Below are 72089 nucleotides of genomic sequence, written 5' to 3' on the forward strand. Positions count from 1 at the left end.
AAAGGTCATTTGAAACATAACAACAACGAATGCAATAATTAAATAAATAAGAAAAAAAAAAGAAATGTTTTATTTAACGACGCACTCAACACGTTGTATTTACGGTTATATGGCGTCAGACATATGGTTAAGGACCACACAGATATTCATGGGCTACTCTTTTCGATTAGCAGCAAGGGATCTTTTATATGCACCATCCCACAGACAGGGTAGTACATACCACGGCCTTTGATAAACCAGTCGTGGTGCACTGGCTGTAAATAAATGAATGAGTGAATGAGTAAGTGACTAAGTAAGTGACCGAGTGAATGAGTGAGTGAGTGAATGGTTGAATGTGTGAGTGAATGAGTGAGTGAGTGAATGAATAAATAGGAGTGTCAAAAGGTTAATTCCAACACATAACAACAACAGAAGCAATAAATAAATAAATACACGAATTACTTATTTAATTAATGAGTGAGTGAGTTAGTGAACGAATGAATGAATGAATGAATGAACGAACGAACGAAAGAACGAACGAATAAATGAATAAAAATAATAATAAACAAATAATAATAATAAAGAAAGAGAAGGAAAAGGTAACTCCCAATTAATGTTGGTTTCGACCAGTACAGGAGCATACTACTTCAGCAATGCTTTGATTATACCGTTCTGAAATATGCACGACAGACATCCCAGATAGCCGAGATGTGTGTCCGGGACAGCGTACTTGAACCTTAATTGGATATAAGCACGAAAATAAGTTCCGATGAATTATCCACCAGTAGGCGTGTTGTTGCGCTTTGGTATGTCTGCTGGTTCCAATGTACCAAATCAATTCCTATTGTCGATAATGTTAACGTTTAGTAATGAAATGATAAAAGCAGTATATCACCACACCCAGGCAGTACACCTGTAGTGTGACACCTCAGATTTAAGAACGAAAATCGGGGTGGGCGTGTCTCATACCATTTAAGAGATATACATCACATGTAATTAATGTTTTTATTAGCAACCGTCATTTATGCTGAACATTGCAGTTCCATTTTTGGATATACCCTGCACTAGTTTCAACCTCTGGTGTTATATACTGCATAACGACTGTTCAACAAATAAAAGCGTATTTATTTATTTATTTATTTATTAACAAAGAATAAGTTTTTATACAAATAATCAGTATTACATATTACTACCAATCACAACCGCTATAACTCCGTAAATATTTGACGGTACATGTATATCTTTAATTATTATTATTATTATTATTTTATTTTTTATTTCAGCGGTCAGCGCTGTCAAAAGCGGAACGTTGTTGTAGACCACTTCCTGAATTCATAAGCACCAACGGACGGATTTTAAAGAGATTTGAAATCTTGCATTCTATAGTCCGTCTTATCCTCCCAACACGGCCTCGGTGGCGTCGTGGTTAGGCCATCGGTCAACAGGCTGGTAGATACTGGGTTCAGATCCCAGTCGAGGCATGTTTTTTTTTAATCCAGATACCGACTCCAAACCCTGAGTGAGTGCTCCGCAAGACTCAATGGGTAGGTGTAAACCACTTGCACCGACCAGTGATCCATAACTGGTTCAACAAAGGCCATGGTTTGTGCTATCCTGCCTGTGGGAAGCGCAAATAAAAGATCCCTTGCTGCTTATCGGAAAGAGTAGCCCATGTAGTGGCGACAGCGGGTTTCCTCTCAAAATCTGTGTGGTCCTTAACCATGTCTGACGTCATATAAATGTAAATAAAATGTGTTGAGTGTGTCGTTAAATAAAATATTTCTTTCTTTTTTTCCAACTTTTTTTTTTTTTTTAAATAAATAATTTTAGTTTGTTTTGACTTAAAACGAAAAGTAAAAGTGTTTTGGAAATAACAAAAATATACTATTTTTGTATGCAATGTAGAAACCAATCGGCTGAGAAATAAAAAAAACCCTTGTAGTAAATTCCATAGTATGAAAATTGCGTTGCCCGTGGGACGGACTATAGTTCAGTTGGTAGAGCGCTCGCAAGAGGTGCTGTGGTCGTAGGATCGAACTCCCTCAGTGGACCCACTGTCAGATTGGATTTTTCCCGTGCCAACCACGACACCACTAGAGCACATTGATTTATTAATCATGGACTATTGGATGTCAACATTTGGTAATTTTGACATATAGTTTTAAAGAGGAACCTCGCTGCATTTTGTTTATTAGTAGCAAGGGATATTTTATATGCACCACCCCATAGACAGAATAACACATACCACGGCCTATCATATATCAGTTGTGGTGCACTGGCTGTAACGAGAAATAGCCCAATGAGCCCACTGACGGGGATCGATCCCAGACTGACCGCGCATCAAGCGAGCGCTTTACCACTGGACTACGTCTCGTCCCTGTGTGTGGGGAAGTGTGTACAAAAGATTCCTTGCTGGTGATGGAAAAATGTAGCGGGTTTCCTGCATTATGTTAAAATTATCGTCTCGAATTGAACTGAGCCTGTTTTTGACTTACACGTTTAAAGCCGCACACCCTAGTTCCATCCAGCGAAAATAAATTATAATTTGGTTAATCTACAAACCTGTAACACACTTAGATCACGTTTTTATCAAATGGAGTGAAAAAGCAGGTTTTATATCGATAAATACCATGGGAATCCCCATGTCCCAATTGCTTGAAATAATTTTGAAAGTTAGTATTCTGATGTCACCGGTAGATGTCGCTCGAAGCAAAACAATGCCTACGTCACGACAAATTTCAGAGACTTGGGGTGCGTTCGTTTCACCTCTCCTGGACATGTTCCAACTGTTCTGTCCTGGTTGTATCCCCTCCCCAGATATCGTAAGACTTAGCAAAATTATTGGTTTTAAGGGTTTGTAACGTTTTGTATTGAGACACTTACTTGTCTGAACTTTATTGTTGCTGAAAATGTTCACGAACTGTGAAGAAAAATCTCACAAATGAACAACAACAAATCGGATGTTGATTGCGCGAACCGTGCACGAGAAAACAAACCGAACCAAAATGATAACGGTCACGTGATATACCAACGTCTGTGACATTGAAATGGAAATATCCCCTCTAAAAATAGATTGGACCTCGCTTGCTTAACGGTTTTTTCTCGACAGCACGTCTTACGAAAAAATGCAAAAAATGCATTTCGTGGTTTTACAAACATCAGGATTACCAAAAAGCACTTCAGGTGAATGGAAATGTGTATTCTAAATAATAAAATGTAAGTAAAGTGCAATTTTATTTGTGAAAAATGGGGTTTAATAGCGAAAAACAACGCCGTAATGGTTAACAAATAGCCGTAACTAGGGTGTGTCCCTTTAAGAAAAACAGGTCCTTCGTATTTGACATTGGATATAAATCAAACTACAAATCAATTAAAGGTAGGGTCAACTCAAACAAGAGCCTTATGTGTTGGAAAGATGCATACCCGGACCACCAACATATACTGACACTTTAACAAATGAAAAACGCGTAATTTTAGAGTTATTTAAAAAACAAAACATGATTATTCCTGTTAACTGGGGGCAACCATTTTATTTCGTTTTTGTGACATCCGGTGGTATAGCTTGGGGTGAAGTGACGTCAGCTCCGTCCATCTCCTCTATGCAGTGTAAACAAACGCTCTAATTTACGACAAGGCACTTCGCTTTCATCAACCAAACTTGTAAAACAACCTAAATGACTTGATAGTATAATAAACTATTTAAATATATTTCAATTTGCATCAATAGAACGAAATAGAGTTATAGTATTTTTTTTTTTTTTTAAATCCATATTATTAGGCCTATTGGTAGGGTACGTTCGAGCAAAAACAACCCATGAGATAATTTTCTTTTCTTTGGGACGACGTAATTGGTCAGTTTTGTGATTTTAGATGGGAAAGTCTACTTAAAGGTTTTACAGAATTAGTTACAGTAATAAAGCAAGACGGCTGATAATGTCCATTACGATTTGAGTGTCCGCACGGTTATCACAAAATACCCTGTGATGTTAATAAAAGAGGCACGTCTTTTTAGTGTGACTAGACAGTGTCTGGGGACCGTCTAAATATACACCTGCCAATTAGGAACCACAGATAGAGGCCACGGAAAGAAAAGACCAATTAACCAAGAAAACACTCTGATTATTATTTCAGTACGTGGGTTAATTTATGTACAAAATATAATACTTATTTCAACACTTTGATAATGGTGGTTTATTTTGTATTAAAAAATAATATATGCGTTTTGTTGGCTTACTGGGATGGATATTATTACAGAACATTGCGATGCATCCGCAAAAATCAGGCATGTTTTGTTTCTTCATTTTGAAGACTAATTCCTGACGTGACACGTTAGGTATTACGTAACCACCAGCTCGCCAGAGGGCGTATTCACTGGGATGGTACAAAATGACTGCACCCGTTATATATAATAGCCGTCACATTTAACTGTTTTATTAATTAACTATACGATTATACTTGTTGATATTGAGCAATAATGTCCATTATATATCGTTGACTATGCATACCAGGCCAAATGCCTTAATTGTCCCTTCCTTTAAAGTGATTAAGACAGTGTTATAGTAACATATTGCAAAGACATGGGTTGTGCATTAACAATGGTTTATGAAAGCAGTCAAGCTTGTATTGGTATAAAACCAGTCAGGATAGACACAATAAGTTGATTTTCTTGGAACTGGTCTCGATGGCGTCGTGGTTAAGCCATCGGACACAAGGCTGGTATCAGCTCCCAGTCAGAGCGAATTTTAACGACCCAATGAGTAGGTGTAAGACCAATACACCCTCTTCTCTCTCACTAACCACTAACAATTAACAACTAACCCACTGTCCTGGACAGACAGCTCAGAGAACCGAGGTGTGCGAGTCCAGGACAGCGTGCTTGAAACGTTATTGGATATAAGCATGAAAATAAGTTGAAATTGAAATCAAATGACTTTCTTGAACTTTAATTAATTCACTGCTGATCAGAAAGCAACCTGGGTCGCTTTCACATTATTAACAGCATATTAATACAAATACAAAGTTACCAGATCTTCACAAATTATCAGTGAACATCCAAATTTCCAAATCCTGAAAATGAAGTACTACTATTAAACCTTCAATTATGTTTATTCAAATTATTGTGGATTATGATCGATAATAAATGAATACAACCAAAATAAATGAAGTCTTAGTATTCCACCGTTCATACTGTTTATTCAACAAATCATCGAGTATTCTTTAATAAATATAAATACACACCAACAGAAATGAACAAGGTTCATTCAACACATCATGGATTGTGACTCATTCATAATTGAATACCACTAAAATAAATGAAATACAAGTATTCAATCTTTGATACGGTTCATTCAACAAATCATGGATTGTTCTTTAATAAATGAATACACACCAACAGAAATGAACAAGTTTCATTCAATACATAGATTGTGACTCATTCATAATCGAATACCACTAAAATAAATGAAATCCTAGCATTCCACCTTTCACACTGTTCATTCAACAAATCATGGATTGTTGTTTTTCAATAAATGAAACAAAGAAAGAAATGTGTTATTTAACGACGCACTCAACACATTTTTATTTACAGTTATATGGCGTCAGACATATGGTTAAGGACCACAGAGTTTGAGAGGAAACCCGCTGTCGCCACTACATGGGCAACTCTTTCCAATTAGCAGCAAAGGATCTTTTATTTGCGTTTCCCACAGGCAGGATAGCACAAACCATGGCCTTTGATGAACCAGTTATGGATCACTGGTCAGTGCAAGTGGTTTACACCTACCCATTGAGCCTTGTGGATCACTCACTCAGGGTTTGGAGTCGGTATCTGGATTAAAAATCCCATGCCTCGACTGGGATCCGAACCCAGTACTTACCAGCCTGTAGACCGATGGCCTAACCACGATGCCACTGAGGCCGGTTTCAATAAATGAATACCCACGAACAGAAATAAACAAGATTCATTCAACATATGATGGATGTGACTCATTAACAATTGAATACCACTTAAATAAATGAAGTACAAGTATCCCACTTTCCATACTGTTTATTCAATATATCGTGGACTAGTTCATTAAAAACTAATAACGAATCGCCATTTAAGGCGAGCTATCACTCTTGCTCCCATTTACTCTCCTGATGCTAGTTCAAGGAGAGTAATTTTCTGCTCACCTTATCACGTGAATCATCATTAAAAGGAGACATTAATCACTCTCCTCAATTTTGTTTTACATCTAGGTCTGCTGTTCATTCTGATTGAACATACTAAAAGATTAAACCAGTGGCAGATCCAGAAAATCCATTTAGGGGGGCCCCAATGACAGGAGACGGAATGCCAATGGATCTTTGGGGGAGGTCCGAGGGATCGTAAAAAAATAAAAATTAATATATAATAAAATTATAACTGTCACAAAATTTAGGAGGGGGGTGGGGTGGTGGGCACCTTACAGGCAGCACATAACACAGCGTTTGCTATACCAGTTGTGCACATACCACAACATTTGCTATACCAGTTGTGCACATACCACAGCATTTGCTATACCAGTTGTGCACATACCAGTGTTTGCTATACCAGTTGTACACATACCACAGCATTTGCTATACCAGTTGTGCACATACCACAGCATTTGCTATACCAGTTGTGCATATACCAGTGTTTGCTATACCAGTTGTGCACATACCACAGTGTTTGCTATACCAGTTGTGCACATACCACAGTGTTTGCTATACCAGTTGTGCACATACCACAGTGTTTGCTATACCAGTTGTAGATCACTGGTATGGAATGGACAGTAATCCAATGTTGAGTTTAAAGAGACTGTCATGACTTTAGTGCCATTGCAACATGTTTTTGACTATTAGATCTCTCTTGATGACAATTTTTTTTACACATCAGATATTTACAATATCTGTGTCTTTATCTTTTAACCATAGTAACAAGATATTTTGTCTTTATTGCCTTTCATTCTGTCAAAATAAATCATTAAAAATATACATTATCTGCATTTTCTTTACTCTTACTCATTTCAGTCAATCTGTTGAATAAAGGGGCTCATTTTCCAGGCAGTTTGTAAAATGCCTGAAAATTTCAGGCACTTTGTAAATTGACTGAGTGAATCAGGCAATTAATAAAATGCCTGAAATTTTCAGACATTTTACAAACTGCCTCATTCTAGACATTGACTGTAACATATACAAGATGTTTCTGATTGGCCTAATGTTTGTAGTAGCCAAAAATTGATGTTATCTCCAAAAAAATTGATATGGAAGAAGAAAAAAACATTTTAGGATTATTTTTTTTTACAAAATTAAGTTAGAGCTACTAAAAAGTTAGACACTTGATATTCTGAATAAGAAACTGTATCTAATATGTAATGTTTGTTATTAAAAAGGCTACGTTAGTCAGAAACATGTTAAGAATGTCAGTAAACTCAGGACAGCCTCTCTAACTACACAGTTGTAGCTAATCCGGGGTGAATCTCAGGTTCATGGGGGAGATTCTTCCCAGTGGTGTGTGTTCTGGTCCACGAAGTCTCTCCATCATTAGAGAGTCGTAACTATCGTCCAGTTTAGGTTCGTCCAGCTGGGACCGCAGGTTCTGAATCTGTTTGAGCAATGCTTTCGCCTCTTCCCTGGTCTGTAATAGAAGAAATTAAACTGTCAGGTGACAGGTTCTGAATCTGTTTGAGCAACAACTTCGCTTCTTCCCTGGTCTGAAATAGAAGAAATTAAACTATCAATCATAAGGTTCTGCATCTGTTTCAGCAATGCCGTTACCTTTTCCCTCGTCTGGAAGAAAATAAATTAAACTGTCAGGCCATTGGTTCTGAATCTGTTTGAGCAATGATTTTGACTCTTCCCTCTTCTGAAATAAAATAAGGCCGCAGATTCTGAAAGTGTTCTACCAATGACATCACCTCTTCCCTTGTCTGAAATAAAACAAATTAAACTATAAGGCTGCAGGTTCTAAATCTGGACTCATATTCACAAAAAGGTGTAAATTTACGTCTACAACTAGCACTTACGTCTGCCGTAGATTTACGTTTAAGTGCAAGAAGCACCTTATTCTCAAAGACGGTCGTAAATGTAAATGTAACTTAGTTGAACGTAAATCTAACACTCTCACCGGAGAAATTAAAAAAACCCCATTAGAAACGATGGCTACTAGGTAAATAACAAATGCGCAAAATACAATTTCATTTGTTGTCTGCTAACAATAACATCGCAAACGGTGAACCATGGCATTTTGGTATTGGTGAGGATCCACGTTTTGGTACGAACTTTAGGACATTCTTAAAAAGGAAAAGATAACTCAGGAGAAATTGGCCAAGTTGAAAACATCCTTTTGATCACCAACAAAAATATGTTCAATCCGTGGGTGTTCGCCATCGCAAACTGATTCAATTATTGGAAATGCTGCCAGTTTCTGTAAATAATAGTAAATAACGGTGATCGTGCTCGATTTATTATATGTAGGCTACACAACTTACGTGCAGCGTTAGTTGTAACCGGAGGCACAGTTATGTTTACGTCCAACTTTACACGTAACTTATGTTTACGTTGTTTCGTGAATAGCCCTTCAGTTGTACATTTACGTTTACGTGTAAAACTAGGCTTACGATGTTTTGTGAATATGGGTCCTGTTTTACAAAACAACCTCTTCCCATGTCAGAAGCAGTAGCTAGGCCAAGCATTCAATAAGTGTTTACAGCAAGGACAGACTCATAAGACAAATCACAACTTGAATTTGAGACGGTATAAATCGACAGAGTTTTAACAATGACCAACCTCTGTAAATTCGTAACACTTCTGAGCAGCTGTATACGCATCGTCAAGCATTCTTCTCTTGAGGTAGAAGTGAGCTAAATACTTGTACGCTCGACTCTGTTCCTTGACATTCTCACCCTGAAAAACAAGCCAAATGAATGTCACCCACCTCTGGAGATACGTTGATAAATAGGCATACATGTAAGTAAGCTGCACCAAAAACTAAAATTAAGGATATATTTTTTTAAATACTATTAACTTTTTTAAATCTTATTTTATCTATACAAATAAAAAAGGAAATAAAATGCACTTGTTAATTTTTAATTTTTTGCTGTACAGTTTAAAAAACCCCTAAATATACTGCTCTTAAAAAGGGAGACAACTCTAATAAAATATATTGGAATAAGGTATATGACCAATAAAATGAAACTGGAGCTTTTGGACTCTTTTCATGCTGGGAATTGACTGAACATCTTAAATTGATGTTGAATGCCTCTAACATTCCAGTAATTCTTGTCTACTATATAGAGGATACTCCTCTTGGGTCTTGTGATATCATAATTTATCAGCATGAGTTGATAAATTATGATATTACAAGACATGAGGGGGTATTCTTTTTATCATCCAATAGCATTCTTTTCATTTGCTACAATTGTAAACAATATCAGTATTGTGGGATGAATGTCACTATATTTGGCAGCGGTAGACTCGTTAACTAGCAGAACAACAGTGACGTGACATCACTAATGACAGGTTTAGCAATGAAACATACACAGTGACATAACAAAAGTGCATGCAATATCTCCTACAAAAGCCTTTAATGGATGATAAATTCACCTATTCAGCAAAATAATGACATTCACATGGTACAAATGACCATTCATCAAATTTGAAGGGAAATTTAATTTCGCCAAAATTTTCATTACATACCGGTATTCATTGAAGAGCGTATTTGACAATTATGATCCCTTATCTTGTTGGCAAGATATATTGTGTTGCCGTACAGAACAATGAACACTGTATTCATATTATAAGGAGTTGGTATGACAGTACGCAGAGTATAATGTGTAAACTTACTCCCTGTCGTTCCATCTCAGTTATATAATCTGTGTACGCAAAAGCTGCTTGCTCATCCTCTTGAAGCTTTTCATACAAGCTGAAAGGAAATGAATATTTAACAATAATTTAGCACATTTTAGATTTCAGAAAATTGCAAAAATTATACATTCATTTGTCCAAAGTTTAATCTTGCATAACCTATTTTTAATTTTCGCACATTAAATTTAGGACATCATGCAGATGGTTTAACAGGTTAAGCAAAAAGATAAAAGAGAGAGAGAGAGAGAGAGAGAGAGAGAGAGAGAGAGAGAGAGAGAGAGAGAGAGAGAGAGAGAGAGAGAGAGAGAGAGAGAGAGAGAGAGAGAGAGAGAGAGAGAGAGAGAGAGAGAGAGAAGAGAGACAGACATACAGAGAGAGAGAGACAGAGAGTGTGAGAGAGACAGAGAAAGATGGACAGAGAAAAGAGAGAGAGAGAGTAAGAGAGAAGAGAAAGAGAGAGAGAGAGAGAGAGAGAGAGAGAGAGAGAGAGAGAGAGAGAGAGAGGGGGGGGAAGGAGACAGAGTCGAAGAGGGAGGGAGAGAGAGAGAGAGAGAGAGAGAGAGAGAGAGAGAGAGAGAGAGAGAGAGAGAGAGAGGGAGAGAGAGAGAAGAAATAGAGAGAAAGAGGGAGGGAGGGATTATAGGAGGGAGGTTGATGAAGATCAGCTATACAATAGATTACATAACAACATTACATAAAATCTTCAAATGGGCCTCTCCATTTCTTCATTTGATGCCACTATGGGAAAAGAAGGAAACTTCAATCATATGACCGGAACAAGAAGCAGAGGACTCATTGTATGATTTTAAGCCATCCCATTGGCTGTTGGGATGTTCGGACCAGTCTACTAACATAGGGGAAATATGCCTTTGTATGAGGTCAGGCTAAGTAGAAAGGAAATAAAACATACAAGATTGGTTAAAACATTATCAACTCTTTCCAGTTACTAGACATGTTCTCAATAAACACAGTCCTACACTTACGTGGCTAGTTTTATTAAGGCCATCCCTTCCACATCACCAATGGAATGTGCCTTCCAGAAACATTTCTTTGCCTCTTGCAGTCTTTCGAGATTTGCATAGCAATCTCCAAGAGCCACAAGCATCCTGGAGTCATTTGGCCTGAAAATAAGAAAAATATACCCATTTAATTATTCTTTCAAACTGAGTTGGAAATTTGGTGAAAATCGCCATGAAATGCGTAGCAAAATTAAATTGAATATTAGTGAAACAAAAACAATAAAATTCTCAAGTGCAGTATCCCTTAAAATCTATTTGGCAGCATCAAGGATGGGACGTCTTGAATCATTGTACAATAATTAGATATAATTTTTAACAAGAAGTAATTACATTAACACAAGTGAGAGCCATAAAACTTATAAAACATTCACATCCATGAAAACTTGTATAAATATTAAAATGTTACTGAACTATGTTTCCATTGACATATCAGAGCCATAGCTAGGAGTTTTTGTTTGGGAGTGGGTGGGCAACTGACTAGTTAATAGTCTAAAACTCCTTAAACGGTTAAGAAGAGAAATTTCTTTAAGTTTCTATAATTTTTTCCGGGGAGGGGGGTGGGGCAGCTACTGCTCCCCCCCCCACCCCCCAGCTACAGCCCTGCACCATGAACAAAATCAAGGCGAGCTGAGGATCACTCTCCTGAAATGGTGCTAGGCGAGCAATCACAAGAAGCTTTAAATTAAATTTATTTTAACATTTATTGCAAGGTGATCAATTTGCCACTCTCCTAAAACTTCCAAGACAAGGACTGCATGTTTGAAATTATATTTAATCGGACAAGCTAAACAGAAACAGAAAGGAAGTTAGAATAATTAAGAACCATATATTACACACGTGACTTCAAGAATTAGCATATCATAATTTAAGCCTTTTAGTTTTAATAGTTTTTCTAGCTAAAACATGGCATTTGGCGACTAATTTTCCAACCAATTTGTCAAACTGCTATAAACAATGTAGTGTATTTTATTACATCTAGTCAGACAGCAGAATACCGAACAGGAACATACCTCAGCTGTTGCGCCTGTCTGAAGTAGTAGAGAGAGTAGGATGGCATTTTTAATATCTCGTACGTTTGTCCCAGTCCATACCACGCTCTATAATCACGTTTGTTCACCTCTGAAATAACAAGCATTCTGAAAGTACTGCTGAAAAAGCAATACATGTCGCCTACCAGGCCCAACACATTTTATTATCTCCTAAATTCAGGAGCCATAGTGAGCTCCGTGGTCTAGTGGATAAGCTGCTGGACAATCAAGCTGACGACAGTGGTTCAAATCCCGTCAAAGCTGGCTCACACATTCATTCATCTTTCTCATCTATTACCCTCTGCCTATCATTCTCATTATCTTAATATAAAAAACTTTCCAATTTCTCCCACGATTTCAATCTGTTTCGACCCTTTCTGTCAATTTCCTCCGACTCTGTCTTCTGAGCTGTCCACACCATCGCCTACCTGTCTCAACTTCCTCCACGGGTGCAGTCTCTGTGTATATCCCTGCACCCACCTGGCATCCTCATCCTCTGCCACTAATAAAGCTGGTCTGACCCACGGCACTAACTAACGACCGCCGGTAGTAGGGGTGCATAGTAGGTGGTTACAAGTGCCTCTTAACAATGCCAGAAGTAACTACTGAACACTCCCCGAAGTGGTCAGACTAAGCCCACAGCTAAAAGCTGATGGGGAACAGGTGTGTGGCACAGATAGCCACAAGAGACAAGCACCTGTTGCGGTTGGAGAGACAAGGACTGGGATGTGGAGGTGGACAGCGAAAGAAGTTGAAAGATAGGAGGAGTTGCCAGATCGGGAAGAAATGAGATGGAATTCAAAGGAGAGAAAGGAAAGAGGGCACTGGGGAAAAAAATCAAAAAAAAATCAGGAGCCATAACTCTGTAAAACAAAATGGGTAAATGGCCATGAAAAAAGTTTGTTTTGTTTAACAACACCACTAGAGCACATTGATTTATTAATTATTGGCTAATGGATGTCAAACATTTGGTGATTGTGACATATAGTCTTAGAGAGGAAACCTGCCTCATATTTCCATTAGTAGCAAGGGATATTTTATATGCACCATCTCACTGAGAGGGTAGCACATACCATGGCCTTTGATGTACCAGTCTTGGTGCACTGGCTGGAACGAGAAATAGACCAATGGGTCCACCGATAGGGATTGTTCTAGACCAACCGCGCATCAGGCAAGCGCTTTATCAATGGGCTAAATCCTGCCCCAAATGGCCATGAAGTCAACTTGAATTTACCTTTGGTGATTTCACAAACAAGGACTTTACAGCAAGTGTACAATATTAACCCACCAATAACTAGTCTGTAAGCCTGTATCGCACCTTAAACTATATGTCTAATATTAACCCACCAATATCCAGTCTGTAAGTCTGTATTGCAGCTTAAACCGTGTGTCTAATATTAACCCACCAATAGCCAGTCTGTAAGCCTGTATCGCGGCTTAAACCGTGTCTAATATTAACCCATCAATAGCCAGTCTGTAAGCCTGTATCGCGGCTTAAACTGTGTCTAATATTAACCCACCAATAGCCAGTCTGTAAGCCTGTATCGCGGCTTAAACCGTGTCTAATATTAACCCACCAATAGCCAGTCTGTAAGCCTGTATCGTGGCGTAAACCATATGTCTAATATTAACCCACCAATAATTAGTCTGTAAGCTTGTATCGCACCTTAAACTATATGTCTAATATTAACCCACCAATAGCCAGTCTGTAAGTCTGTATTGCAGCTTAAACCGTGTGTCTAATATTAACCCACCAATAGCCAGTCTGTAAGCCTGTATCGCGGCTTAAACCGTGTCTAATATTAACCCATCAATAGCCAGTCTGTAAGACTGTATCGCGGCTTAAACCGTGTGTCTAATATTAACCCACCAATAGCCAGTCTGTAAGCCTGTATCGCAGCTTAAACCATGTGTCTAATATTAATCCACCAATAGACAGTCTGTAAGCCTGTATCGTGGCTTAAACCGTGTCTAATATTAACTCACCAATAGCCAGTCTGTAAGCCTGTATCGCTGCAGATATGTTCTTCATCTCCATGAACTCGTGGCCAATCAGAGTCCGTGCCGACAGATAGTGTGGATTCAGCTTCAGGGCACGCTGGAAGTACAAAACTGCCTTCTCGTGTTGTGACCGCAATGAGTAGTAGTTACCTGCAATTGATAGTACATAAACACCAACTGATAGTTACTTATTTATTAGCAGGGTTTCTGCCAGAGGGTATGAAGGGTACAATTATGCAGGACTTCTAGATTATGGTAGCCCCACTCCCATGGCTAGTGATATTCAGTGTTGGGCTAGTAAATAATTACTATAACTAGTCTGACGGCTAGTGGAAAAAACCCATGTCAAATGCTGCATTATTTTGTAAATGTAAATATAAATATCCTGTCCCCTCTTCCCACTCCCTATCTAATGGGTTTTAAGCTCTATCTCCCTCTTTAGGAGACCTATCTGATTATTACTATTAGTAAAATTGTATTTATTTCAAGTAGGGCTAGTTAATTTTTAATCATGGCTAATAAATGTTTAACACCACTGATCCCATGACTAGTGAATTATGTATCCTAAAATCTAAGAATTTTTTTTTTGATAGATGATAATAAGAGAACTGCATTCAGAAGAGGGCCTCGTAAGTTGTCAAACTTGTGCCTAATTATTTTGTTCTTTGTACAATAAAATATGTTTTCAATCAATGAATCAACTGCTGTTTAAAATTTCTCAAAGCGCATGAAATGTAGTTACCCATTTTAAAACATTTTAAGCCCATAACCACCCAAGTATGCACACGTATGGTCTGTTTTGTTTTTATTATGTACCCTCAAGTTATTTTCATTATTGAATGCACACGGAGAAGGAATAACTCACCTATAACACAGCACGTCTCTACCCTGTACTTGTCTATATCACAACACTGGTGAGCCAACCGCGCAAGATCTGCTCGCATTTCCTGGCATAACAAATAAAAAGAACCCATGTAAACCTGTTAATTAAATATTGCATAATATTATATAAAACTGACATACCAGTGTTTTTGGAGCACACTAAAATCTTAACAAAGAAATATTTTATTTAATGACACACTTAAAACATTTTATTTACGGTTATATGGCGTCAGACATATGGTTAAGGACCATACAGATTTTGAGAGGAAACCCACTGTCGCCACTACATGGGGCTACTCTTTCCGATTAGCAGCAAGGGATCTTTTATTTGCGCTTCCCACAGGCAGGATAGCACAAACCATGGCCTTTGCTGAACCAGTTATGGATCACTGGTCGGTGCAAGTGGTTTACACCTACCCACTGAGCCTTGCGGAGCACTCACTCAGGGTTTGGAGTCGGTATCTGGATTAAAAATCCCATGCCTCGACTGGGATCCGAACCCAGTACCTACCAGCCTGTAGACTGATGGCCTAACCACGACGCCACTGAGACCGGTAAAAAAAATCTTAACAATTAATAAATATATATACTGATGGAAAGAAATAAAGGATCACACAGATAGCAACAAGAAATAATGACTGCATCAAAAATAATTTTGCTTCGAAAAGATTTCAATGGTGAAATTTTAAAAGTAAGTAAGTCTATCTAACGAGAAGTAGTGTATAGATACATAAATAGGCTCTTGGGAAATCCCCACAATTTCCAACATGTTAATACTGATTTTACTGTCGCAAATGGATTTGATTAGCCAATCAGATTTTGCATTATGGTACAGAATGAATCAGAATGTTATTTTTGTTTGTATCTTCTTTGCACATTGTAAATATTTTCATACGTAATACATAGAATAAAGAATGAAGAATAAATGTGTGCATATGTATGAGAAAAAAATAAAACATCCAAATAATAATAACAATAAACAAAAACATGCCAGTACCCTATATGATATCACAGAATGCTTCTGCAAACATCATTGTGATTTAAAAATATAATGCCGATCTCGCCCTGTTATTTTAAATGGAAAAGAATTACCAATCAATTTTCAGTTTCTATAACTTTCCATGACCCAACTCACAATTTCAGGCCTAGAAAAAAAACCCAAAAACCCCACACTACAAATTCCACAACTTTTTATACTTTTCACGACCCATTCGAACTTTGAATAACCTAGTTTCTCCATCTCAGGTTATTAACCAAATTTACCTTAACATACAGGAGATTGGAAAATATGTCCATGTTTTCCACCCGGTAAGGATCCATCTTCTGTAGTTCAGAGAAAGCTGTAACTGCCTGGTCCATTTCTGAAATCACACAACCATATCACAAATTTAGAGGATATTAAAATTTCAAGATACCTCACTGGCTACTCAACAACAGTAATGACCAACATGTATACTCCAAAGCCACATCGTCCTAGAAAATGGACACTGTATCAGGCCCAGCTCTGTCACTTGTCATATTAAAAGGGACAGACCCTAGTTTCAATTGTGAAAATTAACACCAAGTTTAGTTAATCTACAAACCTGGGCCCCGTTCCACGAAGTGATCTTAGCCCTAAGATCAAGTTAAGTGCATAGGGTAGCTATGCGTTTACGGTAATCTTAGCCTTAAGTTAGGGCTAAGATCGCTTCGAGGAACATGAGTCTGTGACTTTGAAATGGTGAAATATCCTCTAAAAATAGACTAAAACTAGACTCCATAGCTGTTACTTCTCTGATGCACGTGCGTTTTTAAAATATGAGAAATGAATTTTGTGATATTAAAAACACCATGTTGACCAAACACTCTTCGAATGTACGGAAGTAAAGTAAAGTATGATTTCAATAATAATTTTCAATAATAAAAAAATATGCCTTAGTGATTGTAAATTTTAAAAATAAGAGGCAAATTTTATTTTAATTTGAAAAAGTAAAGATTGATGTACTATTTGAAAATAACCGTGGATTCTGTATCAGCGTGTTTCTTTCTCGACTGGTACCATAATTGCAGACAACTGATGGTCGTACACCCGCTCGCCTGAAGTGTTTGTCATATGGTTCAATTACCCCAGTATACCCATTTTCTAATTAGTTTTTTCCCCGCCCAACCAGTGTACCACAAGGCTGTGATATGTGCTTTCCTGCCCTTCAGGAAGTGCACATAAAAGATCCCTTGCTACTAATGGAAAAAATGTAGAAGGTCTACAATATGCAGGGCTTCTAGATTATGGTAGCCCCACTGCTATGGCTAGTGATATTCACTGCTGGGCTAGTAAATAACTACTATCGCCATGCCCGATGGCTAGTGTAAAAAACTGCCATGTCTGATGGCTAGTGAAAAAAATAAACTTGTCAAATGCTGTATTTAAGTCTATTTTGTAAATATGAATATCCTGCCCACCCACCTAAATCTCCTTCTCTAGGTGACGTATCTGATTACTCCTATTAGTAAATATGAATATCCTGCCCACCCACCTAAATCTCCTTCTCTAGGTGACGTATCTGATTACTCCTATTAGTAAATATGAATATCCTGCCCACCCACCTAAATCTCCTTCTCTAGGTGACGTATCTGATTACTCCTATTAGTAAATATGAATATCCTGCCCACCCACCTAAATCTCCTTCTCTAGGTGACGTATCTGATTACTCCTATTAGTAAAATTGTATTTACTTCAAGTAGGGCTAGTGAATTTTTAATGATGGCTAGTATATTTGTTTAAATCACTGATCCCATGGCTAGTGGATTTTTATAACAATTCTAGTGGCCCTGCAATATGTCAGAATCAGCAAATGTTTGACATCCAATAGTGGATGATTAATAAACCAATGTGCTCCACTTGTACTGTTAACCAAAACACAAACTTTAACATAAACTTTCCGTTACCTTTCTTGTTGTGGTAGCACACTGCGATCTGGGACACGATGTAGTTGCACTTGGCGAAGCCGTTCTCCAGGAACTGCTGGTAAATCTTGAGGGCCTCCTCGTTAAGCTGGAGCTCCAGGTAGACGTACGCCAGGAACAGCTGTTTCGACCAGTGGTCGGGGAGCTGCAGTGACTGCAACTGGAAAATATAAACCATTATCAAAAACATGTAAAAAAAAAAAAAAAAAAAAAAAAAAAAAGGTTTTTAAGTTCATTACTGAGCTACAATTGACATATTTCTCTTTTTACCTTTATCTGTGATAAATCAGTGAAAAATAAGCTATTCCACACATAATCTTTGACTAATTTATTTGAGAATATTTAATAGCCCAGTGGTTAGGAAGCTGCAATGACTGTAGCTGAAAACTAAACCATAATGAAGAAGTTCAATTTCTTTTTATTAAAGGTTAATTTCCTGAGCTACAATTGACAAATGTTTCTCTCTTTACCTCTATGGTTAATAAGTGCAAATAAGCTGCATGTATTCCACACTTAATCTTTGACTAATTAACTTCAGAATGTTAAATAGCCCAATGGTTAGGAAGCTTCAATGATTGCAGCTGGAAAATAAACCATTATCAAGAACTTGTAAAAATAAAAAAATAAAAAATTAAAGTTCATTTTCTGTGATAAATGAAGTGCAAAATAAGCTATTCCACACATAATCTTTGCCTCATTAATGTCAGAATGCTGAATAGCCCAGTGGTTAGTCAGCTGCAATGACTGCAGCTGGAAAATAAACCATCACAAAGAAGTTGATTAAAAAAAAAAATAAGGTTCATTTTCTGAGCTACAACTGACATTTTTCTCTTTCTACCTTTATACTATAGCTGAAATATAAAACATTATCAATAACTTTAATGTTAAAGGCTCATTTTCTGAGCTGCGATTGACATATTTGTTTCTTTTTTACCTTCATCTGTGATAAATGAGTGAAGAGTAAGCTGTTCCACACATAATATTTGCCTATTTAATGTCATGATGTTGAAAAGCCCAGTGGTTAGGAAAATGCAATGACTAGCTGCAAAAATTAATCAAATTGTGAAGAATGTGGGAAAAACTAAATTTAATGACAACTTATTCGGCATTGTCTTCATCCATTCATGGCACTCTGTATAATTATTACCACTAAAAAGAGAACTATATGTGGGACAGTTTGTTTGTTTTGTTTAACGACACAACTAGAGAACATTGATTAGTAAGTTTTGGCTATTGGTAATCAAACATATGGTAATTGTGACATATAGTCTTAGAGAGAAAACCCGCTATATTTGTTCCATTAGTAGCAAGGGATCCTTGATATGCACTATCCCACAGACAGAATATCACATACCATAGCCTTTGATATATCAGTTGTGGTGCACTGGCTGGAATGAGAAATATGTGGGACAGACAGACGGAGATAAAACCCATAGTCCCTTCCGGTCAGACAGCAGAGGATTGAATAGCACTGTAATTGTTTTGAGCATCAAAGCACAAAAATGTAACAGTCAATGACTGTTCAATCCATCTTGGACTAGCCCTACAACTCCACAAATGTCTGTTTTATTTTAATTTGGCAAAATAATTTCATATCATGATTGATATTTTGCTGGAAAATAATGTTTTTGCAATTATTTAATGACTGATACACCATATTTTTCTCCCTGGGTAAATTAAACCCCTCGAGTTTTTTCCCTGGCAGTTGCCACACCCCTCGGTAAGAGGTGACTGACCATAACCATGCCATTAAGATTCGAAAAAGTAACCAGCAGCGCCAGCTCCTGCCACACCCCTCGGTTTTTGAACTTACATTTTGTCGTTCCTGTTGGTGCATTGAACTTACCATTTGTCGGTAAAACTCCTGCAACATTTGGTGCAGTTCCCCATCTCCCGAGTTAGCAGCCCAGCTTCTGCCAAAAGGTTCAACTGACCATCTCCTGGTCAGTAACCAGCAGTGCCAGCTCCTGCCACACCCCTCGGTGCAGAGGTTCGAACTTACCATCTCCCTGTCGGTAACCAGCTCCTGCCACACCCCTCGGTGCAGAGGTTCGAACTTACCATCTCCCTGTCAGTAACCAGCTCCTGCCACACCCCTCGGTGCAGAGGTTCGAACTTACCATCTCCCTGTCGGTAACCAGCTCCTGCCACACTTACCATCTCCCTGTCAGTAACCAGCTCCTGCCACACCCCTTGGTGCAGAGGTTCGAACTTACTGTCTCCAGGTCAGTAACCAGTAGAGCCAGCTCCTGCCATGCCCCTCGGTGAAGAGGTTTCAACTTACCGTCTCCCTGTCAGTAATCAGTAGAGCCAGCTCCTGCCATGCCCCTCGGTGAAGAGGTTCCTTGTTCACTGCCTCCACAAACACACCCATGGCGTCCTTGACCAAGTCCAGTTTTCTGAGAATCACTCCGTATCTGCAATAACCACAGGCAAAAACTCTTTATTGAGTCAACTTTTCTGTGAATAAACACAAAATACACATGTAGGTGTCCATGTCTGTGAATAACATCACAATATAACAGACAAAACTCTACTGAGTCTACTTTTCTGTCAATATACACAAAATTTAACAGACAGAACACTTTATTACACATGCAGGTGTCCATGTCTGTGAATAACATCACAAAATAAGAGACAAAACTCTTTATTGAGTCTACTTTTCTGTCAATAACCATTGACAATTTCAGGTGTTTTTTTTAAAACAACATTTAGTTCCTGGTTTAAAAATTGCTGTAGGCAGGCTCAAAACTGCCATAGGTGAGCATTTTGCCAATGGCAAAAACCTGACAAAATTTCCATTATAAGTAACAAGTTCTTAAGTTCGAGTCCTGGTATTATGTCTACTTTTCTGTGAATAACCCTAAAATGATGAAATCAGTGTATGAATCAATAAAAAAGAAAGGAATAACGTTAACACTACGGCTATTTGGTCGAGAGAGACTATGTTTACTGAAAAATCAACAAGAGATCTGTTATACGCATTTTCCCATGACAGAACAATGTACATGTATACCACAACCTCTGATGTACGAGTGTGGTCAATACTGCAAGACAACCCACGTTAGCTGAGCACTATACCCCCAAGCTAGATGCTACTCACTTGAAGGAATGAGTGTTTAATGACACTGCAGCATACACAAATATAACCACATATTGGGTGATAAACAAAGGTAGGTATATGAATAACTTTCCCTTGTTTGAATTATAGGAATAGTCGAACAGTTTGTTTTGTTTAAAGACACCACTGGAGCATTCATTAATTAATCATCGGCTATTGGATGTCAAACATTTGGTAATTATGACACGTAGTCATCAGAGGAAACCCGCTACATTTGTCCTAATGCAGCAAGGGATCTTTTATACGCACTTTCCCACAGACTGAAAAGCATATAGCACGGCCTTTGTCCAGTTGTGGTGCACTGGTTGGAACGAGAAAAAACCCAGTTAGTTGAATGGATCCACTAAAGTGGTTCAATCTTGCGACGCAAGCACTTCAGGTGAGCACTCAACCGAATGAGCTAAATCCCACCCTGTATTGAAAAGAGACTAAAATCATGCTTTAAGATGTTCAGTCAGCTGTTTTTCACTAAACATTTGCAGATGAACTATTATGACTGGTTCCCTAAATGGTCATTCAGTTTAATGTGTAGTAATACTAGTATATAAAAGCTAGTCTAGCAAGCATTAACAAGAAATGGCTGGTTGAACGTACCCCAGGTCTTGCTATAAGCAAGAACCTTACTCACAAATAAAGACCAAATCCATCAAGTTCTTTGTTGGCTTTCTTTTTGCTGAGTTCGTTTCGCAATATCTTCAAGGTTTCATTATCTAAAAGATCAGTAGACCCTAGATAAAAATAAAAGGTAAAATCAGAGCAAATCTGTCATGCAAACATGAACACTAATTTAATTAATAATGATATACATACCTGTATTATCTTAATTACGGCAAAATGAATTAATACTGCGACATGTTTTCTTCTTCCAAATACATGTACACACTTTAAAGTATATTTGTAATATGCAAATTTTGCAAAGCAACTACTAGTATCGACAATGCACATCTCTAATGAAAATAATATGTGCACATACATTTTATGAAAGATTAAAAAAAAAACTAAGCAGTACTGTTAAAGCAATACATGTCCCCTGCCTGGCCCAAACGGGTAAACCACCAAGAAAGTTAAACTTGGTCTGTAACAGTAAATGATAAAGCTATACACAAAATTTCATCTCAATATCTTCAGGCATTGCGAGAAAACAAAGTCAGAAAAACTAATTTTGGTATCTCCCAAGTTCAAGGGCCATAACTCTGTGAAAAATGGGTAAATCACATGGAAGTCAAACATGATCTATAACAGTACACGATAAAGCTATACACAAAAGTTCCGCTCAATATCTCAAGGCATTGTGAAAAACACATCTGGAAAACTACATGTGCAGGGCTTCTGGACTATGGTAGTCTCCCCCCCCCCCCCCCCCCCCCCCCCCCCCACTCCCATGACTAGTGGTATTCAATGTTGGGCTAGTAAATAACTACTATTGCCAATGCCCGACAGCTAGTGAAATATTCTTGGTCAAATGTTGCAGTTAAGTTTATAAATATGAATATCCTGCCGCCACCCAACCCTCTTTATGTGACATCAGATTGTTACTATTATTTAGTAAAATTGTATTAACTTAAAGTAAAGTAGGGCCATTGAATTTTTGATCGTGGCTAGTAAAAAAAATTAATCACATGGCTAGTGGATTTCATAAAAAAAAATTGTCCAAATTAAACGAAAATGCCTGAATCTGGATATTTAAACACTTATTGATATTAGTATTACTGCCATTTGACAGCTATATACAATATACATGTAGGGTTGTAAACAATTCATTACACATTTTTACATGGATTACAACTGATATTGTAGGTAGAATGATGGAAATACATGGTGAAAAGGTTTCAGGCCAGCTAATTTTGTCAAATATCTGTCTTTTTTGCACAAATTTGAGGATTTGCTCCGGCACGGGGAGGGGGAGTTGGCACCCCTGCCTCGTATGTTTATCATATGGTCACATTTTCAAGCAAAATTATCCAAACTGTAAATACATGTATGTCTAACTAGTATAGCTTGAAGACAGGCCACGTTTTAAGATAATAACAGTTATATGCTTAAAATTCTATAAAGTTTAAATTTATTTAAGACGTGCTCAAATTACCAAGTGAATCAGAAGCATTGTCAAGCTTGCACTTTTCATCTGCGAGGTATCTTGCATAGACATGAATGAAATAAGCTTTCCGGCTGGAACAGCTCTCCACCACGTTGGCAGCCCGGCTGTACTCTTTCAGGTCAAAGTAGGATGTGGCAAGACAGTATTTATCAAACTCACACCAAAAATCCTGAAAATAGAAAGCTACATAATATGACTAAATCGTGCATTAATGTTTAGTTTGGCATCAAGGTAAATCAATGGGCTGACAAGGTGTCGAGTTATCTACATGTATGATAGTATGACACTAAAAAAAGTTGATGTCTTGATGATGTTGAGTATGACACTAAAACAAGTTGATGTCTTGATGTATGACACTAAAAAAAGTTGATGTCTTGATGCATGTTGAGTTTGACACTAAAAAAAGTTGATGTCTTGATGATGTTGAGTATGACACTAAAACAAGTTGATGTCTTGATGCATGTTGAGTTTGACATTAAAAAAAGTTGATGTCTTGATGATGTTGAGTATGACACTAAAACAAGTTGATGTCTTGATGCATGTTGAGTATGACACTAAAACAAGTTGATGTCTTGATGATGTTGAGTATGACACTAAAACAAGTTGATGTCTTGATGTATGTTGAGTATGACACTAACAAAAGTTGATGTCTTGATGCATGTTGAGTTTGACACTAAAAAAAGTTGATGTCTTGATGATGTTGAGTATGACACTAAAACAAGTTGATGTCTTGATGTATGTTGAGTATGACACTAACAAAAGTTGATGTCTTGATGCATGTTGAGTTTGACACTAAAAAAAGTTGATGTCTTGATGATGTTGAGTATGACACTAAAACAAGTTGATGTCTTGATGTATGTTGAGTATGACACTAAAAAAAGTGATTGTCTTGATGTATATGCATGTTGTGTAATTTTGTTTTTAAAATCAGATTAGTTCCAAAATATTATGGTGACTTCAAAATATCACTACTGCTAATAATTTGGTGACTTGAACAGACTTTAGGTGAAACAAAAGCTCCATTATGCCACCTAGATTTGGGACGGACAGTATTTTCTGCGACAAATTAAATGTATATATATGTAATAAATAATGTATTCATGTATTTTCAGACATTTGGTTTGGTTATTTGCATGAAGTCTATAGTCCTTCTGGTTCCCAGCCTTTATGAACATTGTTTTTTAAAAGTAATTTCAGTTTCATTTGACAGAAAAAGAAAACTAGAAGTGTTTTAGAAATAACAAAAAAGCACTATAATTTTTGTGTGCAATTTAAAAAGTAACTGGTTCAGAAATTAATAGATTGTCAGGGGTGCAGGAATGGAAAATATTAATCTAGCCCACTGGACCAGAACCAACTAAAATTTACAAGCCTGCCAGAATTTCTACTAGCTAGTCCGCCAGTCTATAGAAGTATACACTATTATTATATTAACAATATTATAATATACAGTGTCTGCACTTCAAACGGAATATATAGATCTATTTGCCTTAAATCGTCCATAAGAATGTTTACTCGCATTTGGCGAGCGGGCGAGTACTTTCTTTAGCCCTGATTGTAGGGCATACTATAGTAATGTGCATTGCTGGGAAGGATTCGGGGCTAGCTCTGGGTCAGCAGAAAATTTCGCCAAATTATCTGTTAAAACTGCAAAAACTGGAAAACCCCAGTTATTTTGTATCAAAATATCAATTATTACATAAAATTATTTCGCCAAATCATTTTAAAGCTGCAAAAATTGGAAAACCCCAGTTATTTTGTATCAAAATATCAATTATTACATAAAATTATTTCGCCAAATTAAAATAAAATTAGCAAATTGCGAATTTAAAAAACAATGGAGTATAGGTCAGGCAGTAATCTTGCTGGCAGAATGAGCATTTTCTTCATTACTTTGGACCTAATTTGATTTCAAAAACGAAATCACACAGCAAATGACAAAACTCTGACCTAATTTGATTTCAAAAACGAAATCACACAGCAAATGACAAAACTCGGACCTAATTTGATTTCAAAAACGAAATCACACAGCAAATGACAAAACTCGGACCTAATTTGATTTCAAAAACAAAATCACACAGCAAATGACAAAACTCGGACTTGTTTAATGCCACAGCTAACTTGGCACCATGTCATTGTATGTTAGACCATGTTTTTACTTTGGCGCCAGACTGCACATCAACATTTGTCATGCCGCCTGCTATGATCAGTCAAGCGTTGTTAATCCGCGGGCCACATTCATTTCAATAATGCCAGAAAATACTAATTAACACTTCCATTTTAACAATGTTACATAACGGCACATTATTAACCACTTAATAATATCACATTTTTAATGAAACATACAAGTGGTTTGTTTAAATTTTATTACCGGAAGTGGTATTTTTTATTGAAACATTACAATTAGAACAGTGTGTATAATTCAGAATTTTTCCCGACTGAAAGCCGAACACAGCGAAATGTTAACATTGTTATGAAATGTACCAATAAATGTTCAGTCTGCCTATTTTTATCAAACGTATACCTTTATTACTCTGGGAAGGGAGAATTCTAGATTAATTAGGGCCTGATAGGTTAACTGTCACATGGCTCTGCCTTTAATCAGAATATAACCCAGAAAACTGAACATATACAATGTATAGTGATATACACATGTATGTATTATATATGTACCTGACTTTCTGATACCTGCAGCAGTGCTGGAACATCAATTTCAACATCAAGGCACGAAAACATCTCACTTGCCCTAAAAGTAAAAATACATTAACACTAATACAAACACTTGAAGCCGTACTGCTAATAATACATACACGACTACACGTGTGTGTGTGTATACGTATGTATGTATGTATGTATGTATGTATGTATGTAGGTCTACAGGGCTTCTAGATTATGGTAGCCCCACTCCCATGGCTATGAATATACATGTATCCTGCCCCCCCCCCCCCCCCCCCCCCCACACACACACATTAGTGTTTTAAGTTCTTTAGGTAACATATTGGATTATTACTATTATTTAGTAAAATTATATTAACTTAAAGTAAAGTAGTGCTAGTGAATACTTAATAGTGGCTAGTAAAGTTTTAAAATCACTAATCCCATGGCTAGTGGATTTTATACAAATTCTAGAAGCCCTGATCTATGTATCTACAATCTGTCCATGCAGCATCCACCAACATACTATATTAAGTACATGGCTTAAAACTCATTTGGATACAGAAAATACTTGAGATACTAATTATGAAATATGAACTAGATACATTCTTGAATAAAACCTAATCCTAAACCAGAAGACCCTGTCTGTGGAAGTTAGATGAAATTAATTAGCAGGGCTCGACCTTAGTGGTAACCCAGGATATTTTGGTTACCGATTTCTCACTTGGCCTACCAGATGTCTAAACATGGTAGTCTGCCAGGTACTAGATTTTTTGGGCACATCCAGTTACTACACAATCAACAAGATGCTTGAACACATGTTTAAAAAAAATAAAAATGGTTAGGGCTTTTTCTCGCGTTTTAAATTTTTAAAATTAAAATTATGGGGATACTAATTTTTACCGAGGGATACCAGATTTTGTAACCTGGTAGCCCGGTGGGCTAACACTGAAAAAGGTTAAAGTACGTAATCTGACAAACAGGGTGCAAAGCAGGACTTTATATTTACTTGAACAGTTGACTAATAAATGACAAAAAATCACGAGCCATCTTGAGATTGTTACATTGTACCTGCCAGGCAACAAGTATTACGGTAATATGAATGTAATTATACATATATATATATGTATTGTAAAATACATCTAAACTGAGCACTACATTTTTCCATTCTGTATCTTATAGAATAATAATAGAACACTTTGTTTGAAAGGAAAGCACTAATTTTGCAGGACAAAACATTAATTAAAATATCATATGATCATGTGATAATTTACAGAGAACAGCTGGTGTAGAGTTAAGTTTAGCCACCAGTTTGTTGCTAACCTCTTGCTAGACTGTTTTTTACGCTGTGTCACATTAAACAACAACATCATTACAGGAACCAGTGAAAATAGTTTGTAAACATTTAGTGAAAAACAGCATTAAAAAAAAATATAGATTGGTTTAAAGTGTGTTCAGAGTTCAGGCCTTACAAAAAAAGAGAAGAAAAAAAGAGTGTTTTCTGTTTCATGACCTACCCTAATTTTATGAAGTGACATTGAAATTTAATTGAAAAAAAAAAAAAAAAAAAAAAATTAAAATCACTGAATTGACAAAAAATTACAAATTTAATATCCCATTTGGAATTTAACTTGGACAACTTTGGTTATCTGACATTGTGAGTGATTTCCAAACACAATCCAAAATGCAAAAGTTTATGCTTAAGTTTTGAACATCAGTACATGTCATCTGATTGATATTGTAGTATAAATTAATGTTATATAAATTATGACAGCCAAGTTTGACAAAATAATCTACTTACCAATAGACAATTAAATTAAGTTTTTGTTTAACAACACAACTAGAGCACAGTGATTTATTAATCATTAGCTATTGGATGTCAAACATTTGGTAATTTTGACATATTACAGTCTGAACTGACGTAGAAAGAAAGTGTAGTTATTTCTGCGTCTGAAAATTGTTACATTACTCTATAAAAGCTGGTATTTAAAACTTGTGGCACCATGTTTCAACCATTTCTCAACTGAAATAGTGTAACAAATGGACACACTAACCAAAAATGTATAACCTATTGTACTCACTAAACCCCAGTTGAAATACTTGGGTCATTAACAAAATAAATCTTCAATGACAACCTTCAAAACTTTCCCTGTCATTTTAAATTTACTAATAGAAGAAAACAACTCGCCCTGTACATTAAGAAAAGTATTGACTTAATATGCGCCAATAGACAAGTGTTTTATAAATTTTAATCGCCATAGTGAAATTTCACTCACATCTATAATCCATCCCACGGGAAATGCCTTTTTTGATGCTATGGAATTTGCGGAAAGAGATCGACCCGTACCCCTCTATATCAAAGGCTCTAAAGACTAACACTAACCCTGTACCTAAAAGTAAACCTATCCTAACCATTGAAAGGGGGGTACAGGTAGGCCTCATGCCATGTTCTTTATGCATGACAGTGCCAAAGGAAAGTCCTACATTGCGCCCTGATATGGATACGTTTCGACCAAAACCACAGTATGTTGTAAAGCTTATGGTCCAAAACGGAAACAAGGCATGTACGGAGATACCACAACAATGAATAATTATCGTGGATTTTTGCATGATAACATCAAACCATTCGTTCCATATTTTAGCACACACTGAGTATAAATGTTACCATTTTGCTCCTTGCAATAATCTGCGCTGTGTACATTCTCTGTAGATACGAATCAGATCTGTTTTCATTCTAGCTAGGTCAAACATTTTGAAGTCCGCCATTTTCGATAAACTACTTTCCTCCTTCAGACTATAAAGCACTATCTGTTTTTGTCGGTATGATCGCGAGCGAGTTGACTCCATATCGTATTTAGTTGTTTTTTTGGCGGGGGAGGGGGGGGGGGATCACCTACCCCCTCCCCACCTATTGCGCAAAAAGTCACCTCTTCTTAAAAACATTGGTATGGTCCTAAAATATGGTAACATTTTACAGGTACGAGGTATCGGGGGGGGGGGGGGGGGATTGTGGGGCATTAGCCACCCAACCCCCAGTAATTCTGAATCAAAATCGCATTTGTCATGATGAATTTTACTTCTACATGTAGAATGCAGGAAATGGCATTTTATTAATATAATTTTCAAAAGTTTGCATGGAAGCATGTCCCGGAAACCCTAAACCTTTCCCCAGCACATGGGAGGGGAGGAGAGGGGGCCAGGATTTAGCTCAGTCGTTTGAGCGCTCGCCTGAGGTGCTTGCGTCACAGGATCGAACCACCTCAGTGAATCCGTTCAACTGATTGTTTTTTCTCGTTCCAACCAGTGCACCACAACTGGACAAAGGAAGTGGTATGCGCTTTACTGTCTGTGGGGAAATGCATATAAAAGATCCGTTAAATTTCTGCATTAGAAAAATGTAGCGGGCTTCCTCTGTTGACTACGAGTCAGAATGACCAAATGTTTAACATCCAATAGCCGATGATTAATTAATTAATGTGCTCTAGTGGTGTCGTTAAACAAAACAAACGTCTTCTTCTTCAATTTACACCGGAGCTAGAAACGCCGATCGCGAATAATTCCAGAAACTCGTTAATCATAGGCGACGCAGGCGAGTTTTCAGTAATTTATGCAGTTGTGGTGTGTGTGTGTGTGTGTGTGTGTGTGTGTGTGTGTGTGTGTGTGTGTGGTGGTAGTGGTGGGGGGGGGGGTCTAGACTGTGGCAAGAAACAAATCTGGGGTTTTGGGGAAAGAAGAAAATTTGCTAGAACGGGGGCGAACGCATTTTGGATTTTAAACATGTTGCTTATTCCATTACAGTCCAACGCCAATACTCTAATCACTATGCACATCATAACAACCTTAGACTGATAAAATATAGTTATATGTTTGATGCCATATCTCTGCAATGGTGTCCCAAAGCTATAGGGAATGAATCCCCTAAAACACAACGTGGACATGACGAAAACTGTTGTCCTTAAAACACCAGTGAACGCATTGGGGGAAAAAAAAAACAACACAAAATGGCGACATTCTTAAGTCGTGGACCACATGTCTATGCCAAGACCTTGAAAGTCCATACAACCAGAGTGAAAACATTCTTGACAGTTACGTTAGTTTTGTGCCTGAAGGGAAATTCCACCACCAGAAGCCTCTCCACTGATACTAATATCAGACTATCAACTATCACGACAAAGTTGGTTAACTCGCCGATTTCACGCCTTCTCAGACGTCCCAGTTGCTAGTCTGAGCACTATTACAACTCGATTATCGTAGTATACAACTCCTACGACCGATTAGTTGTCAGTTGGCGAAATTACAAGGCAACCGTCGAGTTGCGCAACTCCGTCGTGACAGCAAATTATTGTTGGTAGTCTTAGCATAAGCGTACCAGACGGAGCAGGAGCAGAGGGATATTGCTCCATATTGCTGAAGCAAATTGTTAAATTTGGGCAAAAACAATAGAGATATAAGGGGAAAATATTCAAACCTAAGACCTTTTTATTATGTATTTTCATCATTTTACCCGCAAAATTAGTTGTAATCTATGTAAAAATGCTTAATCATTCGTTTGCAACCCTATATAGCTGTTTGGCAGTAATGCTAATATGAATACATGTTGTTATCCATCAATCTGATTAAAATTAGCTCTACTGGTCTACCAGGGCTCGTGCTTATAAAACTTAAAGTCTAGACTTTAATAAAGTCCAGACTTTAACGTAATGCTATTTGAATGGCGTTGCCATGACGTTAAAATCTGGACTTGATTAAAGTCCAAACTTTAAGGTTTATAAACACGAGGCCAGTTGTTTTCATTGGATGCTATGACATTGGCGACCTGATCATCACCTAGGAGCAGCCAATCGTATGTCTTAAAATTGTTATCACACGTATATATGTTATAAAAAAATAACGAATGATGTTCTTACCAACGCAATCTGATTAAAATTAGCTCTACTGGGTCTAGCCAGTAGATCTAACAGCATTGCATGGACTGCCATGTCCAGGTGACATTTCATCTATAAATAACAATTTAAATATCGACCAATTACACTTCGCCTTTTATAGCGTTATTCGGGAGCATACAAATTCTAAAAATATCGGGCGAGACTATTTATGCAATAGGCGAACTTGTTGGTCTATTTCAACATTGAAAAAACGGGGAAAGTGCAGTAATAAACTTTGGATTGTATACTAGTATAAACAGATTTTATGGCTATACCATCACGGTTGTGTTTTTTTAGTCTTGAAACGAATGTTATATAAAATTTTATATTGCAATTAGTTTCCGGCATACTCAGTAATTCACCCGAATTATTTCGTATACCCTCGACATAATCGCGAATGTTTTCAAATTCTTTTCAAATCACTAGCATGATTTTGCAAGTAAGGTTTTGATTGGTCAAATGAAAGGTCAACTGGACATGAGCTCCAACGGGCTGCTGTTAGATCCACATGTAATAGTGGAGCTAATTTTAATTAGATTGTTACCAAAATTGGTTAGTTCGACACTTTGTCCAGAAGAGGAGAGAAAGAAAATCCTATTCTGCCAAACGTGCTACTCTTACCGATAACGCCGCAAGGGATCTGATATATATTCTTTCCCATATGCAGGGCAGTACATACCACGACCTTTAATGCACAGGTCTTAGAGATGAGAACAATACCAGAGTTCATGAAGGGCGATCGATCTTGCAACCTATCGCACCTCGGACGAGCGCTCTAATACTGAGCTACAGAAAAATGCCTTAAAATGTTCTAATAAGTAGCACTAAACCAATTAATTTTCGGCTGGGTCAAAGTACGAGGTGCACGGAACTTTTGATTGGTGATTGGTTATAAATGTGTGTTGGTTGTAAAAAAAATAGTTTCATCTGGGCTAAAAATGTATGCAATTTTATTTGATCCAGTACCACTGTGTCAAGTAGCCTTGTGCTTGGAACATGTATGGGGTACCTGTAAAAAAAAAGTACTCAAATTTTGTGCGAAACTAGGGGTGTTGTAGAAACATCTGGTTATACCGAAAACGAGCCATGAAAGTTACCATTTTCTGCAGTTAATACTTTGAGGTAGGGGTTGTAGTACTAATATTTATAGGTCATAGTTTGGTTGATATATTGCATATAGTGTTTTTAAGCACAAACGTTAACATAGTCGCCTATGGGATTTTATTTGGTATAGTCCAACCAATACCACTTTCCGTTCTGCCAACAGGTTTCTGATAAACTGTCCAGCATATAGCAAGCACAATATTTCCTGGATCCACCCCTGTGTGTGTATATATATACCAGACGCGGTTTCGGGCGAGGCTCCAAAAGGCACTCCCCTCTAGTTTTTGTCTAACAATATACTAGTATATAATATTGCTGAATACAAATTACCTCGTCCACCTGTCAATGAGCATTAAATTCTATTTTTGAAAACATCAACGGGGTTTGGGCCCACTCTATTAAAAAACATCCTGGATCCGCGCCTGTATACAGGTATCTATACTTTTTCTAAACAACCTCACTGTATGGAGCAGTGTATGTCAAATACTTTTTGTTAGTCGGTTTCGTAGCTTGTAATTCGGTGTTTCATGAACTGGAATCCTTTGTGTTGTGTGCTGTTATTCTCTAAGGCATAGGCTAGTGCTGAGACCTATACTTTTGAATATCATCATTGTTATAAATAAACCGCCACACGAATGGTGACACACGAATACCCCAGCACCTTTGTGCGACCTTCACAATGCTGACCATCAATAAATCTTTACACTAGGACGTCTATTACTCTACTACTTCTATGAGATATGGTGTTATTAAATACTTTATATATCTATAGCAAGCTGTCGTTCAAAACGAAAACAGAATAATAGAACCATTTTAAAGGACTGTGTATCTATAATATAATACTATTAATACGCAAGGCCGTTTTGACAGTTTCCCATTGTTCTGACCTGTTCTCCTCTTTTGATTTGTACTGCCGAACGTGTTCTTTGTACTTGCCTGATATCGCATTTCGTAAGGATGTTTTTGTGCTCAGGTTCAGTCGACTACTATACACGCCTCGTTCTAGATATTGCGGCGTTCTAGATATTGCGTCGTTCTAGATATTGCGTACAAAGATGAATTTCATCAATTCAACGATAATGGAAGTCGCCATATTTATTACTTAAACAGAAGTGGCTATATACGACAGCAGTGTATAGCCGTGGCTAATGAGGGCCCACTATCTAGACGGCGGTCTTCTTTTTTACGGGGGGTGGGGTCGGGTGGGGGTGGGGTAGTGTACGGCCAACATACCACATCTAAACTTATATCAAGTATAATATATGTTCCGAAGATATGCGCCCATACAGAACAGCATGCCTCATAATCGTTGGAAACGCTAGGACTGTATCCTTAAATCTGAAACTTATGTAATTCCCCAACCCCACAGATGAAAGCGAATTAATATATAATAACTGGCCCCTTCAGTTGCTGGCTTCTTCAAGTAACAATATTTAAAAAATATATATATATATATTTAAAAAATAAATAATAAAGTAAAAAATAAGTTTAATTTAAATTATAAAAAAAAAACCCAGTAAAGTAAAAAAAAACCCAAAAACCATAATAAAAAAATAAATAAAACCACCACCCCAAACAAACCCCCCCCCCCCCCCCCGATTAGTTCATGAATACCTTTTCAATAACACCTCAGGTACTTTAGATTTTACAGCTCACCTGTTAAACATACCGTTTTAAAAAGTGCACACCTTGAGAAAGGTGTAAACACTGGCTTAAAGTTACTTCACAGAACAATGTACAGGGTTTTTATTTCAGTACTTATCAATGTCGTGTTTGCTGCTATGTCGAGTCCTTCTTTCAAAGTAAGATCTAATATTTCACTAAGTGGCTTGTTTCATAAAAATAGGATAACATAAGTACTTTCCCAGTGTTCAAATTATCAACCTAGACACTAAGAATATGGACATATCACTGGACATATTTAATCTGTACGTGACATACATGAAGGCCCTTACGTGTTGAATCTTATCTGATTATATAAACCGACAGTTGGATAAAACTGCATGCTGTCCTGTTCGTTTTATTGAGGATTACATTCATTTTCTAACTGAATTTTAGATAATATTAGCGTGTGCATTTTATACAAGATCTAATAAGTACTCTGAAAGTAAACAGGGACTGGATATACTGTACGTTTCAAACAGGGCCCGAGGATTTTACTTCCGTTCTGGACGTAAACTGAAATTGGATATCTCGTACGTTTTATATTCGACATTATTTACATTTTGAAAGTAAACTGGAACCGGTTATTCTGTACATTTTATATAGGAACGTATTTTTATTCTGAAGGTGAAACTGAAAGTGAATATCTCATACGTTTTATACAGGAACTTGTTTATATTCCTTGGGTGAACTGAAAGTGAATATCTCATACGTTTTATACAGGAACTTGTTTATATTCCTTGGGTGAACTGAAAGTGAATATCTCATACGTTTTATACAGGAACTTGTTTATATTCCTTGGGTGAACTGAAAGTGAATATCTCATACGTTTTATACAGGAACTTGTTTATATTCCTTGGGTGAACTGAAAATAGGTATCTTATACGTTTTATACAAGAACGTATTTATATTCCGAAAGTGAACTGAACATGGATATCTCATACGTTTTATACAGGGACGTATTTATATTCCGAAGGTGAACTGAAAATGGGTATCTCATACGTTTTATACAGGAACGTATTTATATTCCGAAGGTGAACTGAAAATGGGTATCTCATACGTTTTATACAGGAACGTATTTATATTCCGAAAGTGAACTGTTACTAAATAGTGTACGTTTACAAAGGATTCTGTGTACAACTTATCAAGATGAATTGACACGGGGTACTTTTTACGTTTTCATTAAGTTTCCTTTAGGGTGCTATCTAACTTATTAATCTAGAGTAGACACTGGAATATATCGTGATCAAGTATATTATATAGAATAAAGTTTACATTATAACCGGGAACAAAAATCTACTGTATATATATACCTGTTCATATATAATTATATTCATATTCTAGAAGTCCGTCGACGGCTGGATATATATTATATGTATTAAAATACGTATTCTTTAAGCTTTTAAGGTGTAAGATCGCTATAGTTTACTTGACACAGTTGCTATAACAACTCAGAGTAATATGTACTGCTGTTGCACTGAAAATATTTCTTCGGTAATTATTGACATAATATAACTATATACAATGTGTATGTAGTATTTACAAAGTACACACATGTACTGCACGAAATCCTTTCACAATTATTGGCTTCCATTTTCCGCGGTATATATGTTTACTAACGTGACTAAGTGAGTATGAACGGAGTGTACTTTCAACACGGTGTTTACCGATAACCTGGTTACCCCAAGGCAGAAGAAACCCAAAATAATCCTTGTGCAAATGGATATTAATTCTTGGATCGACTCGCCAAAAGTACCGCGTGTTGGATATGTGCGGTCTGGTGAAATTAATTACTGCCTCAAGATTCCCTCAATATTAGCACACTATCTGAGCTATTCACGCGTGTGTAATGGTTTTATATACTTTATGTACTTTCTCGTCTGCTCAGACTGTCAGCTGTCGTCTATCTGTTTTTGGTAATATTTAGTGTCATACATGCGCCATCTTTGTGTGGAAGTAAGTGGGCGATTTCGAGAAATGAAGTAAAAAATTAAAGTTACTTTTACCAGAAAGTGTTTATAATTCAGGTGTTACATTTTGTGACAGCTCTGAAGAGGATACATGTTCCGACAAGTATCAATACACTGATACAAATTTCAAAAAATTAAAAAATAATAATTAAAAAAAGAAAAATTCCACCGAGAAACAACAGGAAAATGATGTAGTTGGTGACTAATTATTTTCGTAACTCAGGATTAAATCATTAAATGATTTACGTTGTACACCAGTTGGTTTAACAGTGTATAGAATACCGTACCATTATCAGTAATGCCGACCCTATTGTGAACATGGATTAAAGGCATCGGCTATTCAATGGGATGCTCTTTCCAGTTCGAATTATGAATCTCATCCCATGCCAATAATAATGCTGTGTTTCGTCTGCATGTGATGAACTACAAACATCTAGATGCACAATTGAAATACTTTAAATCTGCAGAGTTGTCCTAGTTTATTTCTTGTTACATACCAATAAAAATGTCGCTTGTGAGGTAGATTACAACAATCTGAACGACCTTTGACAAGACATTTTATCAGCGAAAGCTGTTGAATTTGCATTCTATCATCCATTTTCTTTTTTTTCACGATGTCAAGCGAAGGGAGAAAACAAAAACGAAAAGCAACCGCTAGGAAGCATCTCATTGATACGCTGTCCATGAAACACGCCGGCGAATGTCCTCTTTCACGGAGGCACTCGTTGTGCCAAGGTACTAGAAACCAGATCCCGCAGATAAGAGCCAGTATGGAAACACCAAAGGGCCAACAAAAACTACTCCACACGATCAACAATGGAATCAATAGAACAGAGGCATCTTCTAACAGGTTCAAAGGTCCCGGAAACGTTGGAGGCAAGCTACAGAACCACAAGGCGGACAAGACATTCACGTTTCCAGCAATAGTTAACGATTTGAATACATTTATTTACTCGGGTGCCAAGAAGAACGCGGGAACTGATTCCTCTTCGAGCACGTTATCTTGCCTAGATGTTGAACGTAGAAATGTTTGCAAGTCCTTCTTGAGGAATAAATCAAACCTGAGGAAACAGCAACTGAAAGCAAATATGTCTTGGACAAAGCATCGACCTTTGACTCCAAACTTGATAAAAATGTTAAACAAAGCGAAACTGTCTTCGGCAGTTCAGACGGAAAGGTGGGTACAACAGCTGCCAGTTCTCAATAGCTGGAGGTTCAGTTCTAACAGTTACAAAGACGACAGAATTGACAACGAATTCGAAGAACAGACAAGTCCACGTACATATCGAACATGGATTTTTGACGATACCAAAAGAAAGGTCAACTTCTAGATCTGAATGTAAACACAATACACTGGCGTAGGAAAGTGTGGGGGGGGGGGGGGGGGGGGGGGCAGCAAGGTGGGCATATGCCCCCCACGTTTCAGATATTTTGCTTTATATTTGCTTTATAAGTGTAAAAGATTGTAAATATAAAAGTGTGCCCTCCCCCATTTTTTGGCAACTTCCTACGCCACTGCAACACGTTTTATGTTATTAGCTGTATATAGTTTAGTTTTAATAATCATCTGGGCAAGGTGTGTCAGGTAGATGCATCTCTTTTTCCATTACTTACCGGTACCACTCACAAAATGAAATTAAATAATTTCGATTTGTATTAAAGTGAATCGTATTACAGCAGACCTATTCTATATATCGGTTTATGTGCGTGTGTGCGTACATTTGTAAGTAATATGCAAGCGAATAGACCGCTAACCCAAGATATCACCTAGCCTAGCCCCGCATGTTAGAATAATGATATTGGCGTAGGGAGCGGGGGTTCCCCCACTTTGTAGAAGCAGTGATGGTTTTTATATGCATGTATTTATATGTATATGTGTGTGTGCCCCCCCCCCCCCCCTTCCCTTTGGCACGTTTCTGCGCCCGTGAATGTTAAAGAATGTCTACGCATCTGCTATTCTGTGCATTCTGAAAATATTAGTAAACATACTTAATTATAATGCTAGCTACATCATTAGACCTTACAGACATAAAAACAAAAAACCCACCACCCCCCCACAAAAAACGCTGCCTTCACCCATCTGATAAGTTGATTCTGTCTACAAGAATTTTTAGAGAATATGATTAAAACTCATTGTATATGGAATAACTTCAGTTTGATTGAATATCCTGACTTATTGTGATATAGTATAGTATACATGGTAGAAGACCAGTTATTTGTGAATCTTCAGCTGAGATTTATGCATGCTAGCACCTGGCATCCTAAATGCCAACTTATGGTTTAAAACTAAAGACGGATACAGGTATTTTTAGTCTCAAGGAAATTACTAATTGGGTCATAATTATAAAGAAGAAAAAATTGTTTTGCTTAACGACACCACTAGAACACATTGATTTATTAATCTTCGGCTACTGGATGTCAAAAATATGGTCATTTTGACACAGTCATAGAGAGGAAACCCGCTACATTTTTCCATTAGTAGTATAACCGTGATTATTTTGAACCATTGGGTTTTGTATAATCGAGTGGTTTAACAATCTGGTTTTAGGATTTCTACTTTGCTTTGGAGCTAATTCTGGGGGATGTAGCTTCTTGTATTGTACTTTCCAACATGAAACATGATTAATAAGTTAACAACATGGTGATACAGATAATATACAAGTCAGAGCTATTGGGTGAATGACACACAGGTCTCCCGATAGAGTTGACATTGCTTATTCACAAAACTGTCTCTCGGATGTTCCAGTAGAGTTTGTGCTTTGTGAGAGAACTTCAAGGCGTGTGAACAGTATCTGTTCTCCCCGAGTCTGTCTTCCATTGGTAAATTATCCTTATTTATAAGACGCATACTAAACACGTATCTATGTAATATACAGTTGTCACGGTGTACTCGTTCAGACGACTGCAATACCCGTGGCAACAATTAAATTGCATTGTATTATATTGCTCGTTACATATTTAATTAGTACTTGACACTAATTGGTTTGATTGGCATGTCACTAAGTGGATACCATGGCAGACGTCAGATTACCAATTAACTAATTCTAATTAATGCACATGTAAAAATAAAGATATAATACGTATTGTTATAAAGTTGAAGTTTAGCACTGTGACAGTAGCAAGGGATCTTTTATATGCACCATCCCACAGACAGGATAGCACATACTACGGCCTTTGATATACCAGTCGTGGTGCACTGGCTGGAAAGAGCAATAGCCCAATGGGCCCAAAGACGGGGATCGATCCTAGACCGACCGCGCACCAAGCGTGCGCTTTACCACTGGGTTACGTCCCGCCCCCTAATGATTACTGTAAAGAGGACTCATTTTAAATATTTTGTGTTACATTCCAAAGTGTGTCCCCAAACTACATGAATTTGTGTTCATATATTTTTACAACGTTCACACCCATACTATAAACCACACCCAAGCCCGAGTTGACGGATATGGTGCATATATTTATGGAAACTTTGCTTATCAAACCTTACAAAAATCCTCATTTGGATAAAGGTTTAGCTATTAAATTTTTCACAAAATCAGCTCGTTTGAAAATTGATCGCACCCCTCTTTTGCCGCAAGGAAAACCCGGTGCATGAATACCAAGCCTCATTACAGCTAAACCGTTTGCACTCCTGTTGAGAAACCAAATATAATTTTAAAAATTAACTCCTTGGCTATCAATAAGCTTAAGAATTTAATTCATATTTGAAATAATTACCCTTTATAGATGTATCTATGCAAAAACAATACGTGAACTATAAGATAGCTAACAGTATACTACTACCAACTGAATTCCAATTTTTCAATAGTCAGTTTTCCTTTTATGTCGAGCAATATACCTTCCGCTCCAGGTTTGGGTATCAAACAACCCCATATCATTCTGGTACAGTTGTTCCATTAGGGTTATGACATTCAGGACTCCTAAGGGCTTTCAAAAAATTACTGGCTGTCTCTGAATACAATGACTCGTTGATTAAAATGATGGCTGACATATTTTGGTTTTGTGAAAATTGTATTATGCAAGTTGTTTTGGCAAATGTCGGTTACCAGCTGTCAAAATGTCAACAGCTGTAGTTCATTAAATACAAATAAGTTTTTTTTAATGTACCAGTTTTATTGATTTAAAATAAAATTGTTCCGCACATGTACACAGACTAGGACCTACATGTACATTTGCTCTTTGTGTGTGCGAGTGCGTGTGCGCGTGTAGGACGCATACAGTTATGTGTTTGTGTGCATGATTATATATATATATATATATATATATATATATATATATATATATATATATATATAGAGAGATAGATATATATAGAGAGAGAGAGAGAGAGAGAGATACATAGAGAGAGAGAGAAGGGCGAGAGAGAGAGAGAGACATACAGACATACATATATAAATTAATAATTGCAAATAACACATTCAACTTTATTAACGTATGGCGTTCACAGAAACGTATTGAGAACATAAATCTCGATATAATAATAGACATGTATATTAATAACAATAATAATAATAATAATAATAACAGACTTGTAAAATAACAACAGACACGTATTACAACAGAAAATTCCAGGCCAACACCATTCCAGGCAATATATAAATATGATGGTACCGCATAATCTCAGACGCCTCCAGGACCCGTGCTTCTAAACCTATTGGAGTCTTAGGTGCTATTAAAAGTCAAATCTCTAGTGACGTCACACGCATACAATAAACAAGTATAGCGTTAAGGTTTCAGACACTAATAACATCTAGAATCCAAACTCCAAAAGGTTTATAAGCACTGGGCTAATTTGTCGTAACACTGTCTGGGACCGACAACAGACCATGGCCCCATTCCACGAAGCAATCTTAGCGCTAAGATCATCTCAAGTGCATACCGTAGTTATGCATTTAAGGTGATCTTAGTGCTAAATGGCATGGGGCCGCGGGCACCCCCCCCCCCCCTTTTTTTTCACTAAAGTTTTTAATTGCGATTGTATAGTGAATTACTATACCAGTTATTTTTAGTTTCGAACAACATTTAAATTTATCACTCGGAATTTAACCGTTGGCGTATATGTCGCTAAACGTCATAAATATAAGTCTATAATTGCTTACGTTTAAGCTAATTTTGTTATATATGTTAAAACAATTCTATTACCATAGTTTTATCGTGGTGCCAAGATATGCAGCAAGATTATAGATACCAGTCTGGGGCGTAGTCTGAGAGGAAAAAACGCCGAGGAAACTCAGGCCTGTAAAATAAATATCAGTGTCATGGGAAAAATAAAATCAATCTGGGGAAATTCCAGACGAGGCAAGCGCCTCGTCTGCCTCATGCTGGCTACGCCATTGACAGTACCAATACCCAGTGTCGGTCGTACACGGTGCTTAATGCTGTTCTAGAACCGATAACACTAGTGAGACGGGAGACACTATATGCACTTATTATGGCACTGTAATGGATGGATTTCTCAAAAGGCACTTTTGTTTGGTTGGTATTTTTTGTGTGTGACTGTGTGCGCGTGCGTGTGTGTGTGCATGTCCGACTGTTTGTGTGACTGTGTGCGTGTGTGTGACTGTGTTTGCACAGTAGGTGTTGCACTAGAGCCAATTTTAAAAACATCGTAGGCCGAATTTACAAAGCCTGTTTTAGACTTACACGCGTGTCACTATATACATTTACTGTGCTTAAACGCCTAGTTGTGCAGTTTAGGAAAAACAGGCTTCGTAAATTCTTCCCCGTAAAATTACGTCTGCGACTAACCGGTATACCGGTCGTACATTTACATGTGTTTGGCATCTATTTCACACAGGGAATGACATCTTTATGGGCGATGGAGCTTTTTAAGGATATAAGAAAATTAAATCTGTGTAATTGAAACTATGTTTGTTGTACTATTAATAGTAAAAAGAATTATGGTTTAATAATGAGATTGCCTGAAACCGTTTCACCATATATTTTCATCATTCTACTCACAATAGTACTTGTAATCCATGCAAAGATTCGTTTGCAAACCTATTTAGCTGTTTGGAAGTATTGCTAATACGAATAAATATTGTTATCCAGATTTGGGCATTTTCATTGAATTCAGGCAAACATCAGCCTTCCCCAATCCCAACTACAAAAATGGGAGCCCTTACGCCTATGCAAACACAGTAGCACGAATGGCCTGATTATACCATTCTTGCAGAGGCGTGTTCAGGAGAGCGAACGGTTTGATTACACACCATTCTTGCAGAGGCGTATTCAGGTGGGCGAACGGTCTGATTATACAACCATTCTTGCAGAGGCTTGTTCAGGAGGGCGAGCGGTCTGATTACACAACCATTCTTGCAGAGGCGTGTTCAGTAGGGCAAACTGTCTGATTACACACCATTCTTGCAGAGGCGAGTTCAGGAGGGCGAACTGTCTAATTACACAATCATTCTTGGAGAGGCGTGTTCAGTAGGGCGAACTGTCTGATTACACACCATTCTTGCAGAGGCGAGTTCAGGTGGGCGAACTGTCTGATTACACGCCATTCTTGCAGAGGCGTGTTCAGGAGGGCGAACGGCCTGATTACACAATCATTCTTGCAGAGGCGTGTTCAGTAGGGCGAACGGCCTGATTACACAACCATTCTTGCAGAGGCGTGTTCAGGCAGGCGAACAGTCTGATTATACAACCATTCTTGCAGAGGTGTGTTCAGGCAGGCGAACGGTCTGATGATACAACCATTCTTGCAGAGGCGTGTTCAGGCAGGCGAACGGTCTGATGATACAACCATTCTTGCAGAGGCGTGTTCAGGCAGGCGAACGGTCTGATGATACAACCATTCTTGCAGAGGCGTGTTCAGGCAGGCGAACGGTCTGATGATACAACCATTCTTGCAGAGGCGTGTTCAGGCGGGCGAACAGTCTGATTATACAACAATTCTTGCAGAGGGTGAATGGTCGATGATTAGACTAAGTTTTGATCCCAACGTTAGATGAAAATTAACAAGAGTACCGGTGAGGTACATGATACGCCTGCCAAAAAGTAGATCGTGGCAACCTATAGTCTGTTCCATTATTCTACTAACGTGTGTTTCGTAAATAATTTCAGTCTGGTTTGAGTAGGAACAAAAGTAAAAGTATTTTTGAAATCACAAAAAAGAAAACCCCACTATTTGTATATGCAATTTAGAAAACAATCAATTCAAAAATAAATAACTTGTAGTACGATAAATGCTTAAATACAATAGTAAGAAAATGACTGTTCCCTGTAGGAAGGACTACAGTCATACTTACATGCACAGTTAAATGATCCTATATGAATTGATAAGGAAGATATGGCCCAGACAAGAATTTACTTTAATGTGCAGTAATGCGTGAAAAGTAGGTCATGGTGACCTAGTTATGGTATGCAAAAAACCACCATCCCATGTTGTACCTGCATGCAAGGTTTGATGATCCTATATTAATTTTAATTAAGTGACAAGGAAGATATGGCCCTGACAAGGATTTCCTTTAATATCAGTGATGTGTGAAAAATAGGGCGTGGTCACCTAATTATGGTACATGACACACTGCCATCCCAACTTGTACTTGCATGCACAGTTTGTTTAATAACACCACATTGATTTATTAATCACCGGATACTGCACGTCAAACATTTGATAATAGTCTTAGAGGAAACAGTCTTTATTTTTTAAATAACAGCAAGGGATGTTTTATTATGCATTTTCCCACATACAGAAAAGTGCATACCACAAACTTTCACACACCTGTCATGGAGTACGGGTTAAACTATAAAATTAGATGAATGCGATACAGTGGCATAGGAAGGTGCCAAAAAAAGGGGGGGGGGTGGGGGGTGGGCACACTTTTACACTTATAAAGAAAATATAAAGCAAAATATCTGAAAAGTGTGTGTGTTGAGGGTGGGCACATGCCCCCCTGCTTCCTATGCCAGTGTGATATGATAAAAATGGCATTAACAGTCAAACATTAGCGAGCGCTCTGCCTTCTGAACACGCCTTTGTTCTTCGAGATTCGCTGGTTGCTTAATTCATTTCGTCTTTGTCTTCGGTTATTTACGGTTTCGGTGAAAGATTAGTGTTAGTCTTTATTAATTGTCGTTTGGCTGGTTTGATTTGGCAAAACTATGGTTGGTACATCAGTGTTGACCTTTTTTGTTGTGTCATCGGTTTTGTCTTTTTTAGTTGTGTCATCAGTGTTGTCAGTTTTAGTTGTGTCAATGGTGTAGCCTTTTTCAGTTGATACATCGTGAGATATGGGTACCACCGTGTTCGACCTAGAAAACACACAGAATTACATTTTAAAAACCCAACCCACAAACATATAATATACAAAAAAGAAGTTGTCTTATAGATAGATATTACACCATATACCTTATCGGACTGACAGTGGACGTTGATTTAGGGAAGGGGCACACTTCTAATTGTAGTCAAGAAATTAAATCATACATATATTGGATATATATATATAGACACACACACACAGTCAAACCTGTCCTAGCAGTCACCTGTAATCAGCGATCACCTGCCTTAAGCGGCTACTTTTTCCCCCCTCCCAAGCGATTTTTAATGTAAATGTACCTGTAATAAGCGGTCACCTGTCTAACACGGCCACTGCAAATGTTTACTACTAGTACATGTATTATTGTAATAGGTGGTGTAATTTATTAATCCTAATACCTTACCTTACACCATCTTGTTAGATCAACCCAAGTTTGTATAATATTAATAGCCGACTAAGAACAAAACAAACCAACAAGATAATCTAAACTGAACAATTTATTTATACAATAAAGTCATTTAAAAAAAAAAAGGTTAAACAAAATAAACGTATATCCTTACTATTAGGTCCCCATTTAGAACGACACTAACGTGAAAATAAAGGGAATACTAGTACCCATTCAGTCCCGACATAACTCTTGTGTATCAATTAAGAAAGTATAACTGGAATGCATCTAATTGCCTTTGGTCAGGCTAAGCTTGACATTTGTAGATTCACTTACTATGACAATACACTGCATGGAGTAGGAATTAAATATTTAAATGGAAAAAGAAAACAAAGTTATTGAGAGCGGTTAAATCAATACATTCCAATCACCTTATTTCTGAAGGAGACATGTCGAAAGTTAATTTATTGCCAGTACAGCACAGAGGGCAAAACAAGAAAGAACAAACGTTTTAAAGACCACTTTTCTTTAGCAAATTTCTCTACTCCATTGTGTGACCGTTTAAGACAGTTTTGACTGTATATACACACATCAAACAAAATCGCTTTATTGTTACGGCCCCCTTCTTTGTGAACAATCCTAGACCCGTGCCTTACCTGTGACATATTTAGTTTGTAATATTGTAGGTATGTTCCTCACCTTGTAGCCGTTATACAGGTTTCTATCTCATGTAGACTTTTAAATAAATACAATTACACATCAATTTCTGGAACCCCCTGTTCAAACAAACATCTGCTTTAGAGGCTCCATGCAGAGGCGGAACTAGGGGGAGGAGGGGCAGGGCCTGCAAACCTCTCCCAAAGTTCCCTTGGCATTCCGCCTCATGTCATTGGGACCCCCTAAATGAATTTTCTGGATCCGCCACTGGGCACCTTATTAGTAAGAGATTTGATTTCCATGTGACCTACACCTTGCCCCCATGAGCTTACCAAATAGTGCTCAAGCTTACGGCCACAGTAAAGTAAAGTTTGTTTTGGTTAACGACACCACTAGAGCACACTGATTTATTAATCATCGGCTATTGGATGTCAAACATTTGTTAATTTTGACATATATAATCTCAGAGAGGAAACCCACTACATTTTTCCATTAGTAGCAAGGGATCTTTTATATTCACCATCCTACAGGATAGCACATACCACAGCCGTTGATATACCAGTCGTGGTGCACTGGCCGTAATGAGAAATAGCCCAATGGACGCATTGACGGGGATCGATCTTATATATTCTACATGTATATGTTACTGGGCTATTCATCCATCCATCTGTTGTATTCTATCCGTCCATCCATACATTTTGTATTATTCATCCATCCATTTGTTCCATTCCATGCATCCATGCATTTCATCTGTCTGTCCATCCGTCCATCCATCCATCCTTTTTTTTTTAAATGACACTGTACCTATAGCGGTGCTGGTGTTGGTGGCGTACGAACTTGATAAACATGCACGTCTCGAGTAGCTCTTGGAAGATAGCTCTGACCATGTGACCAAGAGGGGCACCCTTGACCCTTTGGTGGATAGGACCACGTGTTAAATGGCTGATTGATCTCTCTGATAATGTTCCTGCAAGCCATTTACGGAAGTAACTACAATGTGCAACTACATGTTGATTCAATGGCGAAAAAAACTGTTAATAGATTGTATAGGTTAATTAACAACCCTTGTTTAAATTTGCTTGCACTTTATAATATATATCTTGCATATGCCTTTTATGGATATGAAGGCACTGTAATATGTTTTAGGCTAAATGAAACAATTAACAATGTGGCGAAATTTAGCTGAATGTGGGTGCTGTCGAATTTCTTTCTGTAGTGTGTGTATTAGTGGTTAATATGTGGAATTTTTTTAATCGAGGAACTCGAAAATGATCAATGTAAAGGTATTTGACGTCAAACATAGGATTGTTGTGGTATTAGAGCAGGAATCTCCGACTACCGTTTGGTGGGCAGTGATTGCTCGAATATTACATAGCTTGGTCTCTGAATGTCCGTCTAGTCCTCTACAGTCAGAGTACTCGGGCTAGCTGTTATAGTGCATGCCTGTCATGGGCGCAAGTTCAGACTCCTGCCAGCTCTTCAATCCAGGTGTAATTTAACAAAGGCCATGGTATGTACTATCCTGTCTGTGGGATAGTGCATATAAAAGATCCCTTGCTGCTAATCAAAAAGAGTAGCCCATGTTGTGGCGACAGCAGATTTCCTCTATTAATATCTGTGTAGTCCTTAACCATATGTCTGACGCCATATAACTGTAAATAAAATGTGCTGAGTGCGTTGTTAAAATAAAAACATTTCTTTCTTTCTTTCCGTCCAGGACAAGTCAAAAGAGTGTGTAATTTTTGGCATGCTTCCATCAGAGAACTGTTCAAGCATGCCTGTCGTGGGCACAACCTCAGACTTCACCAGAGAATTCAGTCCATGACAGGGGAGTAAAAAGGCAGATAGGGATTGTTTTATATACACTTCTCCATAAATACCATGACCAGTAATGTATGGGGCACTGGTCGGGACGAGAAAAAACCCCCCGAAGTCTACCGAGAACTGCTGATCCTATATGACCCATCAATCAGTCAAGTTGTCTGTCATTGTGCTACACTCCGCCCCCATTTACAGAGGAATTAAGAGGAGTCCAAGGTTAATATACAATTTGAAAGGCAAACACTTGAAGAACATCATACAAAAAAAATAGCAAATTTCATGGGCTTTTGCATTCATACCCAACTTAAAAGGCAAAATTTAAGCACTCTTCGTTATAAAATTACAGTTTTCAATGGCTTTTGCATTCACCATATTTAATTGGTAACACTTGGTCTTGTATATTTTGGTCAGTATTCGTAACAGCGTATCCAACAATTTTTGGTGAATCCACAATTTTGAGTCTGAAGCAAAGGATTATGAGCTGGACTCTCAAAATATCTATATTAAATCATGTTTATGATTCTTGTAGAATCAAAAAAAAATAATCCCCAAATTCACGGTCTTGGGCCTAATTCATAAAGGCATCTTAGGCTCTGCTAGACAACAAAGCATCCTCTTTGCAAGTCTTTTAGCATTGCACTGCGAGATCGCAAAGTTGCGAGAGTTTAGTGAATTAAGCCCCTGGTTAGCGATGGTAAAAAAAAAGCTGCCCGTTTAACTGACTGTGTTCCAATTATCTGTTGCTGTTTCCGAGATACATATCCACCATTAATACCACCATCCAGCTATAGGGGCAGATCCAGGGAGCTTTCTTTTTTTCAGAGGGGGGAAGGAGGGGTGGTTGGATGACTATAAGGGAAAAAGGGACAAACTCGTGAAACGTGCAAGTCAATGAAAATGACCACCACCATCACCAACCCCAGTAACAGCAAAATAGTAAAATGACTGAAGAAATGAAGTACTCGATGTAGCCGGTTATATGGTCATCCACGGCCATTCTGCGGAAGAACGGAGATAGCATCGCACCAAAGATGATCGCTGGAATGAAGAAGGCCAGAGCCCAGCCAATGCCAAACCAAAATCCATTCTGTAGTAAACAAAAGAAAGAACGAAGTCAAATTAATACATTGTTGTGGAAACTATAGACTACCCCGTATATGAGTACGAGATAATTTAAGTGTCATTTCTCTGGCTCCACAGAAAACAAAATGTGTAGGAATTTTGTTTTATTTATTTTTACTTCTTATTTCATTTTTTGTAATCAGATTAAAATATATATATATATATTTATATATATATATTATTGCCATATTAATTGATCTGTGGTGATTTTAGGGAGAAAATAAGCAATAAACAAATAAATAAATATATTAATTAATAGAGACATTTTCTGTTTTGCATGCAATACTATTTGAGCTACTACAATTAACAGGTCAACCACACACACACTGGATTTATTAAAATTGGAGGCCAATCCATTTTGTCATTTCATTGAAAACCAATCTCAAAACAGCCAATGGCTCTCGTTCTTGTAACCACAAAGAACCCTAATATAGTGGCACATTGTTATAGATGTACTAATTCAAAGACAACAATGGCAAGTCTTACCAAACCATCCGACACGTGACTGCAAACCAGATCTGTAGCGGAGCTGTATATATTCCACAGGGGTCTGCAGGCACCCACTTCATTGTGGATCTACAAAACAATACATAAACCAACAGTAATGTACATTTGTTTAGTGACTCGCCCCTCGCTCCAAGCACAGTGTTCAAAAGGTCTCACTAACCACTAACAACTAACAGTGTGATTGAACCTTAATTGGACATAAGCATGAAAATAAGTTAAAAGATAAAGATAAAAGGTCCTTTACTACAACATTGCATCGTACATATATATGACTTTTAAAAAGTTAAATTCTGGCTTGAAATATATATATAGAATACTACAGGACTGACGGTTAGATGACATTAATCTTATGTGTTGTTTTAAAATGTATCCAACGAGTGAAAGCGAGTTGGGATACTTTCTTAAAAGACGAGTTGTGAGATAAATGGTATATCTCATGGACAGGAATGTAGTACGTATTCTTAAGAGATAACCATCAGGATTATTTTTTTTTAGATCTGTGGGGTTATTGTCTATTTGATCCTGCAAATTTAATGTCATTTTTGACTGAAGGCGTTAGCTTGAGGTCAAAAATGAAACATTTGTGGGCATCAAATAGACAATAACACCCACAAATCTAAAAACTCCATTTGGTTATGTCCATTGTAAACTGAATAGTTATTTTTTTTATGGAACTAACTGTATATTTGGTATTTCTTGAACAAAATATTTGGCTACAATTTAACTGTAGACCCTTGAATCGTCAACTTCACCTGTTCCAATTGCTAATAAGGTCACTTTCTAATGATGTCATTAGCTTTCCGGGTGTTATTTTGATTTGATCCCGGGAAAAAAATGTAATTAACCAATCACAATACAGAACACACTCGTATTGCAGTCAGTTTACAATATGTCTTAAATATCCTTAAAAACAAGTTTTAAACAAATTTAAACCTCTTATCAACTAAAACTTATTCACATTCCTTGAGCTAACTTCTGCTCGCATGGCATATTAATAAGTTTCAGGTGAACCTATAGCTTGATCACCATGCTGGGCTTTAGATCTCACTAATGTGGACACAACAGGCTTTAAGTCTGTTCTACATAAGCACACCAAAGTCTTGTTAGTGTAGTAATATGTTAATAGTCGGCGGGATGTTGCCCAGTGATAAAGCATACGGCTGATGCGCGGTCGGTCTGGGATCGATCCCCGTCGAAGGGCCCATTGGGCTATTTCTCATTCCAGCCAGAGCACCACGACTGGTATATCAAAGGCTGTGGTATGTGCTATCCTGTCCGTGGGATGGTGCATATAAAAGATCCCTTGCTACTAATGGAAAAATGTAGCGGGTTTCCTCTTTATGGCTTTGTCAAAATGACCATACATGTATGTTTGACATCCAATAACCGATGATTAATAAATCAATGTGCTCTAGTGATGTTGTTGAACAAAAACAAACTTTAATATGTTAATAATAGCTGGTAAAGAGTTGTACATATTCAGAAATGAATTACAAGTTATTATAATATAATTACAGCTTCATTAACATCCCACTGGTTTTGATTTTGTACATAATATGGCAAGGCTTCTAGAATGGTTTATAAAATCCACTAGCCATGGGATCAGTTATTTAAAAAATGTACTAGCCATGATTAAAATTTTACTAAATAATAGTAATAATTAGATATGTCACCTAAAGAGGGAGATAGAGCTTAAAAACACTAACATTGGGGGTTGGGGTGGGGTCAGGATATTCATATTTACAAAATAGACTTCACTGCAACATTTGACAAAAAAAATTCACTAGCTGTTGGGCATGGCAAAAATTGTTATTTACTAGCCCAACATGGAATACCACTAGCCATGGGAGTGGGGCTACCATAATATAGAAGGCCTGTCTGGCATGATGATAGTAGTTATTTACTAGCCCAACATGGAATATCACTAGCCATGGGAGTGGGGCTACCATAATATACAAATGTAGAAGCCCTGTCTGGCATGGTGATAGTAGTTATTTACTAGCCCAACATGGAATATCACTAGCCATGGGAGTGGGGCTACCATAATATAGAAGTCCTGTCTGGCATGATGATAGTAGTTATTTACTAGCCCAACATGGAATATCACTAGCCATGGGAGTGGGGCTACCATAATATAGAAGTCCTGTCTGGCATGATGATAGTAGTTATTTACTAGCCCAACATGGAATATCACTAGCCATGGCAGTGGGGCTACCATAATATAGAAGTCCTGTCTGGCATGATGATAGTAGTTATTTACTAGCCCAACATGGAATATCACTAGCCATGGGAGTGGGGCTACCATAATATACAAATGTAGAAGCCCTGTCTGGCATGATGATAGTAGTTATTTACTAGCCCAACATGGAATATCACTAGCCATGGGAGTGGGGCTACCATAATATACAAATGTAGAAGCCCTGTCTGGCATGATGATAGTAGTTATTTACTAGCCCAACATGGAATATCACTAGCCATGGGAGTGGGGCTACCATAATATAGAAGTCCTGTCTGGCATGATGATAGTAGTTATTTACTAGCCCAACATGGAATATCACTAGCCATGGGAGTGGGGCTATCATAATCCAGAAGCCCTGTCTGGCATGGTGATAGTAGTTATTTGCTAGCCCAACATGGAATATCACTAGCCCAACATGGAATATCACTAGCCATGGGAGTGGGGCTACCATAATATAGAAGTCCTGTCTGGCATGATGATAGTAGTTATTTACTAGCCCAACATGGAATATCACTAGCCATGGGAGTGGGGCTACCATAATATAGAAGTCCTGTCTGGCATGATGATAGTAGTTATTTACTAGCCCAACATGGAATATCACTAGCCATGGGAGTGGGGCTCTGGCATGGTGATAGTAGTTATTTACTAGCCCAACATGAAATATCACTAGCCATGGGAGTGGGGCTACCATAATATAGAAGCCCTGTCTGGCATGGTGATAGTAGTTATTTACTAGCCCAACATGGAATATCACTAGCCATGGGAGTGGGGCTACCATAATATAGAAGTCCTGTCTGGCATGATGATAGTAGTTATTTACTAGCCCAACATGGAATATCACTAGCCATGGGAGTGGGGCTACCATAATATAGAAGTCCTGTCTGGCATAATGATAGTAGTTATTTACTAGCCCAACATGGAATATCACTAGCCATGGGAGTGGGGCATAATATAGAAGTGTCTGGCATGAGTAGTAGTTATTTACTAGCCCAACATGGAATATCACTAGCCATGGGAGTGGGGCTACCATAATATAGAAGTCCTGTCTGGCATGATGATAGTAGTTATTTACTAGCCCAACATGGAATATCACTAGCCATGGGAGTGGGGCTACCATAATATAGAAGTCCTGTCTGGCATGATGATAGTAGTTATTTACTAGCCCAACATGGAATATCACTAGCCATGGGAGTGGGGCTATCATAATCCAGAAGCCCTGTCTGGCATGGTGATAGTAGTTATTTACTAGCCCAACATGGAATATCACTAGCCATGGGAGTGGGGCTACCATAATATAGAAGTCCTGTCTGGCATGATGATAGTAGTTATTTACTAGCCCAACATGGAATATCACTAGCCATGGGAGTGGGGCTACCATAATATAGAAGTCCTGTCTGGCATGATGATAGTAGTTATTTACTAGCCCAACATGGAATATCACTAGCCATGGGAGTGGGGCTACCATAATATAGAAGCCCTGTCTGGCATGATGATAGTAGTTATTTACTAGCCCAACATGGAATATCACTAGCCATGGGAGTGGGGCTATCATAATATCAGAAGAAGTCCTGTCTGGCATGGTGATAGTAGTTATTTACTAGCCCAACATGGAATATCACTAGCCATGGGAGTGGGGCTACCATAATATAGAAGTCCTGTCTGGCATGATGATAGTAGTTATTTACTAGCCCAACATGGAATATCACTAGCCATGGGAGTGGGGCTATCATAATCCAGAAGCCCTGTCTGGCATGGTGATAGTAGTTATTTACTAGCCCAACATGGAATATCACTAGCCATGGGAGTGGGGCTACCATAATATAGAAGTCCTGTCTGGCATGATGATAGTAGTTATTTACTAGCCCAACATGGAATATCACTAGCCATGGGAGTGGGGCTACCATAATATAGAAGTCCTGTCTGGCATGATGATAGTAGTTATTTACTAGCCCAACATGGAATATCACTAGCCATGGGAGTGGGGCTATCATAATCCAGAAGCCCTGTCTGGCATGATGATAGTAGTTATTTACTAGCCCAACATGGAATATCACTAGCCATGGGAGTGGGGCTACCATAATATAGAAGTCCTGTCTGGCATGATGATAGTAGTTATTTACTAGCCCAACATGGAATATCACTAGCCATGGGAGTGGGGCTACCATAATATAGAAGCCCTGTCTGGCATGATGATAGTAGTTATTTACTAGCCCAACATGGAATATCACTAGCCATGGGAGTGGGGCTACCATAATATAGAAGTCCTGTCTGGCATGATGATAGTAGTTATTTACTAGCCCAACATGGAATATCACTAGCCATGGGAGTGGGGCTATCATAATCCAGAAGCCCTGTCTGGCATGGTGATAGTAGTTATTTACTAGCCCAACATGGAATATCACTAGCCATGGGAGTGGGGCTATCATAATCCAGAAGCCCTGTCTGGCATGGTGATAGTAGTTATTTACTAGCCCAACATGGAATATCACTAGCCATGGGAGTGGGGCTATCATAATCCAGAAGCCCTGTCTGGCATGGTGATAGTAGTTATTTACTAGCCCAACATGGAATATCACTAGCCATGGGAGTGGGGCTACCATAATATAGAAGTCCTGTCTGGCATGATGATAGTAGTTATTTACTAGCCCAACATGGAATATCACTAGCCATGGGAGTGGGGCTACCATAATATAGAAGTCCTGTCTGGCATGATGATAGTAGTTATTTACTAGCCCAACATTGAATATCACTAGCCATGGGAGTGGGGCTATCATAATCCAGAAGCCCTGTCTGGCATGGTGATAGTAGTTATTTACTAGCCCAACATGGAATATCACTAGCCATGGGAGTGGGGCTACCATAATATAGAAGTCCTGTCTGGCATGATGATAGTAGTTATTTACTAGCCCAACATGGAATATCACTAGCCATGGGAGAGGGGCTACCATAATATAGAAGTCCTGTCTGGCATGATGATAGTAGTTATTTACTAGCCCAACATTGAATATCACTAGCCATGGGAGTGGGGCTATCATAATCCAGAAGCCCTGTCTGGCATGATGATAGTAGTTATTTACTAGCCCAACATGGAATATCACTAGCCATGGGAGTGGGGCTACCATAATATAGAAGTCCTGTCTGGCATGGTGATAGTAGTTATTTACTAGCCCAACATGGAATATCACTAGCCATGGGAGTGGGGCTACCATAATATAGAAGTCCTGTCTGGCATGATGATAGTAGTTATTTACTAGCCCAACATGGAATATCACTAGCCATGGGAGTGGGGCTACCATAATATAGAAGTCCTGTCTGGCATGATGATAGTAGTTATTTACTAGCCCAACATGGAATATCACTAGCCATGGGAGTGGGGCTATCATAATCCAGAAGCCCTGTCTGGCATGGTGATAGTAGTTATTTACTAGCCCAACATGGAATATCACTAGCCATGGGAGTGGGGCTATCATAATCCAGAAGCCCTGTCTGGCATGGTGATAGTAGTTATTTACTAGCCCAACATGGAATACCACTAGCCATGGGAGTGGGGCTATCATAATCCAGAAGCCCTGTCTGGCATGGTGATAGTAGTTATTTACTAGCCCAACATGGAATATCACTAGCCATGGGAGTGGGGCTACCATAATATAGAAGTCCTGTCTGGCATGGTGATAGTAGTTATTTACTAGCCCAACATGGAATATCACTAGCCATGGGAGTGGGGCTATCATAATCCAGAAGCCCTGTCTGGCATGGTGATAGTAGTTATTTACTAGCCCAACATGGAATATCACTAGCCATGGGAGTGGGGCTATCATAATCCAGAAGCCCTGTCTGGCATGGTGATAGTAGTTATTTACTAGCCCAACATGGAATATCACAAGCCATGGGAGTGGGGCTATCATAATCCAGAAGCCCTGTCTGGCATGGTGATAGTAGTTATTTACTAGCCCAACATGGAATATCACTAGCGATGGGAGTGGGGCTACCATAATATAGAAGCCCTGATTTGGGCTTACTTATTTTGGACATACATGTTTTGGTGTAATCTAAAGCCCTGATCAATTAATTTGACATAATGCTTTTTGTTTTATTAGATGGTATTGCTGTCACAACTGGGTCATCACCTAGGAGCAGCCAGTCATATGTCTTTAAAGTATTATCATATAATAATATCATCATATTATAATATAACAAGTTACTTTTAAATACTACAGAGGTCAACCTACGTGTAATCATCTAAGAAAAATTTCTAAAAGCATTTCAGAAATTTGTAGTATTTTTTTTTATGAGGAACTATTTCCTAAAGTGGACTATATAAAGCTGGTAAAAAAAAGTAATGGGCAACCTAGGGAGACACCACAGCATCGTAAAGGTATAAAATTAACGAGCTACTCTCGATTCACTAATATTAAAACCTATATTAGCTCGGCCATTTACCTTTCGACCGACCATTCAAAATTGCACCAAATTCCCTCAATCAAAATTGCGCACCCTTTTCTCTTTGGCATTTAACTGCTCCATTCAAATTCCATAGCACCACCGCCACCCCCACCCGCCTCCCTTGCTCCCTTGCACCTGCCCCGACCTTCCGAAAACAACTAAAGAACCCCCAAAACAAAACAAAATAGAGTATCAACAAAGATGAGATGCATACTGAACAGTCAAATAAAGAAACTGTCTTGCTCTGTTACAGGCATTAGGACAGCCAACAAGACACGGCACAGCAGCAATGTTGGAAATTGTCGCAGTGTCCTAGTTGTTAAAGTTTGTTTTGTTTAATGAGACCACTGAAGCACAGATTATTAATCATCGGCTATTGGACGTCAAACATTTGGTAATTCTGACACGTGGAAATCTGCTACATTTGTCCTAATGCAACAAGGGATCATTTATATGTACTTTCCCACATACAGGAAAGCACATACCAAACATAATTCTGAGTCATTAGAGGAAACCTGCTACATTTTTCCTAATGCAGCAAGGGTTCTTTTTTATGTACTTTCCCACAGACAGGAAAGCACATACCACGGCCGTTGTCCAGTTGTGGTGCACTGGTCATAATGAGAGAAAAAATCCAATTAGTTGAATGGATGCACCGAGATGGTTCGATCCTGCGACGCAAACACCTCAAGCGAGCACTCAACCGACTGAGCTAAATCCCGTCCCCTGTCCTAGTCGTATGCTCTATGTCCACAGGGAGCAAATATCCCAATGTCACCCACCAAAACAACTGCAACAAAATAACACCAATACCCCAAAAGCCAACAACCCCCCTCCAAATAAGCAGATCCAAAAAACTCTCAAGCCCCTTATCCCCCTTCTTAACCCCCCAAAACAAAACAATAAAACACACCAACAACTCCACACACACATTTGCATGCCTACACACATACATGTATATGCAAGATCACACACGCGAAAAACAACAACAACACCCCCCCCCCCCGAAAATTCCCAAAGCAATCCACTACCCCTAAAACAAACAACAATTATAATAAAACATCCAATCAAATCTATAAAAAGAAGAAGAAGAATGAGAAGATCCGACCACTGACCAGATGCAATGCATGGTCTCTATAGGATGCTAGATAAGCGCCGATGATTTTGCCGAATGCAGTGGACACCTGAAAGCAGAGCAAAAATTTGATAAATTAAAGCCAAGCCTGCATGGTTTTCATAAAATCTGTGACAGAAGGAAGGAAGGAAGGAAATGTTTTATTTAAGGACACACTCAACACATTTTATTTAGGGTTATATGGCGTCAGACATATGGTTAAGAACCACACAGATACTGAGAGAGGAAACCTGCTGTCTCCACTTCATGGGCTACTCTTTTCGATTAACAGCAAGGGATCTTTTATATATGCACCATCCCATAGACAGGATAGCACATACCACAACCTTTGATGTACCAGTCATGGTGCACTGGCTGGACCGAGAAATAGCGCAATGGGCCCACTGATGGGGATCGATCCCAAACCGACCGCACATCAAGCGAGTGCTGTACCACTGGGCTACGCCTTGCCCCAAAATCTTTGACAGATGCAGATCGATATAACATTTCAACAAAATATTAATAACAGTGGTCCTTGTTGGTACAGACCTACTATAAATTTGGATTCCGTCCCAGTCAATAGAGACCATGTACGCCACTAAGTGGAAAAACATATTTTGCGTAACTATTATGAGTAACACAAAAGCTGTAAGTATTTCATATATTTCCTGAAAGATTAGAACATTAACAGAACACATTTCATGTCACTTGAGGTGCTTAGTTCATTAATAAATTGATTTTGCATCCTGAATCGTTTTCCCAAAGAAATGCAACTGTATATAGCTATTGGTCTGTGACAATGACCGTTCAAGAGCTACAATGTTTTATGTCCATGTATGATGTAACCAACATTTATTGCTATATCAATGGAAATGCTTGTACGTATCTTATTATGGATTTTATTTTGATTGATACGGATTCCGTTATGGGGGTGATATTGATTCCATTCAGTGGTGGATCCAGAAAATCCATTTGGGGGGGCAGTGACATGAGGTAGAATGCCAAGGGAAATTTGGGGGAGGTTTGGAGGGGGATCGTCAAAAAAAATTAAAAAATAATATGTAATAAAATTATAACTATCGCAAAATTTAGGGGGGACCCAGGCCCCTGCCCCCCCCCCCCCCCCCTAGATCCACCTCTGCCATTGTAATATATACTGCTTTTTCACAGTGGTATACTCGTCATATTTGTCATTATTATAAACTACGTGTAGTGTTCATTTTTTAACAGCAGCAGCAACTTTTAAAATAATCACAAGTATACATTATGTATTTTTGAAGCGATTAAGAAACTAACTGAGAAATTTGCATCCCCCATTTCGTTTCCTTGTCCCCATGATACTTCTTTCCCATCTACACCTCGATCACTTCACAGTTTAATCAGATAAACATTCCTGATTTGTCTCGATTTTACCAGGGCCATACCTAGAGGGGGTTGGAGGGGTGGAGGCAAGATTTAAAACACCAATAATATTCTCTATTACAATGCCTCGTTTCTTGCTTTACTTCCCCCCACCCCCTAATTATTCAGACAAGGTATGGCATGGCCCTTAAAACCATCACATACCTCAGGCAAAAATGACTTTGTCATCAATATTTTGTCTGCTTTTGCCATTCTCATTCCTGCCTTCTTCAGCCAATGCTGAAATGACAAGGGATATAAATTAATCAGTATATGAGTTACTTGGCTATTACATTTCATGCAGGAAGGAAGGAAATGTTTTATTTAACGACACACTCAACACGTTTTATTTTTATGGTTATATGGCGTCGAACCACACAGATATAGAAAGGAAACCCGTTGTTGCCACTTCATGGGCTACTCTTTTCAATTAGCAGCAAGGGATCTTTTATATGCACCATCCCACAGACAGGATAACACATACCACAGCTTTTGATATACCAGTCGTGGTGTACTGGATGGAACGAGAAATAGCCCAATGGGTCCACCGATGGGGATCGATCCCAGACCGACCGCGCATCAAGCGAACGCTTTACCACTGGGCTACGTCCCATCCCCTTCATGCAGGAATGCTTTAGCAACTTGCAGATTGAAGGTTAAAGTTAGTGTTTCTTTTGTTTAAAGACACCACTAGAGCACATTGATTAATTAGTTAATCATCGGTTAATATAGATATCAAATATTTAACTGGTAATTCTGATACATAGTCTTCAGAGTAAACTCGCTACATTTTTCCTTTAGCAGCAAGGGATCTTTTACATGCACAGACAGGACAGCACATAGCGTGGCCTTTGATACATAAGTCATGGAGTACTGCATGGTAGTGATGGAGAAAAAGACCCTAATGGGTCTGCCGCAAAGGTTCAATCTACAACTGAAGCTCCACTGATTAAGCTATAACCCATCCCTTAAAACCACATACACACACAAAACACAGAACAAACATATACACACACACACATACACACACACAAACACATATATACACACACACACACAAAACACACACACACACACAAACACATATACATACATATTCACACACACACACACACACACATATATACACACATACACGCATATACACACACACATATACACAAAACACACACAAAAACACACACACACACACACACACACACACATACATATACACACACACACATATACATACACACACACACATACACAAACCATACATTTTTATATTTTATAACTTAATATTTAATATTTATCATTTTATCTTTATTCAAAATGTACCGTAAGCTCAACATCGGCTTAGTCAGCACTATAATATATCACCGTTAGCAAACAGTCAATTCTTATACCAGTCTCACCCAATCTTGCAACCGCAATGGGGAAAAATCTGATCTTCACCTTCAACTGTCAGCCATTTTTGTTTTAACAGAAAATATTTGCAACACTAATTTCAGCAATTTGACCAATCATGTAAGTATTTAGAACACGGTATATAACACAAATGAATATGAACTATTTTCTGTTCCAGAAAATGTATGGATTTATATGTGAAATTACAAAGATTTTTTGTAAATCATAAAGAAATAATTTACCACATTGAAGCATTCATGCAAAATTTACTTTGGCTTACGGGTAGATCCACGTTATAATTTTCAGATGTCACAAGACACGCGGGGAGTATCCTATATGTCCCGGTGCAATGTGAAATTAGCAACAGTGAGCCAGTGTTGGACCAACTGTCAAAATGACCATGTGACAATGTCGGCAGTCTACGTTGGGCCAACCATGGTGTGCTATCTGGGATGTAACCGACCAATGACAAGATTTTAATAACAATACTAACATTGAGGCATGGAAAAGAACAATTTTATCTGTGACAATAACACTATTATTTAATATTCACTGGTTGTTACAAAGAATATATATAAAAAACTCACACCCCACCCCCCACCCCCAAAACAAAAAAACACAAAAACAAAGCCACTAAGAACTTACTTTTAACTTATCTGTGGAATATTGAAGTTTTGATATTGTATTATTCATTCCAGACTGCAATAACACAAATATATCAGATTATTAATATTGGGTAATAACAACAATAATAATAACAAACAAAAAAAAAAATTAAACATACATGTACTTATCATGCAACCGTGCTCCCTGTGACCTGGCCCCGTGCTTATAAACCTTAAAGTCTAGACTTTAATAAAGTTCAGACTTTAACGTCATAGCAACGCCATTCAAATAGCATTACGTTAAAGTCTGGACTTTATTAAAGTCTACCGGCCTCGGTGGCGTAGTGGTTAGGCCATCGGTCTACAGGCTGGCAGGTACTGGGTTCAGATCCCAGTCGAGGCATGGGATTTTTAATCCAGATACCAACTCCAAACCCTGAGTGAGTGCTCCGCAAGGCTCAATGGGTAGGTGTAAACCACTTGCACCGACCAGTGATCCATAACTGGTGCAACAAAGGCCATGGTTTGTTCTATCCTGCCTGTGGGAAGTGCAAATAAAAGATCCCTTGCTGCCTGTTGTAAAAAGAGTAGCCTATGTGGCGACAGCGGGTTTCCTCTAAAAACAGTGTCAGAATGACCATATGTTTGACGTCCAATAGCCGATGATAAGATACAAAAATCAATGTGCTCTAGTGGCGTCGTTAAATAAAACAAACTTTACTTTACTTTTATTAAAGTCTAGACTTTAAGTTTTATAAGCACGGGCCCTGATAACCCATTCATGATAATTCGAAGTGTTATTTATGTCACATGCCTGATAACACCTCCGTTGCTAGCATGATAACCTTGACGTTGCTATGTGTTATCAGGTCAGTAGGAAATGAATTATGCACATGACGGATGATATGTTACTCAGAATTTGTAGATTTTCGTGTATATGGACCCCCAAGCACCATTTAACGACGTGACAGTCACACATTTCATTTTGTATTGAAAATCTCCTGTTACTTATACTGACAAATGATGACTCAATTAAATCCAGTGTCGGATTTTATTTTGTAATTCACAAGCTAGTTTTCTTTTATTTAAGCACATTTACCAAATTGCTGAACGTTTTTGGTTAAGTATATATACTAGTACATGGAATTGAAACAAAAGGAATTGGAAATTTAAAGAGGAATTAGAACTCGGCAAAGAGAATTTTGTGCTGGAAAGACAGATCCAATTACAAAAATTAGAACTTGAGAAACAACAGTCTACGTTGATGACGGAACGAATAAAATAATCGAAAAACATTGTTTCAACATTTTATTACATCTTAGTAATTACAACAAGATTTGAATAAAGTTATGATTGGCTGATGTTGAGTTAATTTTTATTTGATATAAATTATTAATATTTCCAGTTAATTTATTAATAGTAAAATATTAAAAGTTCAAGATATACTGCAAATGTTAAATTAATGGGTTTGACTTCGAAACATTTAAAGACCAAGATATTCTTCAAGTGTTGGTGGGCTCACTCCAAAGAATATCGTTTCAGTGCCGACATTGAGCAAGACTATAGTGACAATTAGTTAAGAGAGCTACTGTTATGTAATACACAAATGTACGTTTTTATTATGGTAATTGAAGGTTGAGGCTTCAGTGCCAAGTACAACTGTACATGTTGTACCATTGTTGCACTCTACCATCTTGGAACTTTGTCGCAGGTATATGTCAAATTGAAACATGCAGCATTAGAAAACATTAAAACAAAACGCTTTCCTATACAATACATCGTTTTCAGTTTTAGTTTGCAAGTTAACATAAAGGTAATAATCGTCATCGTCAAATTACCTCCCCCCACACCACAAATTACCAAAGATCCACATTTTTTTGTATCAAATATAGATAACGTTACATAAACCAGCCCTCTGTATCAGTAGCAGATCCGGGGGTGGGGGTGGGGTGGGGGTGGGGGTGGGGGTGGGGGTGGGGGTGGGTCCAGGGGTCCAGACCCCCCCTTTTGAAAGCCAACCATAACCTTTCAGGGGAAACGTGACTATATTAACTGTTCTGTGTAAAAGGAGAGATCAGTCATCACATTTGGACACCCCTACCTTTTTAAAAATCATGCATCTGCGCCTGTATATTGTGACCTGTTTGGTCACATATATGCGACCACTGTTTTCACATTTGGTGACTAAAACATTTCATACTATCTATATAAAAATACAAGTAGGCACCACGTGGCTCCTAGGTGAAAACGTTAACGTAGAGGGCTGTAAACATGTTTTTTTCTTCTTTCCATTGTTAGTCCCTCCATGAAGAATTCGCACCCACTCCCCCCCCCCACCACAGTATGGGCCTGATATCTGCCAAAATCTGACTGACAACCAGTCCAATCATAGTGCATCTAGGTTACACATACGCGTGCTGACAATGTCGTTTCTAAAAGTTCATTACAGGTATGTGTCACGTGATGTCACACGTACTCATACACGTAAGCAATCTAATTAACCTCTCTGTTGGTCTGAAATACCAGCAGATAATACATTTATCTAAGAGTGGCCATAGATTGTATGTAGATATAATTATTTTAGTCACTGTACACAAAACACTCACGATAACACTGGAAATTTGCTTTCTTTCCTTTGTCAGAGTATTGCGTAATTTCGTCATAAATGCTGCTAACTTACTCTGAAAAATTAAGACAATGTTATAGTTATGAAATTCAAAATTGTATGTCTACAGAGTTAGAATCAAAGGGATATCTTGACAGTCATGACCTCGGTTTCTGAAAAATAAATATATAGAAGAAAAAAGAGCCATTAAAAAAAAGCCCAACAATAACTAAAAACAAACAAAACAATTTTAACAACCAACAACAACAACATTCAAAATATGATAAAATTATTTATCTTTTTTTCCTTCTTTTTTTTTTACACCCCAATGGGTTTATGCCTCAATGGGGGAGGAGGGGTGTGTGTGTGTGTGTGTGTGTGTGTGTGGAAGGGTGTGTGTGGCGGTGTTCAAACCCCCATCCTTATGACCCTGTGGTAGAACAATCTCCTGATCTGCGACGGGTAATGAGATCAATCACAGTTGGTGGACTCGTCAGTCTACTCCCAATCTATATATCCCTGATCTGGTGTGTCGTATGTCATGGTATTCATGTACATATTAGTGATATGCACAGTATTTACAGCGTATTGATGTATCATGATCACAAAAAAACAAAAACACTATTACCATACACTCTGGACATCAGTACCCAGTGTTTCTGCCAATGTCTGTCATACATTTTGGGGTTCAATCTTGTACGGTAGGTACTGGGTTCGGATCCCAGTCGAGGCATAGGATTTTTAATCCAGATACCGACTCCAAACCCTGAGTGAGTGCTCCGCAAGGCTCAATGGATAGGTGTAACCCACTTGCACCGACCAGTGATCCATAACTGGTTCAACAAAGGCCATGGTTTGTGCTATCCTGCCTGTGGGAAGCGCAAATAAAAGATCCCTTGCTGCTAATCGGAAGAGTAGCCCATGTAGTGGCGACAGCGGGTTTCCTCTTAGAATCTGTGTGGTCCTTAACCATATGACTGACGCCATATAACCATAAATAAAATGTGTTGAGTGCGTCGTTAAATAAAACATTTCTTTCATTCAATTTATCTTGTCAGATGCCTTACTGACAATACAAATACTGTTGACTCAGTGTTACCTAAATTTACGTATCGATCATACCGTAATATATTATTTATAATATATTATGATATGTATCGTCAGGCAGAATACTGTGATATATAGAATAATGCCAATCCCTAACTACTATCTGCATGAGGAAGTACATATAAAAGTTGCCTTGCTGTTTTTCACAAGAACGTAGCCTATATGACACACAGTGGAATTTATCCCTCGCCATATAGACTAATTACAGTTAAGAAAAAAAGAAAGAAATGGTTTATTTAACGAAGCACTAAAATTTACAGTTATATGGTGTCAGACATATGGTTAAGGACCACACAGATGTTGAGAGAGAAACCCGCTGTCGCCACTTCATGGGCTACTCATTTCGATTAGCAGCAAGGGTTCTTTTATATGCACCATCCCACAGACAGGGTAGTACATACCACAGCCTTTGATATACCAGATGTGGTGCACTGGCTGGAACGAGAAATAGCCCAATGGGCCCACCGACGGGGAAGTACAGTTAAGAGCCATAATTTAAAATATACTGAGGTATCATATATATCCCACTATTGGTATTTTATAATAGGCAGGAGCTGAGGGGCAGGTGGGGGAGGGCACTTGTCCCCCAACTGCGAAAATAAAACACATTGGACACCCTATTGGAAGTCGACTGAATATACATTGTATTAGCAATGGGCCCTACATACAGTTGATAGCATTTCCCGACACCAATGATCAAAGGTAATCATATGTATAGACAATAATTGTCTATACAAACATAAAATATCTCTTACTGTTTTCTCTATAGGAGTAACCTCTCTCTAAGTGTCTCTGTCTGCTACTCCCTCAGTCTGTCTCCTTTTCTGTCTGTCCATCTCAATTTCCCTCTGTCCCCCGCTCTCCCAGTATCAAAGTACATCAGACACCAAATGGCCGTAGTCTGTCTCCGTTTCTGTCTATCACTTTCTTTCACTGTCTGTATCTCTCTGTCTCGATCTCCCCGTCCCATATCAAAATATTACGACAGACACCAAATGGCCGAAATTTAAAATGTGAGGTGTTGTTGAAAGAACATTCTTTCACCGTCTGTATGTCTCTGTAACAATCTCCCCCTCCCCCAGTATGAAAATACGTCAGACACCAAATGTCCGTAATTTAAAATGTGAGGTGTTGTTGAAAGAACATTCTTTCACCGTCTGTATCTCTCTGTAACAATCTCCCCCTCCCCCAGTATGAAAATACGTCAGACACCAAATGTCCGTAATTTAAAATGTGAGGTGTTGTTGAAAGAACATTCTTTCACCATCTGTATCTCTCTGTAACAATCTCCCCCTCCCCCAGTATGAAAATACGTCAGACACCAAATGTCCGTAATTTAAAATGTGAGGTGTTGTTGAAAGAACATTCTTTCACCATCTGTATCTCTCTGTAACAATCTCCCCCTCCCCCAGTATGAAAATACGTCAGACACCAAATGTCCGTAATTTAAAATGTGAGGTGTTGTTGAAAGAACATTCTTTCACCGTCTGTATCTCTCTGTAACAATCTCCCCCTCCCCCAGTATGAAAATACGTCAGACACCAAATGTCCGTAATTTAAAATGTGAGGTGTTGTTGAAAGAACATTCTTTCACCGTCTGTATCTCTCTGTAACAATCTCCCCCTCCCCCAGTATGAAAATACGTCAGACACCAAATGTCCGTAATTTAAAATGTGAGGTGTTGTTGAAAGAACATTCTTTCACCGTCTGTATCTCTCTGTAACAATCTCCCCCTCCCCCAGTATGAAAATACGTCAGACACCAAATGTCCGTAATTTAAAATGTGAGGTGTTGTTGAAAGAACATTCTTTCACCATCTGTATCTCTCTGTAACAATCTCCCCCTCCCCCAGTATGAAAATACGTCAGACACCAAATGTCCGTAATTTAAAATGTGAGGTGTTGTTGAAAGAACATTCTTTCACCGTCTGTATCTCTCTGTAACAATCTCCCCCTCCCCCAGTATGAAAATATGTCAGACACCAAATGTCCGTAATTTAAAATGTGAGGTGTTGTTGAAAGAACATTCTTTCACCGTCTGTATCTCTCTGTAACAATCTCCCCCTCCCCCAGTATGAAAATACGTCAGACACCAAATGTCCGTAATTTAAAATGTGAGGTGTTGTTGAAAGAACATTCTTTCACCGTCTGTATCTCTCTGTAACAATCTCCCCCTCCCCCAGTATGAAAATACGTCAGACACCAAATGTCCGTAATTTAAAATGTGAGGTGTTGTTGAAAGAACATTCTTTCACCGTCTGTATCTCTCTGTAACAATCTCCCCCTCCCCCAGTATGAAAATACGTCAGACACCAAATGGCCGTAATTTAAAATGTGAGCTGTTGTTGAAATATTTTCTTTCGTGAATACCTTGAGTTGTTCACCACACGCAGCTTGTATTGCTGTCACTTTATCATTGAGGCTGTTCATGGCACTGCTGGGGAGAACATTAGTTACCTGCAGTAGAAACATCAGTCTTCTTAAAATTAACAAACATATTTTACATATATGGCTAGTATATACTGTAAAGCGGATTAATATTGCGACGTGGGTTTTTTTTCCGCGAATACGCACCTTAGTGCATGTTCACGACATTTACATTTCGCGATTGACCATTGGTATCTGTAAAAAAAAATAATGCGGGTGAAAATAATGCGTGCGTATAAATTTCGTGACTTGAAGTTGAGCGCGAACAACGCAGAATTAATACACTTTATTTTTTGTCCTGGTTTAGAGTATACAAATATTATTCTCTACTGCTACATGCAGTTTCAATTTACAAGTATACATACCGAGCCAACATTAGAACATAAACTCCTGCAATTGCCCGCATCATGGAGCGATGCCGAGAAGATTGCCATGTAGTTTCTCATTCTACATGGCTTTTTGTTTTTGCTATGGACTATATTACAGGGGTTGGAAGATTATTTATCATCCATTAAAAGCTTTTGTAGGTGATATTCTTGGCACTATAATTTGCGATATCTCCTGGGATATTCTCCTAGGAGATATCGCTTCTTTTGTTACGTCACTGTATGTTTCAGTGCTAAACCTATCATTAGTGACATCACGCCACTGTTGTTCTGCTAGTTAACGAGTCTACTGCTGCTAAATAATTATAGTGACATTCAACCCACATTACTGACATTGTTAACAATTGTTGCAAATGAAAAGAATGATAATGGATGATAAAAGAATACCCTCTATATATTAATAGTAACAGACCCTAGTTTTTAAACACTACAACATATTTTTCACTATTAGAGACATTTTTGATAACAAAAATGAATCTTTACTACATTTTATTGCTTAGATTATTCTACCGATGTGAGGGAAAACTTTAACTTTAAGTGTTCCTCCTGTTAAAATGATGGAATTGTTGTATAAATTTAATATGTTAGGACCAGTATTTGTTTTCTGTTGTGTCTGAACACGATAACAGATGCACAGTGATCATAATTTAAATCATTCTTATTTTTCATATGATTCTAACCGATTGTGTATTCAAAAGTTGATTGGCTGATTATAATTAACCGATGGTCGATGATGAAATATTCCAACCAATTCCCAGCACTAATTGCAGGGCTTGAATTATCCGTGTATAAGCAAACCCAGTGTGTTTCAGGCCGGAAAAATCCTCAAGTATTTGTATAAAATCAAATAAATAAATATAAAAAATAAATATAAATATAAATAATTAAACATATATAAATAAGTAAATAAGTAAATAAATAAATAAATAAATAAATAAATAAATAAGATAAGCAGACAGACAGACAGACAGACAGACAGACAGATAGGTAGATAAAAACATACCCAGGCAGTCACTTTATTCAGCTGAAATGGAAAAAAAAGAATAACTTTTCTTTATTTATTCAAACATAATAACTAAACTAATTAAATAATCAACTAACAAACCACCTAACAAACCAACTATGCAGTCAGGCTGCCAGCTATAGCTAAATCCCTACCACGGGGTCCGGGTCATCACTGAGTGAAAACAATCAGATGTCTTTGCAGGCATATGTTACAGACCGGCCTCGGTGGCGTCGTGGTTAGGCCATCGGTCTACAGGCTGGTAGGTAGTGGGTTCGGATCCCAGTCGAGGCATGGGATTTTTAATCCAGATACCGACTCCAAACCCTGAGTGAGTGCTCTGCAAGGCTCAATGGGTAGGTGTAAACCACTTGCACCGACCAGTGATCCATAACTGGTTCAACAAAGGCCATGGTTTGTGCTATCCTGCCTGTGGGAAGCGCAAATAAAAGATCCCTTGCTGCTAATCGGAAAGAATAGCCCATGTAGTGGTGACAGCGGGTTTCCTCTCAAAATCTGTGTGGTCCTTAACCATATGTCTGACACCATGTAACTGTAAATAAAATGTGCTGAGTGGTGTGTCGTTAAATAAAACATTTCTTTTTTTCTTTGCATATGTTACAGATCTATTAATATATTGCTGTATGACAACAACAAAACTCTGACACTGTGACAGTGTTTTCTTCAATGGGTGTGTACACAATTTATTCATGATAACCCACTTAAGGAACTTTTGGTTATCAGATATTTAAAAAACCAGACAATTTCTAACACTAACTACTGCTCTCTGGATGAAATGCAACAACTTTAGGAGAATATGACCAATTTAATGAACTTTTGAGCATCAGAAATTTCCAATCTAATTAAAATTAGCTCCACTGGTTAATTACTATTACCTGTGGATCTAACAGCACCCCATTGGAGCTCATGTCCAGTTGACCTTTCATTCGACCAATCAAAACCTTACTTGCAAAATCATGCCAGTGATTTAAAAAGAATTTGAAAACATTCGGGTTTATGGCGAGGGTATACGAAATGATTCGGGTCAATTATGAAGTATGCTGGAAACAATTTCAATATAAAATTTTATATAAAATTCGTTTCAAGACGAAAACCCCCCAAAACATGATGGTATAGCCATAAAATTTGTTTATACTAGTATACAATCCAGAATTTATTACTGCATTTTCCCCCCTGTTTTTTAATGTTGAAATAGACCACCAAGTTTGCCTATTGCATAAATAGTCTCGCCCAATATTTTTAGAATTTGTATGCTCCCGAATAACGCTATAAAAGGTGAAGTGTAATTGGTCGATATTTAAATTGTTATTTATAGATGAAATGTCACCTGGACATGGGAGTCCACGCAATGCTGTTAGATCTACTGGTAGACCAGTAGAGCTAATTTTAATCAGATTGCAGAAATTTCAAAATGGACAGTTTCTATAACACTAATTACTTCACTCTGGCCGTTTTCTTACATCTAACCAGAATACGGCTAGAGGAGTTACACGTATCACAGCCAATCGTACAAGGACAAAATTTGTTTTGTTTAACAACACCACTAGAGAACACTGATATGTTAATCATCGGCTATTGGATGTCAAAAATTTGGTAATTTTCACATAGTCTTAGATGGGAAACCTGCTACTTTTTTTTTCATCAGTAGCAAGAGATCTTTTATATGCACCATCCCACAGACAGGATAGCACATACCATGGCCTTTGATATACCAGTCGTGGTGCACTAGCTGGAACGAGAAATAGCCCAATGCATGGGCTCACCGACGGGGATTGATCCCAGACCGACCACGCATCACGTGAGTGCTCTACCACTGGCCTACACCTCCATAAGCGTAGGAGAGCAAACCCTCAAATTTGGGCTAAAAATTATAGATATTCAGGCAAAATGTGCTAACCTGAGACCTTTTTACCATGTATTTCCATCAGTCTATCATCAAATTAGTTGTAATCCATGTGAAAATGCATAGTGATTCGTTTACAACCATACATATAGCTGTTTGGTAGCAACGCTAATATGAATAAATGTGTAGTTATCCAGATTCGGGCATTTTCGTTTAAATCGGGCAAAAGCCAGCCTGCCCCACTACAAAAATGGGAGCCTGTACGCCTATGTATGCCCCGCCCCGCCCCGCCCCTGCATGGCCAACATCCACACAAACATACTTACTGCCCTATAGGTTGCTTTAACGTCCATCTTGTTGACTATGGAAGCATTGATGTCCCTGATGGCGGCTTGGAGGTATTCTGGGTTCAGTGAGAAGTCTGTTAGATTCACGTTTTTGATGTTTGCTAGATAGCCTTTAGCCTTTTCCAGATACTGAAGTCAAAATTTCACAACCATTAAAATCAGACATTTAAAAATATAAAATAGACCAAATATGAGGCATATATATATATATATATATATATATATAAAACCCCCAAAACAACAACAATCTATATACATGTACATGTATATATTAAATAATAACGTGAAGTACAAACACTACAGGACGATCAGAAACACAATCTAATATACTGCCACTGTTATGTTATGCAGAAAAATTTATTTAATATGCAATTTTAGTCATTAAAGCAGGATGTACAGTCCTTTTAAGTTTACATGTATAGGATTACTGTTGAATTTAAGATCAAGTGAATCTAGAGATACGTGTAGTAGATGCAGTATGTGTATAGATCACTAGTGGATCCTGAGGCAGACACCTGTGCAGGAATTTATGCTGGATGGGGGAGGGGAGGGGGGGGTGTGTGTGTGTGTTTAGACTAGTGAGCAAAATTTATGGGAGTCTCGAATTATGCTTCTTTGGAAAATATATTCAAAAAAAAAGAAGAGAATGTTTTAAAGTTCAAGTTTGTTTTGTTTAACGACACCACTAGAGCACATTTATTTATTAATCATCGGCTATTCGATGTCAAACATTTGGTAGTTTTGACATATAGTGATCAGATGAAACTGACTGCATTTTTTTCCAATACAGCAAGGGATCTTTCCTATGGCACATACCACGACCTTTGAAACTGATACACCAGTCGTGGGTTTCGTTCCCCCAAAACCTTCCCCCTGCACAAATGCCTGAAAGGGGGTCACAGAGGTCCTGTGACCTCCCTTAAAGCCTGTCTGAAATGGCCTTTTCAATGACTTTTTTTTTTAATTGCCTTGGAAATATGTCTCTGAACATCTTTACTTAAAAAATATCTAGGGACCATGTCTCGAACTCCCAGACAGATATCACTTCCTTTTGAATCTCGGCTTATGTAAATTGCCTTCACCAAACTGAAACTTGCCCTTTTTATAATTTTTTACCCCCCCCCCCCCCATTTCACCAAACCCTGAATCTGCCTCTGTAGACCTACATGCACATGCATGTACCTGAGAAAAATCTGCCAACTTCTCGAGTGGAAAAGTGCGGTTGACCTGGAGAAGAGTATATAAGCTTTTGTTTTCACGGCATCCTCTACAAAGGAAACAGATTTAAAAAAAAAAAAAAATACAACCTTGACTTTGCCAAAATGATCTGGGGAAATAAAAAAAATAATGTTTTTTTTAAAAAAATTTTTTTAATAAATACAAGCATTAAAAAATTAAAACATAAAAAATAGATATTAAATAAATAATAAACAGCATTAATTTCAGTTATGGCAAGTCAGAAAGTTCTGTACTCTAGTTTTTGTGACAAGAGAAGAAGACATTTGTTTTGTTTAACAACACCACTGGAGCACATTGATTTATTAATCATCGGCTATTGGATGTCAAACATTTGGTAATTTTGACAAATAGTCTTAGAGAGGAAACCCGCTACATTTTTCCATTAGTAGCAAGAGATGTTTTATATGCATCATCCCACACAGGATAGCACATACCATGGCCTTTGATATACCAGTCGTGGTGCACTGGCTGGAACGAGAATAGCCCAATGGACCCACTGACAGGGATCGATTGTGACGAGATGCAATAGTGGAAACCATTTCTGTTAGCTTATTGTTTTATTTAGTTTGATACTGTGTACAAACAGATGAAAAGCACATCCATTTGGCTGAATGAACAGGGATAGCACACTAAACATACCCATGGGAGTCCTAGTAATGAGAGCATAAGTGTACAAGTCGGGGGTGGGGGGTGGGGGCCAGCTGGTGGGGGCTGGAGGCAACTGTCCCCCTAGTGCTGGAGCAAAACCTCAAATTCTGGCAAAAATTATACACATTCGGGAAAAATTGTGCTAACCTGAGACCTTTTAATCACATATTTGCATCATCCTACATGTGTACCTTCAAAATTTGTTGTAATCCATGTAAAAAATGTGTAGTGATTCGTTTGTAACCCTATATAGCTGTTTGACAGTAATGCTAATATGAATAAATGTTGTTATCCAGATTCGGGTATTTTTGTTTAATTTGGGCAAAAACCAGCTTCTCCCCCTACAGAAATGGGACCCAAACACCTATAAGCAAAAGAGTTACTTCAATGCTTTCAAAACAATCTGATGGGTCCTAATAACAACAGATTTTAAAGAAAAGGAAAAGAGATTTTGCGTATGCATGTTCATCACATATATCCATCAAAACTGCAGCCAGATTTTTTGTGTGTGTGTGAATATATGATGAATTCAAATTCAAACTGTAAAATCACGTCTTATGTAAAAAAAAAAAAAAAAAATTGTAAAAAGGTAGAACATGAAATTATTTGGTTTTGCTGTCATGTGATTTAAGGTATAAATATTTACATGTCATGAGAATTTTGTTTTGTTTTGTTATTATGTAACTTTTATACCGTCCCTTTTAAAAGACGATTGCAAGAGAGAGGTCAGGGTACTCACACGGCCACATTATACAAGTGGATCTGAAGACTGGAATCATTGTACATCATGGAACCAAGGTTGAAGTCAGGAATGCCACCCTTGTCTATGAACTGATAAAAAAAAAAAAATAATAAAAAACAACAACGTCAAAGATATTTCTACACAGGCATCAGTTTATGAATGTGACTGTAGGGGCCAGTTTCATACTTGTAGAAAGAAATAAGGGATCACATGAACAGTTTAAAACGAGCATTCTGAGAGTATACTGCTAAAGCAATACATGCGTGTCCCCTACCTGACCCAACAATTTTTCGTATCTCCTAAATTTAAGGGCAATACCTCGGTGAAAAATGTGTAAATCACCATGAAAGTTAAACTTGATATGTAACAGTACATGATAAAGCTATACACAAAATTTCAGCTCAATATCTGAAAGCTTTCTGAAAAACAAAACAAATTTTCACATCTCCTAAGTTCAATAACCATAACTCCACCAAAAATGGTTAAATTGCCATGAAAGTCAAACTTGATATGTAACAGTACAT

The 72089-nt window shown here is 38.0% G+C and overlaps 2 protein-coding genes across 3 annotated transcripts in view; both read right to left on the reverse strand.

Annotated features, from left to right (window-relative positions):
- Positions 1–6009: 6009 nt before the first annotated feature.
- LOC121384545 (cell division cycle protein 23 homolog) lies at positions 6010–28365 on the reverse strand. The gene is made up of 14 exons (XM_041514978.1): positions 28256–28365; positions 25609–25681; positions 22924–23104; positions 21466–21565; positions 20001–20133; positions 17699–17876; positions 16037–16134; positions 14757–14838; positions 13877–14041; positions 11873–11981; positions 10827–10964; positions 9823–9901; positions 8767–8883; positions 6010–7615 (listed from the first exon to the last, which is right to left on the reverse strand). The coding sequence occupies exons 1-14, from the start codon at positions 28354–28356 to the stop codon at positions 7442–7444; spliced, it is 1728 nt and encodes a 575-aa protein (XP_041370912.1). The 5' UTR covers positions 28357–28365; the 3' UTR covers positions 6010–7441.
- An 11296-nt stretch (positions 28366–39661) lies between these two features.
- The window catches only part of LOC121384719 (prominin-1-A-like), an 87429-nt gene continuing 55001 nt past the window's right edge, over positions 39662–72089 (reverse strand). The window contains exons 15-27 of one of the 2 annotated variants that reach the window (XM_041515237.1): positions 71563–71654; positions 70119–70203; positions 68916–69065; positions 66726–66746; positions 65280–65366; positions 61805–61879; positions 59239–59292; positions 57370–57444; positions 55805–55873; positions 47987–48076; positions 47341–47465; positions 45362–45524; positions 43387–43510 (exon numbers count right to left, since the gene is read on the reverse strand). In XM_041515237.1, the coding sequence (XP_041371171.1) occupies positions 45362–45524; positions 47341–47465; positions 47987–48076; positions 55805–55873; positions 57370–57444; positions 59239–59292; positions 61805–61879; positions 65280–65366; positions 66726–66746; positions 68916–69065; positions 70119–70203; positions 71563–71654 (1086 nt within the window). In that variant the 3' untranslated portion in view covers positions 43387–43510. Of the gene's footprint in view, positions 43511–45361; positions 45525–47340; positions 47466–47986; positions 48077–55804; positions 55874–57369; positions 57445–59238; positions 59293–61804; positions 61880–65279; positions 65367–66725; positions 66747–68915; positions 69066–70118; positions 70204–71562; positions 71655–72089 lie in introns of both variants that reach the window. The other variant, XM_041515236.1, reaches the window with a different exon arrangement.

This window comes from Gigantopelta aegis, chromosome 10 (assembly GCF_016097555.1).
Source record: "Gigantopelta aegis isolate Gae_Host chromosome 10, Gae_host_genome, whole genome shotgun sequence".
Taxonomy (NCBI): domain Eukaryota; kingdom Metazoa; phylum Mollusca; class Gastropoda; order Neomphalida; family Peltospiridae; genus Gigantopelta; species Gigantopelta aegis.

What these genes read in the sequence shown, in the direction of transcription:
- LOC121384545 (XM_041514978.1), bottom strand. Translation starts at nt 28,356, where the DNA reads ATGGCGGACTTCAAAATGTTTGACCTAGCTAGAATGAAAACAGATCTG. An exon ending in TGCAGGTATCAGAAAGTCAG is followed by an intron (nt 23,105 to 25,608) that starts GTACATATATAA and finishes TTCTATTTTCAG; the next exon opens with GATTTTTGGTGTGAGTTTGA. An exon ending in CAATGCTTCTGATTCACTTG is followed by an intron (nt 21,566 to 22,923) that starts GTAATTTGAGCA and finishes ATTTTTATCTAG; the next exon opens with GGTCTACTGATCTTTTAGAT.